Below are 72,089 nucleotides of genomic sequence, written 5' to 3' on the forward strand. Positions count from 1 at the left end.
AATGGTTTAAAACCAAACACACACTTACACACACACACACACACATATATATATATATATATATATATATATATATATATATATATATATATATATAATGTATATGTATATATATATTCACAGCTACATATATTTTAAATGCCCCATTTAACTCCATAGAGTTATTAATGCACCTAGTGGTCAAAAGTGGAACTGCAACGCTAATAGAGGCAGGAATCACGCTGCCCCATTGCCCACGCTATGAACATTTTCATTGGAGGAGGGCAGTGGACAGGACACTTAATAACAGGGTTGCCATTTGATACCAAATTGGGCTAGTTTAAAAATACTACGCAGCCACCAAAATTTTGTTTTATAGCAAATAATCGGAATTAAATCTAATAGTTTTCTGCAAACAAAGGAAAAGTGTAAGCACAGGCAGTGTGTCTATGATGTACAGAACCATTTTTATTAGGAGAAAATCAAAGATCAGTCTGGGAGAGGAAAAGGTGGATTATGGAGAGGATAACATCCGTACATAAGAAATGCGTGTACACCACGGTTACCTTGTTTCTCACACAAAGGCTGGGAAAAAGAATAAAATGTGTCTCAACTTTCCAATGCCTGACTTTTCTTTTGGCTAGTTACAGGTCTTTTGTGTGGTTTGTGAGAAATTGGAAATTTTGCTGAAACCTGGCAACCCTGGTTAAAGATGTTAGCTCTTCTGTGTGTACCTTGAGACAGGAAACACACCTGCTGTGTCGAACACAGAACTCATCTAAAACCACTCAAAACAAGCTGCTAGACTGGATGCTGGATGACTGTATGTTTTTGACTCTCAGCTGTCTATTACAGGGTTATTCTAAAAAAAAAAAAAAAAAATTGACTAGATAGTAGCCTGTAGCATAAGTCAAGTGTGATAGTGTCTCGACTTCATTTTGTTTGAGGCTATGCTATTACTATTGTCGTCCTGCAACACTAAAATCTACGGTCACGAGTCAGTGCTGATCAGATATCTGAAATCCTACAGGGTGCACACAGTAAAGCCTGGCTCGCACCAGCAGACAATGTGGCAGTGGTATTCATCCCTGCTAGACTGTTCATTGCTATTGAAAACAGCACTTGCTCAGCAGTTATTTTGCTCGTTGCCAGACAGCTGTTTACAGACAGCAGTACCCACTCCTCAGCTACACATTACCATCAATCTTTAACTTTAACTGCCCCAAAACCAGGAATCTTCACCACCGCTTGCTCTCCTGCTCACTCGGATATCAGAGGACGCTAGGTGATTTGGTGAGGTTCTTCAGGCTGCTGAGCTGAAGATGTCTTTAAAGCGGAGACTTCTGTCTATGCTGTTGTGTTGTTTGTATTGCGTGGCCTCCATCTTTTGCCTTCAACCGGGCAGGAACATCTGTCTTTCTCAGGGCAGCCGGTAAGTTTTTGCTTTTTGTAGCTTTTGTTTTTCAGGAAAGTTCTGCTCTTTCTGGCTATGAAGGTGTGACAATTCAAACTCGGTTGTAGAGTAGAGGTTGTAGGTACCACTTTCAGTGAAAACCTCTTTCATGCATTCACTCCAGTTGATTCTGGGAATTTGAGGAATTTTCCAAGAGCGATCATTACCAATTCAAACCAAAATTCATTCTGTCTGATCAACCCATTTCTAAAATTCTCAAACGGTTTACTCATAGACACATTGCAAAGCCAAGGTTTTCTCTACAGTTTTAAAGTTCTCTTAAACAGTTAAATTAAAGTTGCCATAAAGACATAAACTGGAAAAGAGGACAATTCGATCTTGCCGAGTTTCGCCAGCAAACAGCACAGAAAAAACGCATCAACAAAATAAAGAGCACAATAAATGTTTAGAGCATTAAAGGAACTGATGATGTTTTTGTAAGAATGGTACAGTCAGGAAAATTCTACTCAGCTTACAAAGCAGTGATGATATACACTCACTGTCCACTTTAATAGGAACATCTATACAACTGCACATTTATTCAGTTATATTTATGCAGTTATCTAATCAGCCAATCAGGTGGCAGCAGCACAATGCATAAAATCCTGCAGATACAGGTCAAGAGCTTCACATTAATTATCAGAATGGGGGGAAAAACCTCTGTGACCTCTGTGACTTTAGCCGTGGCATGGTTGTTGGTACCAGATGGGCTGGTTTGAGTATTTGAGAAACTGATCTCCTGGGATTTTCACACACAACAGTCTCTAGAGTTAACTGCATAAATGAGCAGGTGGAACGGTGTTCCTATTAAAGTGAATATGAATAAGTATGAAGAAAAAAAATCTCTAAAACTTTCAAGGCGGCAAATACTTATGCGAGACACTGTATGTACTGTATGCACAAAATGGTTCTTTTTGTGAACTAATTTCTGGCATTTTCCCATTCCACTCCAGGAGTCTGGTAACGGTTGCTCAGCAGCTTTACCAGCGAGCCGTGAGGCTTCTTCGTACAGCGCTGTGAGACTACAGAAGGATTCATCTCATCGATTTTTTCAAACCAGACAGAAGATAAAACTGACACAGCCTGAGATTTCATATCCTCTGATGTGGCATGATGAACCTTAAACCTTACAGGAGGTTTTCTTTATGATATTAAAGGTCTTTCTGAAGCTCCAGAACTAGTGCTTTTTTTTAGCACCAATAATTTTCTAACACATTGGATTGTACTTAATGGAAAGAAAAGTGTTATAATGTATAGTAAATGTGGATAAAGTTATGGGAAGTGAAGGTTGAAGTGTACATTGAGGATGATGTTGGCTGATGTCCACTGACACTCGAGGAGAGAACTGTGTTAATACATTGCTGAGGGAGAACATAGAAATGTAGAAACGCCTGAGTCGGATAGATCAGAAGTTCTCGATCCTTTTGCACCCATAGACATCTTCCAGAGCAAAAGAGCTTCCAAGGACCTCCTTATGCTCACAGCAAGGACTTAATTTTAAAACAGTTAAGCAAATATGTACCAGGATGTTGATTTCTATTCAAGCCATTAGAGCTTTTTATTCCTGAGCTTTCCACTCCGCCAGATGTAGACTTGAAACATCAGTTCCTGATTGTAATAAAATTGCAGTTAGATTAAATATAACATTATTTATACAATACTTTTATACTTATTGAGTACTGGATTGACCCCTTTCACTTCACGTCTTACACCTATGATAATTAAATAATAACCACAACAACCTCGATAGTAGTTGATAGTAATCTCCAGTACCATCATGTGTCAAAAAAAAAGAAAAGAAAAGAAAGAAAATAAGAGAAAAAAAGAAAAGAAAAAGCAATACAGTCACAGAACGCATGAATATACATACATACATACATCACGGACCTCACTTTGAGAGCTGTGGTATAGACAGGATATAAATCTTTTAGATAAGATTTATAATAAAGTTATAAGGAAGATGTGCTACAAGAGTCAGATTTGAGAAAATTGATTGAAAAGCAAAAGTGAAACGCATTTTCTTTTTCTGATTATTGCTGTGAATCTACTGTTATGAAGAATGATAATGCAGAAATGTGTACATTATCACCAAAACTTATCACGATTTATAATGATTCACATGACTCTTGGAATCTGTTGTTTCCTGATTGACACATATTGAATTATATCCTCTTTTTTTTTGGACTGGAATAAATCTGCTAAAAGATGTATTTTCTCTTCTGACGCTGTATTATCTTCAACACAAAATCATGTATACTAGTGAAAAGTGATGGCACACGTGTAGCTCTATTAAACCCAAATACTGCACTTTTGCAATTTTGGAGTCCTTGACCCTTTATTTTATTCACTCACTCTCAGTAACCGCTTTATCCAGGTCAGGGTCACGGTGAATCCGGAGCCTATCCCAGGAACAGCGGGTGTGACACCGGATACACCCTGGATGAGACTCCAGGCCAACACAGGGCACCATGCAATGACACTCACATGACCATTCACACCCAGGCGCAGTTTATCTTAACCTGTTCACCTACTGGCAGGTTTTTGGGAGGTGGGAGGAAACCCGGAGAATCCAGAGGAAAACCCACATGGACACGAGGAGAACACGGGAAACTTCACGCATACACACATACACACACACACACACACATATCCGAGCTCAAGTTCGAACCGGGGACCCTGGAGCTGTGCCGACGTGCCACCCTACCTTTACTTCACTGTAGTCTATACGGACTAAATACTTTAATAGCACTTTTAGTGTCTATATTTTACATAGAGGGAGCTACAAAAAATTAAATGAATAAATAAATAAATAAATAAAATAAAATACTCGATCAGCTGTCAATTAATGAAAAAGGTTTTTATTATTATTATTATTATTATTATTATTATTATTACATTATACAACACTTTTAACTGGAGAGCTTTTAATGTCATGTGTCAGTTTTTGCATGAACCTTTAATAGACCAAACTTACATAAAATTATTTGTGTAATCTTTTTTTAACAAGACTTGATAAAAAAAAGTGATAATAATAATAATAATAATAATAATAATAATAATAATAATAATAATAATAATAATAATATTTAATTACAGCTACCACTGTGGAATTGTTGTCCAAGGTTATTGATTTAATTCTGTGCGTCTCTCAGTATATATACAGCACTGTGCAAAAGTCTTAGGCACCCTATTTTTCTTTAGTACAAAATTTGTTATAGATTTTTATTTTATGACTTCTACATTATTGATTCAGTACAAAAACATAGTTTATAGTTTTCCAGCACAAAATGAAATGTTACAGAAAAATGTTTGTATGTCAGTAAAGAAAGCAGCAGATTCCATAAGAGACACTTTTCAGATAAAAACATAATGAAGGCTGCTGGGTTTCGCTGCAGAAATAAGAAGCGAGTCGACAGTCAAAGTCTCCAGAAGAACTGTGGCTGCTTCTGCAAGATGCTCAGTAACACTTCCAGCTCATTTCCTTATAAAACTGCACACACTGCACCTCAGATACTGTTTTATATACATATATAAAACATTTAATATAACATTATATAGTGTTTGTTGTTATATATTTTATTTTTATAAAAATAATTTTAATATAAAATTAATTATACAATTATAATTAAATTATTTTTTAATATTTAATATAAAATTATGTAAAAAAAATTAAATATTTAAAAAATTACAAAAAAAAAGAGGTTTAGGGCGTCAGGGTGACTTTGGCGTTGCGTCACTCAGAAGAGTGGGCTGGACTTCCGGTAAGCGACACTTCCGGTTCTTTCCCGATTCGTGGGAAAATGAAAAGTAAGTGTTGAGCTCTGGAAGTTTTTGAGTGTGAAGTGAAGCATTCTTACTTTTCTTTTCTTTTCTTTTTTTTTTGCAAGGTCAATGGAGTCCAGTATAAAATAGCGGAGAGCGCTTTATAACTTCATATCAGGTACGTGTTAAATATTACAGGTTTAAAAAAAGGGAGAGTTTTCTACTTTAATGGTGTGACCCGGGTTAGCTTAGCAGGCTAGCGGTCAGCTAATTGCACTAGTTGAATGTTGTAACATTGCTAGCGTGCTAGATGAAACCAGCTCACGAGTGGAACGACTTTAAAAGTGCAGTAAGTTTAAAAGTAATCCAGTTATGACTGGTTAGTTTTGTACTTCACCGTGATGAGGTTTAAGAGAGAAATTAACGGACCGCTGTCAATCAAAACAAGCTATTAAGCGGAAGTGGCTCCAACACGAGATCATTCGGACCAATCACATTTGCGCGTTAGGTGATGGACAGCGTGATCAGCCAATCACGGTGCAGCAGATTTGCCATGGCGCTGTCATGAATGTGTAATGCGGTCTTTTTTTTTTCCGGTGCACATTTTTTTTTGGCTCTGCAGCCCTCTGCACTGGACGGATTCATACCCGGCGCTAGGATGTTTCACGATGTGCGGTTGAAGCAGCTTGTTTTGAACTGTTTTGGCTTCTTGTTGTTTTTAGTGGGCCTCCACCAGGCTGAAGGGACCTCCACGGAAATGGCCAGCCTGAACTGGAAGCCGTTTGTGTATGGAGGAATGGCATCCATCGTCGCAGAATTTGGTGAGCTCGTGCATCTGCTTCTTCCTTCTTCCATGATGATGATGATGATGCCATGAGAAATGTCACCATGTCCACCTCATTCATTCAGGATTAAAGTCTCTCATGATGTCTGGTGTGAAAAAGGCATCCTGTGGGTGTCTGATGTGTGCAAATGTGATGCAAAAAGTGATGCAAATTTCAGTCCTGCTTATATCACTGCACATTTTAACAGATCTCCTTATATCCCTAATGTCCTACGCAATATTCTGTCCTTTTAAGTGCACATGCGTCATCTTATTGACATAAAATCTTTAACGAATAAATATGTATATATTATATATGATTAGACTAAATCCCAGGTCCAGGTCCAAGGCCAGTCTCGATGCATGGAGGATATGATATGTGACTAAAACTCTGTTCACATCTGTTAACATCTGTCTCGACCGATCCGTTCACGAGTGCACAGTCCAGACGCCTGGTCGTCCACACGTGGTGTTACGAATGCGTCTCGTGTGACCGTTTGCATTTGAATTTCATGCACGTCAACATTCTTGTTCTTCCTGTTTTATGTACGTGAACGCTTCGCTCTCATGGCCTGCTAAAAAAACATATAGATGAATGGCAGATAAGAAGCTGTGATAAAAATCAGCTGCTTTTGTTCCTGCTGTTTGAGCCACGAGATCCCGCAGAGTTCTGTTATGGATGACACGAGAAGTACAGCGGAGAGTTATTTATTAGTGCGATTTCCACGCATTGATTATGTATTTTCGATTACGAGGTCCTTCATTGCTGTCGGGACGCATCGAGACGCTTTTGCGTTCACACTACGAATGTGATGTGGTCATACGTGTCCCAGACCACCTCTGAATGTGATCCGAGTGATCGTATTACAGCGTGTCTTTAAGACGTTCACACGCGATGCTCAGAACAGCTACCGCTCTTTAATACTGACACACAAATACAGAGTTGAGTCTCGAGTCCCAGCTAGTCCAGACTTTGATCCAGTTACAGCTCCTAACACACATGAACCAGGTTATCACTTTCACAGTAAATCTGTAGTAAATGAATAAAAGTTTCACTAATATTTAAGACCTTAAGTATTATATTTTCTTAAATCCAAAAGCCGTCGTGGTAGATTTTCGAACTGTTGCTCATACTGCATCACAGGCAGCGTAATACACACAGAGGAAAGTGCTATCTACCCTCTTCCACATACATCAGCTCACGGGCGCCCACGATTGGCTAGTGTCACTGTGATTGACAGGGGAGAAAGAATATGCCCCTCCCACTCTAAGTGCCCATGCATCCCATAATTACAGAAAATCTTTGACAAATATGTATTCCAGGTACCTTCCCTATTGATTTGACCAAAACCCGGCTCCAGGTCCAAGGCCAGTCTCAGTGCATGGAGGTCCGCTACAGAGGCATGTTCCACGCTTTGCTCAGGATCGGACGAGAAGAAGGCATCCGAGCCTTGTATTCTGGGTAAGAACACGTGATCTGATCGAATAAAATGTTCAGCAGAGAGTCAGTGTTGTTTCCAGACGCTCTCACTTGGTGTCTAAAATCTAAAATGAACATGTGAGCTTCACTGGCGTCCAAGATTTATTTTGCACTGCAATTCTGGTTTATATTCACCTTTCACTGGGGTGACCGATTTCCTACGTTACCCATAATGCACTTCATCTACCTGCTCAAACAGATAAGCTTTCAAAAACTTCAGTTTCTTTCCAATACCGCCATCATCACCGTCGCGTCATCGTCTAGTAGATCGCTGACTAGCCGAGTCGAATCTCTGACGTAAGTCGCTGCAGTCGCGTCGTATAGCTGCTTTGCATTCTGGGATTTTGAGTCTGACATCTTTGCTCTGATGTCTCTAGTACTTCTGCGTGGATTTTTCATTACTATGGCATTCAGTGTTGCTGCAAAATGCTGAGAAATGTATCTTTTGTACCTGAAGTTGGAGATTTTTTAATTTTTTTTCTGTAGTGTGTTTAAAGCGCCAACAGAGCAGCACACAACCGCTAACTTCACATGGAAATAACATGGAAAATACAGCACCAACCAACTAACCAACCAACCAACCAGCAAATTAACACCAGAATCACTACACACATGAGCAGTAATTCAGTATAAATATATTTAATGTATTCCTGGTTCCTCTGCCAACCGTTCTCGAGCTTCACTGCTATTTTGTGAGCCGTATATCATATCGGTCACCCTATCTGCAGTAATTTAAAAATAGATGATGTCGAAACCACATGTGGTATACGGATAGGTTCCTGGCAAGAACAGTGCAGTTCCAGTACTGGAACATGGCGGCCATTTTGTCAGGCGATATTAGAAGTTAGACTTGGATAGACCAGTGTGTGCGAGTGTCTGGATACTTCTGAATCTATTTGCTGATGTTCTGATCATTTCAAAGCGTGACGTTTTATTAAACCTGTTCAGAACAACGAGCTCAGAGTTGCCACCAGCCCCGGCTCGTCCAGAGTCCTATTCGGTTACAGCTCACTAAGACACATGAACCAGGATATCACTTTCACAGTAAATCCATCATAAATAAAGTGCCAAGTTTAGTCCAGCATGCCTGGAATTATCTTTAGATCTTAAGGATTAACTTGTCTTAAATCCGAATGCCATGGCGATACACAGTCGGAGGAAAGTGCCTCCCTGTCCGCCCTCTTCCGCATACACGAGCTCACAGACGCTCATGATTGGCTAGTGTCACTGTGATTGACAAGGGAGAGAAAGTATGCCCCTCCTCCCCAGAGAGCACCACCAGTTTTGCTCTCTTGACTCCCAGCCACCGATTTTATAGAAGACAGTTTTAAAGGGAACGGAATGTAAAATTGCTTGTTTATTTGATAAATTATTTGGTGTAATAACTAGTTTAGATGATAATCTGTCTTGTTATAGGAAATATATCCACCCAGTGGTCAGAAATAGTGTAGAAAGACACCTGAGATTCAGCCCCAGAACATGCACTATTGCTTGATTGTCGCCTGGTGAGGTTTGCATTCAAACTCCTCCCTAAAGATGAAAGAAGCTGTTTTGGAAAGTGATAGTGAAAGTTTGGTCCTCTTTATTCTCTCGAACTCAAAGAGAGAAAAAACAGACTCGCTGCGTCTCTTGCTTCCTTTCGCTCTGTGACAGAGAAACACGGCAGCGCCTCTCGCGGTTTAACATCAAGTGAGATATGTGGTTTCATTAAAAAAAAAAAAAAGTAGTATTTTTACTTCTTGTTCCTCTCAAGTCCCTGTCTGATAATGTCCAGAGAAACCTATCTCCACTTTTACGGCTGGAGTTATGCAGTGGAGGGGTGAGTTCTGGATATGAATAGATCGGGGTGGGTGGTATGAAGATCTTAGATCGTGAATGGTTAAAATGTGTTTGCGTTATCTGTTTTTACAGAGAGAGAGCATTTTGTTAGTCGCGCCGAAAACGCTCAACATGGCATCCTAAGTTGTTTTATAAACAATACATTCATTCTATTCGCTAGTCCAGCTCACGGTGTTCATGACAGACGCACGAACAAACCAGTAACCAGTGAAGAGTCGCCAGTTGCTTAGCTTTCGTTTCGTCCTCGGTTTGTTTGGCAACAAACAGCGACATTGCTGATGACTATTACTTTGAACGTAACGGACACAGCATAAACAATGGTTGTTTGCAAAATATGCAAAGGCGAGATTGGCATGTCGAGGAAACTTGACGAATTTGTTCAACCACCAAGAAAGCACCCCAAAGAGTGTGACAAAATCCAGACAACACGTAGAGCGCACCTGAGTGTAACAGCATCGCAGCCAGAAACAGTGCAATAAACAATCGTAAAACACGCTTATTGAAAAAGTGCTACTTGTGAGAAAATAAGTAAGCGCTGGAAAGATCACTGATGCTGTGATGTTTTATCTGGCCGAGGATACGATACGCTTAAAAACAGTCAAAAACGAGGGTTTTAAGTGACTTCTAATAATAGACGAACCCCTTTTACGTCTTACGATGTCGTGATTTTGGACACGGGCTATACGTTACTATTATACGGTTATTAACATTCGAGCTTTAGCTTAGTTTAGTTTATGTTCCTGCCTCTGCATGAGCTACATCAGTGGAATCATGCAGGCCTCATGTATCAAGCTGGATATGAACAGATGTATCGTAAATCCCTCATTTGTGTGTTTAGACAAGAAATTTGGTATTCATGAAAATCTTGTAAATTTGGAAAAACGTTCGTATCCTACTCACACTCCCGAGAATAAGAAGACTAAATAATATAAACCTCGAATTGGCACGGGTTGCTGCACTTCTATAAACGTTATGAATCAGGTTTTTCCAAGTGAAACGTGCGCAGCGATATTAAACACACTGACGAGCTCTGTTTCTCTTTAAAACTTTCCGTCATCGTCGTGATTGTTGTCATGAGCTGCGTCTCAAACTCTGACCTTACACTCAAAAGTATTTAATAAACTAGATAATCCAGAAGACTGTTACGCAAAGCAGTGCTTTCTGTAGGTCTAAAGGAGATACGAGAGGTTTTAAAAATTAAAACACTAACCGTAAAAGGAAAATTGCTTAGTCTTAGTACTCAGTAATGGTCTAGAATCGTACAGAAGTATGCGATTTGAGACACAGTGTCAGTTTGTTTAGTGGAGGCGGGATGGAAAGGGGCATTTTGTGTAATTTTTATTGCTGAGTTAGGTTAGTGCAGCGTGTCAGGATTAGTGAAAAAGGCTAAAATAACACGCACACTATTAATTTAAACGTGGCTTGTCTGAATGTGACTCCTCGTAACATTTCAGATATTAGCACACGAAACCCGTCTTCGATATATCTAATATGAATTTGTAGAATTAATTAATTAATAATTTGGGAAGCCCTGTCTTTAAGCCAGACGTGCTAATGGTGATGATTTTCTGTGTTGAAGGATTTCGCCGGCGCTCTTAAGGCAAGCCTCTTACGGGACGATTAAGATCGGGACGTACAACACGCTGAAGAAATTATTTGTGAGCCGTCCTGAAGGTGAGTACGGAAATTTCGCTTGCTAATGTAAAATGACATCATTAGCACATTTTATCAGTAGCTAAATTGATAAGCTTGAGTTTATTGCTCTATTTTGCCACCTAGTGGTAGAACAGAGCACTTTTTTTTTTTTTTAATTACAGTCTACAGGATGATTTTTAAGAGTGTTTTTGTTGAATAATTTGCAAATTATTTAATAAATAAGTTGCACGAAAATAAAACAAGATCCACAAATAAAAACAAAGAGAAAATAAAACAAGGTGCGTAAATAAAATTGGTAATAAGTAAAAAAATTTTTTTTTTTTCCTCCTGAATTCTGAAATTTCTGAAACATTTCTCATATCCACTCGTGTGGTTCAGTCCAGGAATTTACATATTTTTTCCCAGCAGGTCTGCTCTAACCAATCAGAATCCTCCACGCATTTGTGCTCGAGCTTCGTTAGGTGATAGAAAGTTTCCTTTTCTTTTCATTGGGTTTTATTTTGAAGTCCATCCCCGGCTCTTGTTGATCAGTTGAGCATATATCTGCCGTGATTGGTTGAAGTGACTTCGACGTTAGGGAAAAGTCGTCTCGCTTAGAGATGGCGCAGATCCGATATCAGCGACATCAGGAAAAAAAAAAACATATCGGATATCGGGTCCTGTAACAAACGGCAAAGCCTGGGATTGGACTTTGGAAAAAGAGAGAGATTTTTGAAACAGGAAATGTTTACATATAAAGAGACTTGACTGTTTTTTTTTTTTTTTTTTTTTAGGATAGATTTTATTTTATTTCATTTCTACTTTGTACTTTATTATATTTATTCCATTTACAACGTGAGTGATTTTTGTGTGGAAAGCGTTTGTAAAGTGCTTCAGTTAAAAAAAAACACTCTAAAGCTTAGTAGTTTTTAAAGAAAACGATATCGTTGGGTTTCGGTGTCAGAAAAGGAAGAAGTGGTTGGTATTGTGTGGTATCTCTAGCCTAGCCTCTTTTCTGAATTACAAAAATACTTTACTTGCATCTTGTTTGATTTATCTTCAGAGCTCCCTTTATATTTGGGAATCAATTCCTGTTTACGGATCTCGGTTTAGTCTATTTTTGTGGAACTCGTGTTATTTATTTGCAAATTATGCAACAAAATACACTCAAAGATTTTAATTTAGATTTGAAATTTATTTTATAGGCTGGATTAGAACATTTATCGGGTCGTATGAGTGACACTCCTGGTATATTCCACGCTTTCTAATGCATTTACTTTTTTTTTCCCCTCTAAAATGTTTAAGGCTTTAATCCTTATACAAGTGTAAGAGTTGATGGGTGTTACTTATCTATCACGTGTTCATTTAAAATGGACCTCGAGCTACGAGCTTCAGCGCCGTTTTCTCTGAATAAAACGCTTCCCTTCAGCTTTGTGAAACGCTGTATGTTAGAAACGAGCTTGTGTCCGGCTGTAGCTGTGTGTTTGGTGGATGCAGATCTGATGGAGGAACATTCGATTCGCTGAGGTTCAAGCTAAACCTGAACGTTATGCGCGATTAGTCATTTCCTAAAGATCATCCTAAAACCTCGCTTCATGTTAGACTTTCAAGCACAATTCGAACCTTCTGAATACCACGAATAGAATATTTCTTATTCAAAACCAAAAGAAAAAAAAAAATTCACACATCACAGGATGTTAACGTCACAACGAAAAACAAACATGCTTGACGTTAAGATCGTGTTATCGCATGAGAGTTACAGCGTTCTCTCATCTACAGGATGTTGAGCCATATCCTGTTTATTCAGCTTGATTAATATTTAACATTTAGAATGGAAGTGGCCATGATACGACTCGACTCGACTGTAAAGGGCTGGACGAGATGATCTTATAGCCGCATTGTGATGAATTATGTCACAATACGCTTTTCTGATGTATCGTGATATCTTTTTAACACATTAATTTTTTTTAACAATTCCAAGTTGAGTGGAAGAAGTTAAAATTTTGTACTGTTTAAATTTTGTGCTTTGTAAAAAAAAAAAAAATCTAATAAATATATATAAAATGTTAAATTTTAAAGATTTTTCCTTTTTTTCCCTCCTTTTCAGTGTTAAATATTTTAAAAAATTATATTTTTAAATAATAATAAAAAATATTTTAGACATCCATACATTATAGAGGATTATCAGATATTTATTTTATTATTTATTTATTTATTTACATTTTTTTTTAATGTACCACTACTCCTGACAGCAAAACTGTACGTCATGATGCATATCGCGTATCGTAGAAATGTCTCTGAGAATCGCGATATGATATTTTTGTCATATCCCCCACCCCCTAATCAACACATTTCACACACCATGATCATCTGGGAAGATAATTATTTGAGACTATATTAACTATTAAAAATATTAATAGTTTATTGTGATCTTCTTAAACATCAAACTGTAGGATAAAAAAAATCAGAAATGTTCAGTCTGTCTGCAGCAGCTTAATATTATCACCTAATTTAATATTCCATTGTGTTCAAATACAAAGTTTTTTTTATGTAGATTAATTAAATGTTTAGTTCTACTCCATGCCTTTTCAGCTGAATGAAAAACTCCAATCATAACACTTTCTCTTCATCACCATCACATCCTCGCTGTTCGAGTCTCATATCGTGACTCGCGGGGTTTTAAAGCAGCGTGCGTCCACCGTCACTAATGCGCCGTACAAACACAGCTTCCGAGAGCATCCGTCGCCTGTTTATTTGCCGCCGGGCGCCAGCACTTTTCACCCCCGTTTCTGCTCCGATTAGCAAACATCATCAGCTTTAGGGCTGGACGATGTGACCAAAATATCATACCACAATTCTTAATACACGATACGTGTCACGATATATAGATTTGTTTACAAACTGACACCAATATAATAGTTAAATAACCAACTTGGTTTAATGTCTACAGAAATAAATGTAGTTTTAATTAAAAATATCAGACAAAATCATTTACACATAAAAATGAATATTTGACAGTGAAAAGGTAATATACGAAGCCCCCTGAAGGGACTTTTGCAATAAAAGATAAAATAATATAAAAAAAAAAGATAAAATAATAAAACATTCATATTAAAAATATAATTTTCCACTTTCACAAGATTTAAATTTTTTTTTTTTTAAATAAAAGTAAAGGACATGATGTAATGTTTTTAGTTAATTATTTCGATCCATCTTTATTTATTCTTTTATTTACTTCATTTCTTCTTCTTTCTGGTTTCGTTTATCTGCCAGTGTCTTGAATTGTGCTGTAAAGTTAAGATTCATTCTTGTTCTTTAGTCCTAGAACATAATTAATACTTACTTATGACTTTTGACTAGATGAATACATTTCTTTGACCCAAGGCCCCCACTCTTTTTTATTTTAAATGAAAAGTGTTTTTTTTTTTTTTTTTTTAAAAAACAAAACAATTAAATAAATATGAGCTGAAGTTTAATAGCTGCATGTGTTGCCTGTATGTCTTGTGCAGTCAGCTCTAGAATTATTGGCACCCTTGGTAAAGATTCTCAAGGGTTCGCAAAGGTTCTCAAGAATGGCTTTGTGGTTAATTTGGAGAGAAATCTAACCTTTAATTGAATTCAGTTTAAGTTAAATTTCATCATTATAGGCACCCCCAGAACGAAAAAGCATGTTCCTGTTTGTTTTTTACTTTTGTAAAGTTCACCTGAGTGTTCGGGAACTCTTAACGGGTCATCCGTGACATCCTGTTTCACCAGGGTATAAATATATATTGGAGGATTATTGATATTGCCTGATACTTAGTATCGGGCTAAAATATAATATAAATCAATATATAATATTGATTTATATTATATTTTATATCTATAATATAAATCAGGCTAAAATACCAATAGATTTTAAGTAAATATCTGGTTGCAGGAAGTTACAGCTGGTCATAGTTGGATTTTCCAGCAGGACAATGATCTGATAATTTAAAAAACATTCAGCAGCCACAGGTCGAAGCTTTTGACACGGCCGTCCCAGTCCCCTGACGTAAACCTCATTGTGTGTGCCGAAGAGGAGAGTCCACACGAGATTCTTTAAGGAGCTGGAGATTCCTTGCTCTGTATTCTAAAGTCTCATTAATCATTAGATGTGTGGACTTAAGTGCAAAATGAGCTTGCACAAAGTGCAGGGGTGCCAATAATTATGACATGTGGTTTTATTTTAAAAATTATAACGCCACTAGGGATCAGCTAAGCTAACACATTTTTTTCCTGCCCCATAACCTTCATGTACATAATCTTTACAGCGGGTGCCAATAATTCTGGAGCGGACCGTGCTCGTTCTGTCAGTTATCGGGATGAAGCAGTTTGTACGGTTTCTTTTTCTTTTGTTTGCGTCTCTCCACGAATCTGAAGCGTTTGCTGTGTTTGCCGCTTGCAGATGAGACGATGGTCATCAACGTGTTCTGCGGCGTCGTCTCGGGAGTGTTGTCCTCTTCTTTAGCGAACCCTACAGACGTGCTGAAGGTAAGACGTGACGTTAAATCTGCAGATTGAACCAAAAACACAAGAAAGAAAAAAAAAAGAGCTCTTTGAGAAAAGAAGAGCGCTGCTGAGAGCTTGATTCTGATTGGTCAGATTGTGTTGAATTGATTTCCTCTTAAATTTATTCCGGCTGCAAGGTTTGTATTAATGTATTAAAGGTGCAGTAGTTGCTTTTTTAAATTTATTACTTGGACAACTATGGAAGAGATGTAGAATATGATTTAAAAAAAAAAAAACAAAACAATGGATTAAGTCGTGGCTTTAGCAAAATTGTATTAATTCACTGAGAAAACCCGGTTGGATGACTCGGAATGCTTGCTTGTGTTTGGATGCGCCTCATGTCAGTCATTTTATAGACGCTCTACAGGCCACCATTGATCCTGGGGGCGGAGCTTTGCGAGCTTTATAGGTGAGAATCATTCAAACGTCGAACCCACCTAACTGTCAGAGAACTAATCTTGGGGGGGAAAATACTACTCTTACCTCACACACCTTTAATCCGCTCTTTATAATACGGTATTGTTTCTATAGTAACAACTTACACGGGGACTTGTACGGCGGACGCGCCACAAAAATGGATCAGTCGTCGATATGTGAGGAGAAAGTGTTTATCTAGCGTTTTTGGAAGGAGTCTCCAGTGTCAGAGAGACGTGAAACGATTGACGCTGATCGCTTCCACTTAGCGTGATGTGTATCAAGTCAGACGTTTTAAACGTCGGTTGGAAATCGTGGTCTGAAGCTTTTAGATCGACAAAAATAAATAGTGTTTAATGTCGTTATGTTTTATATACTATATGAACCTTAACGGCCGATTATCTGACCTCGAAGCAGAGCAACAAAACATCTTTCTCTGATGCGTCTTAGCTTCCTTTGTCCGAGCTGCTGAGCAAATAATGCCGTGAATGTCTTCGCTTACAAAACTTAGGTTTAAATTACGTCAAGTAAAACCCAGGGCAACTTCGCTACACAAGTTGCGTATCTCCGCTGCTGTGATTTCAAATTTATAATGAGTTTCGTTACAGCTAGTGACTCGTTAGGTTTATTTACAGTCCTGACTTCAGTTCTGCAGCATTTCTGACCTAGTTGGCAGATAATTAATCAAAACAAAAACTGACTAAATGTTAACGTTAGCTACTTGCAGCTACAGCCGACTCGGAACCAGCTTCCGGTATTTATTTTGCGTTGCAATGATGTAACGATGCATATGTCTAGTATCGGCGCTTTGTAACAGTCAGGGTTAAAGCTGTAACGGTAATTTTTCCTCCACATGTTTGTAGTTTCTAGGTAACATGACAAGATGCCTTTTTTTTGTCATCTTATTGACTTCAAGAGAGAAAAATAGCAGCCGCTGCTTCTTTAAAGAAAGTGAAAACAGTAACTAACTTGTTTCACAGATTTTCTACAACATTAAACTTAACTCTAAACAAATTAAAAAGTATGACATGCTGTTCTTTAATTAATAAACGTGATAATTATTGATAATCGTTGATTATTTTCCTATAACAGCACACACTGATGTGTGTTAATTTTTCACTTGGAAATGTGGCTTCATTGTGATTCATCAGCAGATTATTCAGTTTGGAGGCCCAGAATGTGAGAATATTTTTCTACATGTTTTTTTCAGTCATGTAGAGAGATATTTTCAGAATATTGAATATTTTCAGATTTTCAGAATATTGAATCTGGTCAGAATCTGTATTTACTCCTAATTAATTGGAATATTGTTGCTCTCATGAGTTTTTCTTCCTCTTCCTCTCCCCTGTCCTAGTGTTTAAGAGGAATTGCGCTATAACATTAGTGCGTATGGAGGAGTTGAAGAGGTGAATATTGTGTTATTTTATTTTGTTTCTCTCTGCGCCGTGTGCAGATTCGCATGCAGGCTCAGGGCAGTCTGCTCCAAGGCAGCATGATGGCCAACTTCATCAACATCTACCAGACAGAGGGCACGCGAGGACTCTGGAGGGTGAGGAAGTGAAAAAAAGAACTGGCGAATATGTAGTTAAACCACATGCCGAGTTCAGTACAGAGACGCTGACCATAAACATGATCCTAATGACCTAAACATAGTGCGTACGGTAGAATAAAAAATCTTTATTTATATCATACAGGAAACGGCGGCGTCAGCATTTCTTTTTTTTTTATTCAGTTCAATTCAAACACAAAAATCCCTTACATTACAAATATAAATACATGTAATAAAGTATAAAATATACATTTGATGTAATCAGACCTACCTAAAAATATCTTAATGTTATTATTGGTTACAGGATCAAATCTATCTATCTGTTTATTTGTTTATTTGTTTATCTGATAGTTTTGCTTGTGCTGGTCATGGACTAGCTTCGTTAACAGACTTAGCTGCTGACTTGTGTGTTTTTCAGGGCGTCATACCAACAGCACAGAGAGCCGCCATTGTGGTCGGCGTCGAGCTTCCGGTGTACGACATCACCAAGAAACACTTGATTGGTTCTGGCCTGATGGGAGACACGGTTTTGACACATTTCATGTGAGTAGCGCTTCACCAGGGTAGTGTTTTTAAATTGCACATAAATTCACACTGAATCTTCAGGGCTTGAGTAGGAAGTCTGTATTAGCGTGTCGTTCCGCTTAGCGCTGGGCGATATGATGCTAACGATATCACGATAAAGTGCATCACAGTGCGTTTTCTGAGATATCATGATATATTATTATAATTTTTTTAAACGAATTTAATTACAAACTGAGAGGAAACTGCTGATTTGATGTTTAAATTTTATATTTAAATTTTAAAGGTTTAAAATGTTTTAATTAAATTATTTAATTTTTTTATTTTTTTTTAAATGATAAAATGATTATTCAGGATTAAATATCTTTTTCCTTTGTATAAATAAAATATTTTTTTAATATAAAAATATTTACAATATATTAACCATTGACCAGTTTTTTATGACAGTTATGAACAGATTTATACTGTATATTGTTGTACATAACCGTGATATGATATTTTTGGCATATCTCCCACCCCAGTGGCGTTCAGTTGCTGAAGTCAGAAGGATCAGTGGTTTACGTGTTTTTCTGATTTGCTCATGATTACGTCCTGGTTTTATCTCTGCAGTTCCAGTTTTGCTTGTGGTCTGGCAGGAGCGCTCGCCTCCAACCCCGTAGACGTGGTGAGGACGCGGATGATGAACCAGCGCGTGCTGTCCGGGAACTTTCTCTACAAAGGCACGCTGGACGGACTCATGCAGACGTGGAGGAATGAAGGTTTCTTCGCTCTGTACAAGGGCTTCTGGCCCAACTGGCTGCGTCTCGGACCCTGGAACATCATCGTATCCTTTAAAGCTGGTTTATACTTGAAGCACGACAGCGGCAATGTGAGTGTTCACACACTCGCCTGCATATCTTTTATACGTCTGGAAGATTATAAGCGACATCCAGTAGATGGCACATCAGAGCCAAAACGTCTCTGTTCATCAGGTTTCCATGTTTAGCGATTTCATGCACACCGATGAGCTCTGTTTCTCTTTAAAACTGTCAGCTGTCGTCGTGATTGTTGTCATGATCTGCGGCTCACATCAAGACCTCTGCCCTTACATCCAAAGTATTTACTGATCTAGAAAATCCAGAAGACTGGTACACAAAACAGACCTTTTTGGTAGGTTTGAAGGTGACATGAGAGGTTTTTAAAATGCAAAAACTAACTGCAATAGGAAACCTGGTTATTATTAGCACTCAGTAACGGTCTAGAATAGAGCACAGCGCTAGTTTTATTAGTCAGTTGCAGACACTGTCACATGGTGCCGTACTGACCGTATGTACGTTGGGATTACTATGTAAATGATTAATTTCTGAGGACGTGCACAAGCGAAGCTCCAGATGACCGCAGGATATGAACAGCAGCTATCTTACATACGCATTTGTGTAGTTAAAAGCAGGTATAACTGAACCTTTAAGCAAGAATTTTTCTAATTTACATTTGTTTGGAACCGATTTCAGTTTTCTGTTTTGGTTTTTACATCGACTGTCCACTAGAGGTCAGAATATAGTCAAATATATGTTCAGTCAAGTACACAAGGACTTTGACTCTTGCTGTTTGTGCTTACTGACCTCAGAAGCAGCGTTTGCATCGAATGCATTAACATCTGACTCAGTTTTATTTTTTCAAACCAGCAACAATCACGAGTGAAGCTGTTTATAAACAGAAACAATATGTAAAAAAATTTGCTTACTTAGTTGCCAGCTGAAAAACCTCTTTCATGTGTGCCAGACAGCTATAAATAAATATAAATATAATATCAAAATACAAAAAAAAAATCAAATACTTAATTACATTTTGTACACTGGAATTGAGTTTAATGTAGTCAGTTTCTTCGTCTGTTGTTGGTCAGCTTTGTCGTCTGTTCTTCGTCTATCTATCTATCTATTAGCATTCAGTAATGCGTCCATAGCATCTATATCACGTGTAAGACAAACGTACATTTTTCTTTCTACCCCAAATGCCTGCTATGAACTGAATAGAACTCACAATTAACTTCAGTTGTAAATTATTATTATTGTTATTATTATTACCTATTACCTATAAAGCCACACCTTGGTTCACTGGAGGTTAATGTCAGAACAGCATCCAGGAATTTAGGTGTTTTTTAATCTAATATGTCACTAGATCTGCATGTTAAAAAAAAAAAAATACTCCAAACCTGTTTTTATCAGTTAAGAAATATTTGAAAAGTTAGATCAGTTGTGAACACTCGGGATCTGGAAAGGATTATACATGTTTTTATTTCATCACGACTTGATTACTGTAACGCGCCGTTCACCTTTTTCAGTCAAGCTACAGTTTCTCGACTTGAAGACTTTTAACCTGAACTTCTCGTAGTGCCTGTATTACTCCCGTCTTGGCCGCACTTCACTGGCCACCAATCAAATATAGAATAGATTTTAAAATCCTAATTATTATCTATGAAGCATTGCATGGGCGAGCATCTTCTTATACTTATACTTTCATCCTCGTATTACTGAATTATTGATTCCATACAGACCAACAAGGACTCTACGATCATCGAATCGAAACTAATTGATCACAGCAAGGTCTAAATTAAACACTAAGGGAGAGAGAGAGCGCTTGCTGTTTTAGCACCTAGACTTTGAAATCATCTTCCTTTGAGCATGAGATCGGCACAATCCGAGTCAGATTTCAAGAAACTTTTAAAAACTGATTTTTACGAGCTGGCTTTCACCTAGCTTATATCGGGTTATGTGCTTTTATTTATGTCATGTTATGTAGTAATGTTGTAATGTGCTGTTAATCCTGTTTATGTTCATACCGCTGTATGTATATATATACTGTGAAGCATTGTGTGACTATTTTCTAGAATAGTAGTATATAAATAAATTTTTCTTACTTACTTATTTTGCTAGAGATTTTAGATATTGTTTTTAAATATATTGCTGATATAAGAGCTCTGATTTTTTTTTTTTCTGACGTCCATCTACCAAGCTTCTGTCTGCAAATTATGCAAAACATCAGAAGCATGAGGGCTGTGTGTTTATCTCTCATGCCATGCTTTTTTTCCTGCATGAAATGCGTCAGTGGATCTGATTGGAAAACAATCTGCTCTGGCACAGATCCATGCATGGGATCATATCAGTACGTCAGAACACCGTAAAAAAAATGTACCGTATCGATGCGTAAATATAAATATAAATAAAGTCAAATAATTAAAAAACATTTTACAAAAAATAGAGATAAATGGTTTGATAGCCTAAAAGAAGAAAGGAAAACGAGCATTTCCACCCTTTCAGGTTTAAGGAGAGTACAGAGGGGTGCAGTATTACCAGCTGTGTAGTCGGGAACTGCTTACTGGCAGTGGCAACTGTGAAAACTCAATTGTGAAAGCTTTATTAGATGTATTATCGTTTGGGAACGTTTTGGATATATTATCCTTTTACATATCCGTCATGTAATGTCCGTTTACCTACGTTTTCACAGTTGATCAGAGTTTTTGACTGTGTCTGAGCACTGACTGGCGCAGGAGACACTTCGTCGTAAGAATATTTAATCTTTTTAGATCGAAATTTTCAGCTGGCTTCCCTGATAAATATAATTAACTGATGTTAGCTCTAAGTTTAATGGTTAGCCAAGTTGAACATACATTGATTTTATTACATTTTAATGAACTCAGAACATTCTTCGTTTACCAGGACAGAAAGCGAGAGTGCCCCAGTTGAGATGATGTGAGATGGAGGTGAAGGGCCGGAGTATTTGGAGTGATAACTCATGTTAGCGTAGAGATGATTAAAGTGTTATATTGCACAATCCTACATGACAGCATATATAAAGATTAATTACTTAAAATCTACTTAGCTAGATACGTAGAAAGTTAGCAAATTACTACAGCAGCTAGCGTGTGCTAGTAGTTAGCACACTAGCTAGGTAGCGAGGTATTTAACAAGCTGATATGACTGTACATAGACTGTACAGTATTCAAGAAAATGTCTTGAAAATTCCAACTGAAATTTTGCTCCTTGTTACACATTGTGCTGCAAGTGGCCATTTGAGTGAGTTACTTGCTAAGCGTGTGTGTGTGTGTGTGTGTGTGGAGAAAGGAAGTAAACGAGGGAGTGTAAATGGTATTGGAAAGCAGGATTAAAGTTTGAAGTGTTAATTTTTTTTATTGAATCCTTGACTGAGACTCCAGTTCTTCATCACCTATGAGCAGCTGAAGAAGCTTCCATTATAGCTGAACCACAGACGATGCAACACTCCGCTGGCTGAAAGTGTGTATGTGTGTGTGTGTGAGAGTGAGAGAGAGAGTGAGAGAGAGTGAGAGAGAGTGAGAGAGAGTGAGAGAGAGAGAGTGAGAGAGAGTGAGAGAGAGGGAAGGAAGGGCAGGGAGCAAGTGAGCATCTCTTCCTGCCTTTACCCTTTCATTCACAATCCCTCCATGTAATGTGTACTCTGATTTAAATGTTCTAGTTTGGGTTGTGTGTCTGTGTGTGTTTGTGTGTTTCCTTCTTTTTTTTTTTTTTTTTTTTTTTTTTCCTTTTTTTTTTTTTTTTGTTTTTTTTTTTTACATTTTTTCTTTTTTTCATTTTATTATTATTATTTTGCATTAAAACCTTTTAATGAGTTTGCACCATGATTTTGCACCTAAAGCCTTGCTTTATCGATCCTGGCAGCTAAATTTGAGGTCAGCACAAAGATGGGAACGTTACATCAGCTAGTCACTTCGTTTAAACGACAGAACGTGCAAGAGGTCACACTGGAAATCGCTTCGCTTCGGAGCAGCCTTGCGCTAGTATTTAACACGATGGACTGTTTTTATCGCGTCTCCTCGGTTCGGTGGTGGGGGGTTTGATGCTTTAGTAGCATTGTTAGTGATATTATAGATTCCGGATGTGTGAGAAATGAAAATGAAGCAAATGCACTCTGGATTGTGTTCGATTAAAAGTGTCCTGCCTGGATTAGCTTTACTGGAGCACCTTTATGTGGCGTGTAGATTGTATGTACGTGGCCAGTGTATGACCCTGCTCTGAACATTTCTGACAACAAGTCTAGTCTAATTCAACATCATTTTGTTTGAGGGGGAAAAAAAAGCAGATTCCTCACTCCTTTTTTGTTCTCTGAGTCTTTTATTGCCAAATATTGCTCAGCCCAAATTGCAGTTTTGTGTAATAACCTCGCTAAAAGGAACGAACACACACAGAACCGAAAACACTTCTGTCCTGCAGGGTCCTGGCAGTCTTTTATGCTGCGTGCGTGTGTGCGCGCGTGTGTGTGTGTGTGCGCGCGCGTGTGTGTGTGTGTGGGGGGGGCTGTTTGTATACAAGCATGTGTGGAAATGTATAATATTTTGCGTAGGTGTGATGAACTGTACATTAATGCTGCTGTACAAAGTATTAGCTCAGCTTCTTTTTTTTTTTTTTTTTTTTTTTTCTTTTTTCTTTCATTTTTTCCCTCCTCACAAATCCTGGCCTGTCAAAGTGTACTGTAAAAAAAAGAAAAGAAAAGAAAAAAAAAAACCTTTCAAAATGTGACACATTGGTACTGTTACATCATCTACATCTACTTTTTGGTTCTGTTGATTTTGTTTCCAAGCATTTTATCTGAAACGTGTTTTAAATATTACATTACACTGTACTGGAAACAGAGCGACAGTCAGAGTGCAAAGCTCCACGAGAATTAAATTTTTTCTATGGATTCGCTTTCATAGTCTGTCATCATTAAGATTATAAGCTAGTTTGCGTTTTTGTGCCTGCACAGTCATCCTCGGTGTTGGTCTGCCTGCTTGTTGTAGAGTTTCTAAGAAACACGCACACATTTGTCACAAAGAATTTGCATGAGAGCTTTTAATACTAATTTTTCACGCCTGTTTGCAACCTCACCATACAGACCCTACACAAACGTCTTTTAATCACCATTAAATTGTGAGTTAGACACAAGTGTCTTACATGTAAGTTCTTTTACAGCAATAACCGGCTACTTAAACACCTCATTCATGCACCTCATTCGTATATCATCGGCCAATCACGTGAGAGCAGCGCAGTGCATAGAGTAATGCAGATACAGGTCAAGAGATTCAGTTAATGTTACCAAAAAAAACTGATCTTGGTGACTGTGGTGTTGTTGTTGGTGCCAGTTTGAGTATTTCAGAAAGTGCTGATGATCTGGGATTTTCACGCACGACGCTCGACACAGAATGGTGCGAAATCCAAAACAATAACAAAACACCTTGTTGATGAGAGAGGTCAGAGAAGATTGACCAGACTGGTTCAAACTGACAGGAAGGCTACAGTAACTCAAATCACCACTCTTTACAACCGTGGAGAGCAGAAAAGCATCTCAACAGGCTGAAACCTTGAGGAAGGTGGGCTACAGTGCACACAAACTGGATAGTTGAGTTTTTTTTTTAAACTTGAGATGCTTTTCTGCTCACCACGGTTGTAAAGAGTGGTTATTTGAGTTACTGCAGTCTTCCTGTCAGCTCGAAGCAGTCTGACTGTTCTCCTCTGACCTCTCTCTTCTGCCCAAAGAACCACTGTTCACTGGATGTTTAGTTTTTTTGCACCATTCTGTGTAAACTCTAGAGACTGTTTCATGCATTGCGCTGCTGTCACATGATTGGCTGATGGGATGATTTCATGAATGAGCAGGTTTAATGGTGGTCCACGTGAAGTGGCCGGTGAGCGTATATGATGGGAGACAGAAATGCTAATCTTTCAAACTTTTTTCAGATGATAAGTCTGTCCTTGAAAAGTCACCTGATGTAATGCCTGGATTACATCATGACTTTTTTTCCCCCTCAGTCTTGCCTCAAGAGTTTGAGTGAAAGACGCATGCTGTTTTCTCAGACATGGCTTAACAGTTACGTAATGCCTGTTTCCAGGTTCAGACAAGACCAAGACTCATGTGCCAGTTCACACTTTTAATCTTTTCACTAGATTTACTAGCAGGTTATTTTATTTTTGTGTTTTCTTTTAGACTCTAAAATGTTTTTTTTTCTTTTTAATGTGCACTATTGTCTTTAAATTTGGAATCATCTTGTTTGAAAAATGTTCAAAACCAATTTTTTTTCTTTTTAAAAAAATATTCCAGATTGTGTTTATTCATACGTGAAACAAAATCATTTTTGGTGTGTTGCCATGTATTCACATCTGCTAAGATACAGTCTATGATAGATTAATAATTTATTGGTGTGTGTTGTCTTCAAGCATCTCAAAGGAAAAACCATCATTTCAAACCCTGCATGGAGAATGTGGCTTTAAAACAACATATCTCACACGGATCATCTGACGATCTGAGCCTACACGTCTTTGCTTTCTGCCTTGTCACGTGCATTTTCAAAAAAATCAGTCACGTGTCCTGGCAAGGTCTTTGTCAACTTTGATCATTTTTGGTTCTAATGGTGAACATGTCATTACTTAACCTTATTTGTTGCAATGGTATGAAAATTTGGCTATAGGCCTATTATGTGGCTGGTTTTGCTTTGTATGATATAAATGTGCACCTGACAATAAAACAACATCCTGATGATTAATCTGCCTTATTTTTTTTATTATTCTTGTTTTGTTTTATTTTGAAAAACCACTCAAGCAATATAACTGCAGAATCTTTGGTTTAGAGATGTAAATCTAGCTTTTAATAGGCTACAGTGGTATTAAAATTCAATAAATAATACCTGACCGTTCCTGTTTGCGGTGTTCGGTGATTCACACCTGAATCGTTCTGTTTTGAACGACTCTTTTAAAGTGAGTCGGGTGAATCACTTTGCATGTCCGAATGAATTGAATCGACTCTTTCGTGTCAATTATGTTTTCTTCGCAGTCTGCTGATACTGCATATGGTGTAGAGCCTATTATTAGCGATTAAATTCAAGCCTAAATGTAGTGGTTTTAGCTGGTCTAGACTACTATTATTACATTTTGAGTTTTTTTTTTTCCAAAGAAAGTACCTGAATATTGTATGACTTGACTTCATGACACTGTGACCTGGGGTTTTATTGTTATTAGGATATTATTTTAAAATAATGCAATTACAGTGTAGATCAGTATCAACTACTGTTATAGTTATCATTTTTATGAAGATGATGTACAGGGTGTCTGAAATATCAGGAACCAATGAGTACCAAGACACGCTCTCTATAACCCTTTTATACAAAGGCCATTGTAATGCCATGTTTCACCTGCAAGGAAAAAATAAATAAAAAAGTGGAAGTAAATAAATAATAAATACAGAATCACATGTAGTTTAATTCCCATTGGTTCCTGACCTGAAATTTTAATTTTAAATTATATAACAGATGTCAGTCACTTGAGAAAAGTATAAATATCAACTTGACTGCATCTAACTGCATTAAAAAAAGGTTCTGTTAATAGGATTGATAGCCTAAATGTTTTACACCTGTAACATGGTAGAACTAGTTTGGCTGAAAGTTTATTCATGAATAAATAATTATGATGGTATTCTTTAAACAGCTGTAAATAGATTTGACTCAAACGAATCTGTGATGTGATCAGAAAGATGTTGTTTTTATTTTTTTTTTAATAATAATACCCACTCTTTACAACCGTGCTGAGCAGAAAAGCAGCAAAAGCCCAGGCGCTGTTTCTCCGCATTGCTTTGCTGCCACGTGATTGGCTGTTTGCATGAACGCGCAGCAGGTGTGCAGGTGTTTCCTATTAAAGTGAGCGTGTTTCTGAACAGATCAGGAAATGACTCGACGTGAAGTCGCGTGAGCACCTGTTAGCCCCTCCTCCTCTCAGGTATCAAACATGTGAGCAGTGATGGGCGGAGAAAAGCGCCCTGCCCATGTCCGTGCCCACGCTCAGACTCCGCCCACAGACAACTACGTCGCTCCTGAGGGGAACTTCCGAGTTTGTTTGGACTTGGGAACAGAAGTCGTCGCCGCTGTCTGCTTCACTGCGCTGAGCAAGAACCAGTCGTGACGTTTAACCGAGCCCGAAAATGACGCTCCCGTCAGAGCACAGCACCACCACCACACTCCGGACCGTCAGCGTCGCTTCGGAACCGGGCGCCGCGACGCTGTTCTCCCCGGGCCAGCTGGGCATCGGCGGCGGCGCGACTCTGCGCACGGTCGGCGTCGCGCCGGCGCAGTTCTCCTCCGTGCAGTACGTCAACGGCGCCGTGGACGGAACCGCGCTCCAGGGGAACGTGCGCTACCTCGTGCAGGTGCCCGTGCAGCGCGCCTCCGACTCCTACGTCGTGGTCAATCAGGCGCCGCAGATGTTAACGCCGGTTTACCTGCAGAACCTCCAGAGCGTGCAGCGGGTCAGCCTCAGCAGCCTGGACGAAACCGACAGCATCCAGCAAACCGTGCGTTTTTATCTGTGTTTTCTTATTGAGACACTAAATAGCTTTGTAATGGCAGCTTTGATCTCCCAGCTGGTTTAAACTGGTTAGATTAACCTTTAACCCTGCCAGAGAGAGAGATGTTACTGATGACCACTTTCTCACTGCCAGCTTCAGATGTTCGCCCTGATGGTCCCTTTCTGAAGTGCTGTGTCAGGTCAGGGGTGGGTTAGTAGCCTGACCATCCTCTCATAGGCACACCCTGGGAAATAACAGCTTCAGGTGTTCGGTCAGTCCCTGAAGTGCTCTTCTACATCAGCGCCGTCAGGTCAAGGGTAGATTAGTAGCTTTACTATCTTAATTATTTCCCCTGGGTGGGTGTGGCTACAAGGGTGACTTCCTTCAAGACTGGCACCTGTCTGCAGCCACCCTGTGCCACCCTGTGCCACCCTGCAGGAGTTCACCCAGATGGTCGGTTTCTTCTGTGGTCTTCTAAAACAAAACTAGATATTAGATTTTTTAGTAGGCTTTTATAGCTTATTTATGTCCCACAGTGATGGTTTATTTCGACAGTGGCAGCCGCCACCCTGTGCCACCCTTGTAGGCACGATCAGGGAAAAAAAAATATATTAGAAGATATTAAGCCTAATAGATATGTAGGTGTTGCTAATTGCTCACTAAAAGACTGTCAGGTCAGAAATATATTAGTAGACTTAATTATTCTTAATTAATCTTATTTATTTCTCTGGGTGTGAATACAGGGGTGGCGCAGGGTGGCGCAGGGTGGCAGGTTCCCCCCAACTCTAAACCTTAAATCAGTTTTTGATGTAAATTTGCAGTGGTGTAAGTAATTAATGTGAAGCCGATGCAGTAACGTCATTATTTCTCCACAAATAATAGAAATCAGCTTTGCTGTATATCTAATCAGCTTGTGCAGCATGTTCGTGTGCTCCTGCACCCTTTGGCTACTAAAAACCTGGACATGACACTGTTCCACTGTTTAATCCACGAACAATAGTGTTTGTGCTGTTTAGCTCCATTAAACACACGAGGAATTTTTCCATGACATGAACAGATGCAATGTAGAGTCAGGTTTCGTTTTGTTTTTTTAAGCTTCCAGTTAGCTATTAAACTTCTTTTCCCTTTACTATTTAGTGTTCTCATGTGTGTGGTATTGACGGGAGAATGTTTTTCATTTGAAATCATTAATCATTAATCTCATTAGGCTTGTATGAGAGCACGGTTTGGTGTTCTCGCTTGTCTAACACACCTAATCACTCTGGAAATGGCATGAGCTGAGTCTGACGTGTTGTGCTGCCTTTAGATATTCTCAGAAATCTTGTAAATATGGGTTCTTCACCCAAAAGTTGGACTTCAAATCGTGAGTACAAGCAGAAGCGTCGGAAAAAATTGCCTGTTGTTGTTACCTCCAAGGAATGGGCGATACTCGACAACATGTATACGCTACATGATATCATGGATCGTGATATAGCGAACAAACTGCATATGTAGAAAAGGATATCGTGAAAAAATTAATCATGATCTTGATATTATATTGTCATGTTTCTCAGCTGCTTACCATTTCATTATGATGGAGGAAAGGACAGTTAGCTTCAGCAGCTTTATACTTTATTTATGAGAAATATAGAAGTATGAAAAACGAAATACAAGAAATATATACGTGGAAATAAAAAGTGTGGTCATTCGTTCATTACTTATTCTCAGTCAGCTGCGACGTTCATCGTACATCAGAGATACAGCCTTGCCAACGTAAGGACAGTACTGGTATAAGATTGTACGTCTTTCTTTTGCAGGCATAAATAAATTCCTTTTATTCTACTATTGAACCTAAATATCCGTTCTGATCCTTATTCCATGTTACATACATCAGCTACAGTTTCAAACCACTGGGATTTATTTTTGTAAATAAAAATTATTTGGTTATGTATCTAAATGTTTTTCTGATATTCTGCTCAGATATTGGTATAGATTTAGATTTATTGGTACAGACAAGGCCGGCTGGTTTGCGGGTTTGTGAGGCCTTAGGCGAGATCATGATCCAACATGCAAACATACATTAAATACAGCACTTACAACAGGACTGAATTTTTCCTTTTATCAGAGTAGGCATTTCACAGAAAAGACACTTTACTGGTTTGATCTGAAAAGCTTATCTACTGTAAGGGATACAGTGGAAGCAAACGAGGCGGGGCAGAAGTTTGTACAGAAGTGCATAGGGGAGTTACTGCAAATATGAAGAATGTGTGAGTTCAAGAGTAAAAAAGATTTAGTAAAAACAGCAACATATAAAAACGTTAGTTACATCGTAAAAGGTACAACAGTGTGTATTCTGATAACATCAAAGCTGAAATATTGCATTCATTAAAAAAAGTAAATAATACATTAAGATGACGTAAGTGTTACCATGATTTTTACAATTATTTCTTTTATAATCATTAGAATATGTGAGGATTAAAATACAATATGTTTAATATGTAACATAACACACTGAGGGAGAAAAAGGCGCCACATGGTCACGGTCCTACGCGGTAGCCTACGAGGCCGCGATCTCGTCTGCAGATCGCGAGTTTGAGTCCTGACGATGCCGCAGCCATCTGCAGCCGGGACTCCAAAAGAGAGCAAAATACTCTCAGTCACAGCAGCACTAGCTAATCGTGAGATGATGTATGCAGAAGAGGGCGGACAGCGCTTTCCTCTGATCGTGTTACGCAACACTGCATGAGCAGCACTTCGGAAAAATGAGGCTTTGGAGGAAGCATGTGTTAGCCTTCAACCTCAGCAAGACCAAATTAGGGAGAAAATGGGTGGGGAAAAGTTAGATAGTGGTGCACTTGAAAGGAACTTTTTAAAATATAAAATTGAATCTATAACCGAAGCATGTCACGAGCAAGTGAACGCACCATTAGACCAGAGAAATCATTAAAACTGTGCTGGATTCAGGACTGAAGTTCAGCACTTCTGGTTTAGATCAATGTGTGTTTGATCTGTGTGTCAAACGGTATCGTGTGCCACATTACAAGCTGTTAATACACCTGTGTGTTCTTCTTATGTTTAGAGCATCAATGGCCAAGCTTCATCGGTGTTCAGTCATCCACCGAGCCCCATCAAGAGCCCTGAGCCTCCCGAGGTAAGCACCTCTACCCTGAAACTTTTGAACCTGGTGGCTGGAGGTGACGTGGTTTAGATTTCATTTCCTTGTTCAGCTGGGTTTTATATTGCGCTTCACTCCCAGTCTAGCTGTGTGTGTGCGTGTGTGTACAGTGTGCGTGCGTGTGTAACAGTGTGTGCTTGCAGGGTTTATGGGTTTGTGTAGCAGCGCTGTCGCTGGAGGCTGTGTGGAGGGTGTGTCAGATGAAGGCATGGACTTGTTCGTTCCCACATGAGCTGGTGTGAGAACACCTTCCTTCGACCTGCGCTAGTAATAAAACTTCAGTATCAGTAAAACTAATGCCATACCTGACAGAAAATTCTGTATGTGTAAGCTATGGAAGGTGACGTTTTGATCACTTTGGCGTTGGTACACATTATTACATGAATGTTTATTTCCAAATAAAACTCAGAATTTAGTGAACGCAACAGCAGGTACTGATAAAACTGCTACATTCGACTTCCCTCGGAAGTCAGAGCTCGGAATTACATCCTTTTCAACCTCCGGGCATTCTGAGCTACAAAGTAGGAAACATCTGTGGACACCTCCGTGTTCGTTTTTTGTTAGCAATAAACTAGCGAGATAACTGTGATGAGTGATGTATATTTTATATATATTTATATATTAATATTTATATGTAACCGTGAACTGTATAGTCAGTGTTATAGATTTAACAAGCTAATATGTCTGAATATCCAAATACCTGGATATACAGTGTAAGTGCTGCTTTGTTTACTGTTCATGCTGTGAGCAGCCATGTTGTTTTGACGTCACTTGCTGAACTCGGGGGTGAGAAGACTGTCCACAGTGTCAGAGTAGGAGTTCCGGGGTGAGGAGGCGTTTTATTTGGTCCTAGTCGGAGGTCAGAAATTCTGAGAGATGAGTTTTAGTGGAATGCAGCATGTAGTTATCAGTATCACTTTGGTGCTTTTGCCAGTTTTTTAAAAATATGTATGGAATTAATCAATGATAGAATCAACGTATTATATAGGATTATAAATAATTACTTCAAAGCAATATTATAAAAACCCTCAAGACAAAGATAACAATACTCTTTACAGCAAAAAGCTAAAATGACGTCAAAAACAGAGGTTATATACATAAACATTTTGAATCAACAGCATGCTTTTGCCTATTATACCGAATATTTTTTATTTTATTATATTATGTTAATAAAATACATCTGGCTACAAAACAAATGCTTTCAGGTATTAGGTAAGCTCATTTGAATAATTGTGTTAGCCTGAGCTCTCTATACAGCCGTGTTACCTGCAGTTATCGAGGCAGAAGGGCTGTGAGAGAGCGAGGACTGTGAATACAAAGACCGAATTTTTAGTTAACAGATGTTTTGCAGATTGAGGGTTTTATTGCACTTTTGAGATTGCAAGCACACCTTCAAGGTTTTGGTTCTCGACACCATTCCTTGTGTAGGCGAACACCTCTGAGCAAACTATTGTGTACTCGCTCGGAGAGAAATAATGCAAAATTAGTCTGAGTATTAGTATTTCTGTAAATAAAGTGCCAACCTTCATGCCTTTTGCGTAGGAACTCCACATTTTAACGAGAACGCTGCTACGAGTTATCACTGAAAATACACCAACAGAGTCTTCTTTTTCCTGAATAAGACCGTGTAATTGACGGTAAATGTTTTGAAGTCTCCAATATTAACTGATCCTCTCTGAAGCCCCGCCCCCTTCCCCCCATCTCACATTAGTAATGTTACGACCGGTCCTCTCGTCTCGACTCGATTTTCCCGAGTGAAAGATGCAACGTTCTCGCTTTCTGTCACTGTAAGTAAGACAGATGCTCTGGAGTGTGTTATTCCGCTTGTACCACAGCGATTTCCCAACAATTACAACGTTTAATTTATTAACGACGTTGTAACGACACTTCACGCATTTTACAGGTTCGTAATTAGATTTAATGTCGTGGAACGTCCATGAGACAAGTTATTTCCTGTTCTCACTTGCGTTAGAGCAGCGATAAACAGTTCTTAAACAGAAACCGGAAAGCGTAAACTCCTCTGTACAGTAACTGTTACAAAGCACTGACACTGGAGACTCCTTCCATCAATGTTAAGTGAACCTCATCACATCAATGATTGTACGTTTTACTTTATTAAACAACATGTTTGTTTTTAGTCTTCGATTATACATATGGAGTGTCTGCCATGTGAAAGAGCTGTTACTATAGGAACGGTAACGTATTAGAACGAGCGCATTAATATAAATCTGTGGTTCGTGTTAGAGCCGGAACTACTTTCCAAGCCGTGCTGTTGTACAGAAATAATGCACACGTCCTGACAAGAATCAGATTCAAGAATTCAGCTACGCTGTGGTATAGTAGCCTGAGAGGTCAGATGCAAATTTTTTTCCCGTCTGGTCTTTATCTCCTCTTTTACCTGAAATTACTAGAGCCTTTCACAGACATGCTTAAGATATGCTCCTGTTCCCTCCTGCTTGCTGCTGGCTAACCCCATGGTCGTTCACACATTTCCCCTCAGGGTAAAACACCTGTGCAAATTTGCCGTGTTCTTGGAATTTGGCTGTAAATCTTTTGTGCAGAAATTGTACTGAGGCACGCAACCGCTAAAGATGAACAACAACAACGTTCCTGACTAGCATTTTGATGAAGAACACGGCAAAAAGCTGCAGAAGGTTTAAACGCTACGAAAGTCTTGAATATATTAAAGCGCTTTATCTCAGGCGTCACTCGGGATGGGAGGAGTGCTATTTGTATTAATTTGACATCATGAATGAGGGAAAGTGGAATTTAAGGACGTCTTCCACTCGAATGAAACGCAGAAAGACGGCCGTGCTCTTTATACGTAGCTGAACAGGTTACATTGAGTCCACAGATTCCATCTCTTGCTCTAATTTCCTGATAATAATCGTCCTCCGTGTCAGTCTGAGGAGTATCTTCAGTACCAGGATGATCCAACCACAGCGCTACAGGAAGTCAATCCTGCTGACTGACTCTCACACACTACAACTCGTTCTCATTTTAGGGAAGTCTGGACTTGAATAAGTGCAACATCAAACACTCACTTCCTGTATTTACTGAGTATTGACTGTCTCTCTCTGTCTCTCTCTGGGTCTCTCTCTGTCTGTCTGTCTTTCGGTCTGTCTTTCTTTCTATCTGTGTCTCTGTCTTTCTTCCTCTCTCTCTCTCTCTCTCTCTCTCTGGACTCCATGAGCAGGTCTCATTTTTCTCCAACATGTTGCAGTAGAAACAGGATTTACCGTGTGTATTTTATAATCCAGTCTCTGATCTGATATTTAAACATGTGGTAGTTTTCTGAGTGTTAATATTAATATTAAGTTAATATAATATCAAGGCAATATGCCGATATAAGCAGATGAGGAATAAGCAGAGAATTAGCATGTTGTTACACTTCATTAGTAAGAATCAGTAATTAGTGAGAAGGAAAGTCTAATAATTATGACTTGCTCAGTAGTTATGAACCATGTCATGTTGCTGTTATGGATCTGCAGTGTTCCAGTGTTAATGCAGTCCTGTAGTTACAGTACTAACATCACTTCACGAGGAGATGAATGGGATATGAGTGAAATAAATGTGGTCTTGATCTTATCTTGATGTAAAACCAGAGTATGGCTCACAGGAATGATTTTACTCCTGTTCATAGCAGCAGATGGTAAAATTCTCCTCATTCCACTTTGTTTTGGAGAAGGCAGATGTGCAGGTGCAGATTAAAAAAAAAAGAGACCAGCAGGAACATCTAGAGAGTCTTCATTTTCACACCTGCAGATGAAACAGCACACACATGACCCGGCTACTCGCCCCACAGCAGGGGCATTCTGACCTCCAGTGAGAACAGAGTTACACCAACCACCAGCTTGGAGATCTTCCTTCTTCCAAGCTTCAGGCTCAAATGTTATCAGTTGGAGTTTGGGTTGGATCTTAAGATGGACGGTTCGTGCTCTAGTTTTCTGAGCTGCTATACATTAGCTCAATATAAGATTTAAAATGTTACATCACCATCGTTTTTTTTAAGTGTTGATGGAATTACAGACATAAACAGCTGGATTTAGTTCACTGCTACTGCGTCTTGTTATGAATGTGCTTTGTCTGTGAGCTTTTCTGTCACATGGATAGTTTGGAGATAAATATGCATATCGTGATTAGTAAAGAACTTTGAACAACGGTTAGCAGTTATAATGATAAAAGATTCTTTCCTACTTTAAAATAAGCGAGCTTCTGGATGTTCCTTTGCCTTTTTATGAGCTTTGTACAGATACTCAATATGTAGTTTAGTGAAAAATCTAATTTACCCACAGTATTGCCACTCAGGCAATATTTAATAGTCTTTTGGTTTTTCCCTCAAATTCACACTGAGCATGTCGTATCAAGCATCGCTATGCTTCCAGACGCACTGCTGGCAGGAGAAAAAAGAGCACCAGCACAGCTTGATTCTAATCTGTGATCAGTAATGAGTAGGTGGTGTATACTTCCTGAGAATTTTACTTTTGTTTCGAGAGAGATATGAACTGTTTGATGTTTAATTATTACGGGATGAGTCTGGATCAAGAGATATGTAGTGAGGTTGCGTCACCACATCTGGGAACCCCGATTACCAGAAGCCCTGGCTGAAATCATCGCCCCAATCTCAGCCAAGCTGTTTTTACTGTTTTTTTTTTTTACACGTAATTACCTTCACCTGTCGATCAATACCTCCTTAATTTTCTGCACAGATGTCCCTCAGCGTGTAACTGGCGTTGCTGTACGGGATTGTATTACAGGAAATAAGACTCAATGAAGAAATCAGCTCCAGACTCCACCAGAGTAGCTGCATAGATACTTTTGAGGGCGTTAATACAACAGACTGGATGTAAAGCACCCTATAAAAAAAAAAAAAGAAGAAGAGCTCACAATGCTGATTCCTTTTTGTTTTTGAGCTCTCTTAATTACTAACAAATAAAGACTTCTGCAAGGTGTAATTACAAAACTGTTCACCCAAAAATATGACATGAGACAGTGAATAATTTTTATTTTGTTTGCCCATGTTGGTTAAAAGAAAAAAAGAGTATCATGGCTTATAAACTCTCTGCTGTGCTTTGCAGCGAAAGGGTTGAACAATCGAGACCTCTTTTGTAGATTATACTTGTAAATAGTTTGACTTTAAGCTTACATTTGTAAAAACATACTATACGCACATTTCTTTAAAAAAGAAATGAAGTAGTTTGACAGTGTCACCTGAAGCAGCTGAAGAAGCCTCAATACATCCAGTACGTAAATCATGCGTGTGTAATTAAGTGTGTAGCATTCCACAATCGCACACTTTTGGCCTGCAGCCAGTTTCTGGCTCAGCAGTGTTTCTGATCATAACACAAGCCAACATGTACAACAACAAGGTCATGTAGTTTAACGCAGAGGAAATGGTGGTGTGTCACTGACAGTGTGAACTGTGTACTTGCTAAGTTAATAATTTGCTCCTGAATCATTTTATCAGTGTGTATTGTGAGTGTGTGTTTTGTTTCTCCTTTTTCTGATTTTGTCACATGGTTGATTTAGAGGAAAACACATCTGTAGCTGTTAATCAGGTTGAAACCAAAGGAAATGTTCTTTTTGTTATGTTTTATGGAAAAACCCATCTAATAATCATATTCCATCAAAATGACTGTTTTGCAAACACTATATGGCCAAAAGTTTGTGAACCCCTGACCATCACACACACATGTGCTTCTTCCCCAAACTGTCTGAAGCACACAATTGGATAGAATTTCTTTGCATGCTGTCACATTACGATTTCCCTTCACTGGAACTAAGAGGCCCAAACCTGTTCCAGCATGACAATGCCTCTGTGCACAAAGCGAGCTCCATGAAGACATGGTGTGTGAAGGTTGGAGTGGAAGAACTCGAGTGTCCTGCACAGAGCCCTGACCTCAACCCCACTGAACACCTTTGGGATGAACTGGAACACCGACTGAACCCCAGACCTCCTCGACATCCCAACATCAGAGCCTGATCTCACTAATGCTCCTGTAGCTGAATGAACACAAATCCCCACAGCCACGCTCCAACATCTAGTGGAAAGCCTTCCCAGAAGAGTGGAGCTTATTATAACAGCAAAGAGGGGATAAATCTGGAATGGGATGTTCAACAAGGACATATGGAAGTGATGGTCAGGTGTGCACAAACTTTTGGCCATAGTGTATACTAATATATTGACCTAATAATTGTTATAATTTGTAAAGAATTGTCTCAGAACTTGCTTTTATTGTGCAAGTTTGTTTTCACTTAAGGCAAATCCCTCCTGCTAGGTGCTTGCACGTTACATAAAAATATGCAAGTGGATTAAGATTCAGTACGCAGCCATTTTCTAGAAACAGCACTACACAAGACACGAGCCGTTTGTTTAATCGAAGGTGTGGTGAGCTTTCTCTTTTTTCTTACGTGCTTAATCAGTCACCAGTGGTTCAAGCTGCAGGTTTGTGCTGATTGGTTTCTGGCAGCCAACTAGAAAGAGGAAGAGAGAAAGATGGTATACTCAAAAGATATTCTATGCACTATATCGTTAGACTTCTGTCTACTCTGATGTAGATCCTATTTGCATTAAAGTAATAACATCTCGAATACAGTACTATACTAACATTTTGCACATATCTGTATACACAGCAGCTATATATTAAAAAGGCAGCCAGCACAACTATAACACACTTGGTTTTTTTCTCTTTCATTTCATTACATGCATTTACAAGTTTTTCACTTCTCCTTGTCTTGTTGACAGAAAACAGCAGGGTTTGTTCACTGTGGTTGGAGATATTTGTGAAACAATAAATTGTGGCAGAAGTAAAAAAAAATGTAACTGGAAATGTGTTTGGGATTATGAATTTTTCTAGTAGTATTATTCTCTTGCATGTTCAGAATCTGAAATCTGTGCAGTTGTGTACTCTTATCTCTGCACTAAGTGTTAGCAGTGTTCTCTTCATATAACAAAAAAATGAAAATAATAAGAATAACGTCCTTATGAGCTGTGCACCATCAGTCAGTTACAATCCAGGTTTAGATGGGTGAACGTTCTGAGCGTAATCAACATTTTTTTTTTTTTTCGAAAGCTACTCTCAAAGCTACATCACACAGAGTAGTGACTGTTTACAGTTTACAGCTTTTTTTTGTGTTACATTTGACACGCACTGTGTTTTCGGTGCGCACGTACACTGCTCGTTGATGATATGGGTAAAGTGAAACGTGATAACAGAAGTAAACATCCGCATGATGTTCGGTGGAAATTATTCTGAAGGCTGTAATTTAAATCGTTGTTGAGTAATTCAACCCAAACCAAAAAATGTTGTTCCTGATCTTCCTTACTGTGCAGAAGAGGCTCCAAAGAAGCCGCCAGTAAAACCTACAACATTGTTTTTGCTTGTAATTTATGTATACAGTGGCGTTCTTGTGCAGTAATTCAGCTTAAGTTTAGAAAAGAAAAAGCGGGAATTGGGAAAAATGGCCCTTCTCAGCCCTCTCATGTCTGTGAGCAGACAGTCTGCTTCCCCGAAGTCTTTTAAGAGCAAACGCTCATCTTGTTTTGTAAGAGGATTCTTTTGGTTTCTAACAGAATTCTCTCTGTTTTCATCTCCTGTGGCATGGTGAGGCCTGGCACTGCCTCTGGTTGAAAAACGAGCTGCCGTGCTTCTGTCCCTTTCTCTCCATTCGCTCTCGGCGACAGTAATGACTTTCTTCTCAGTGTGTAACAGAGAAGCCTTGGCCTCACACATTGACCTATTTCTGCCTTTTCTACTGGCACACAATCTAACTCCAAACTACAGCGCAGTGTATGAGGCAAGCCGCTTAACTGTTTAGCGTGCCAGGGAAGATAGTTTAACATGCTTTTATTCTTCAGCGGCACAGACACTGTAATGACTCATTTCCCTTCGAAATGTCTCATTTCCCTTGTGTCATGCCGTGCTATATATCAAGTAAGTCACTTGGTAGTTGCACACTAACATTAACCACTTTCACACAACAGGATTTCAGGATTTAAATTACACTTAAGTGAAGATAGATTAATTAATTAGAAATGGAAGCATCCAGTCAAATATGTACTCAGGTTAAAAATCAAAAACTTCAAGTATTAAAAAGCAAAAGGTAAATTGAAATAAAGTTGATGTGAAATGTAACTTTTAATACTAAAATCTAAAACTTGTAGAAGATGATTTTAGTTTTTAAAGCAACTACACCGTTTTTGTCTGAAAAACATCGCTCAGAGGTCTAAGTTTGCTGCTCATGTGAATGACTAACGCTACGTAGTTTTCTAATGAATTAATCAGAAGTGATATATCCTGTAACTAACCAACATTTACCATTAGCTAGAATTTGACCTTTACCTTAGCTACTGGAATCGATGCTAGTCTAACCTGGAATTAGCAAAGAAAACAGGCTAGCTTGGTTCAGTCGAGGTTAGCAAAGTAGCAAAACGTACCTCAGCATGCTTGTAGATGGAGTTCATGTCTACCAGGGAGGTAAAGGAGATACCTCATTTTTTTTTCCTTTTCTTATTCCAGCATACTGAAACATTTTACTGAGGTAGGGCCGGGGCACTCATCCTCAACGTCCACACTGCAGCGCGGTGGATTATCCGGCTTCAGACGCACACGGATAGCTACAGCGCTAACTACACTGTGTGGTATGAGAAGGTCAGGGCAGATGATGAATTGGAAAGATTCTTGATAGTTTTTTCTACATTCATTTAATTTGATTAACTTGATTGGATGCTAAACGGAGCACATTTAGATTGATGTATAGTGTACAGTCATTGGCTGGATGAGAGAAAAACAAGCATTTCTAAGGTCTAAATAAAAATGTGTAAGGAGTGAAAAGTAATTTTTTTCCTGCAAATGTCACTAAGTAAGAATAAGAATACAAGTATGGAATTTCAGTAACATGTAAGTAAAGTATAACTGTGCCAGAATAGTACTTAGTAACGAAGTACAGTCACTCGAGTACTTTCAGTGAAAGTGTCCCGGCTTTGAAAAGCAGATGTGGTACGTTAGCTGTGAAGTTCTCCTGATCATTCAACACAAGTTGACTCGCAAAAGAGGGAAAGTTTTAGCCTAAAAGTACATGCACATACATGCTTTTGTTTTTTTTTTTAAAGCTGCAATAAAGTACACGATCTCTACAATGATTTGAAGGCTGGAGGAGGAGCAAAATGTCCAAAGTGCAGGTTATGAATCATTGTGATTTATCTGCTTTCAGGTGAAGGGTGGGGAACTGCTGATGATATCTTTTTACTCTCTATGCTTTTAATGCTCTCACTCTCTTTCTCCATTTACGTCCTTATACAAAATCCTCTTAGTGATTTAGGTGCAGAGGCTTTAATTAAAAAAAAAAAAAAAAAAGCAAATACAAAAGCAGATTAAAAAAAACAACAACCTTGTTGTTTCACTTAAAAGACTCGTGTTGATTTATCAGCTCCCTGTGTTCTTTTAACAAACCAGTTTAATGACCACGTGATCAGGAATAAATCTCCTCACCTGCTGTCAAGTGTGTCCCTGTCCTCTGTAGTATGCAAGGAATGTTCTCATAACACACCCATGCTGAAGACATCTGTCTCTACACCCAAAACATTCACCACCACATTGTGATGGTGAGAAACCTAACACTTGCTGTTTTCACGCCACCTAATACACTTCAGATTCAATAAAGCACCACAGTGTGGCACGGAAAAAGCCTGTAATAAATCCGAACACATCTGCGCAGAGAGCCGACTTAGAGAGCACTGTGTTTTCTTTCTTACTTCGTTCCTAACGTGGCCTCTTATCAAACTTACACGCTAGAAATTTTATGAATTCGTTTTTATGTGCTGATAAACTGCTCTTTTTCCTCTGCACTCGTAAAACTGTCAGCAGTGTTAAAAACTAACACCACATCTGCTCCTGTTTATTAGAGCTGAGCTTCCAGCTGAGCTTTACATGTTCCTCTAAAAATGCTACTGCAGAATGTGCGCAGCGAAGAATCGCCATCGCACAAGCCTACGTGTGATTTATAAAAGCAGTATAATGAGGTAATAACCGCCTGAAGCGTCATATCAGGTTTGGTGGCTCTCAATGATGGGGAAAAATAAAACCCAGAACATTCTAATTACAAAAACAAGTTTCAATTTTTAAAACGATTTTTTTCAGTTATTTTTTTTTTAAGCTTGCTTTTGTACGTAGAATGTTCTGGTTTTTTTTTTCCCCCCTATGGCTGAGAGACACCACACCTGATATGATGCTTCAGGCTGTTATTACCTAATTATACTGCTTTTATAATTGCACATAGACTTGTGTGGTATTGATTCATCCCCGCTCACGTTTTCCGTTTTACAACCTAAAGGATAAAGGATTTGATCGTCCGGAAGGATAGCCTAAAAAAAAACCAGGAAAACAAACATTTCCACCATTTCAGGTTTAAGGAGAGCGGGGGAGGGTATAATATCACTACCAGCTGTGTAGTCAGGAACTGCTTGTAGGCGGTGGCGATCATGAAATCTCAGCTGGATGGTGGATTTTTAGGTGATTCTGCAGTATGTGCAGTAAAAAAACATTAGACAAGTATATATTTAACGGTGCATTTTCAGTATAATCCTTTTACAAATCGCTTGTCTAATGTCCACATGGCCGACATTTTCTCTGTTGATCTGCTGCTCAAAGTGTTTGACTGTGTTTTTTTAAAAATCATTTTCTGATTATCACCATTAATCGCCATTAAAGTATTAGATCTGACACTTTTTTCTGGCCAAAATTTTCATCCTTTTTTTTTTTTCTCTTTCAGCCATTTTGATCCAAAATAATATCAGTGGCATTCTTAAGAAATATAGTAACTGATGGTAACTGTCTTCTTGTCTAATGTTAGCTAAGTCGTAATTAATATTGATAGATTTTATTTCACTTTAATGAACTCAAGATTTTGTCTGTTTTCGTGTCAGACAGCGAGGGAGCTCTGCAGCGATGAGACCAAAGCAAAGCAAATAGCAAGTTGTATTTGTCCACTCCTACTGACTGCTAGTCTATTTAAATCATTATCCGTGTTGTGACTTGCATTATGGTTGGGCTTATCCAGTACAAAATAGTTATCTTAGCTGTGCTACGGCGCCGGGATGAGTAAGTGAAAGTAATTGGGCGATGACAGAGAAGAGGTGTAGTCTTTAAACAAGTCAGCACTAGCCAGAGTACACGCTGTCTCGGGTTCAGCTCCTCTCCGTGCAGCGCCGCTTGACCGTAAGTGAATCTTTCATGTGTGTATGACTCTCACTACTCCCTGGAATCCAGTCTGACTGCTTTGCCACGCCTCTGTTTCAGGTGCCAATAGAAACTGCAAGGTTTAGTTTTCTGGGCAGCACCATTTTATAATGAGATTTAAAAAAGTGACAGTTAGAGCAATCGAGCATTACCAGTGTATCTAGTAATTCCAAGGGATTAAAATTGCACAATTATACACTCTCTCTTTTTGGGCTATGCCACCATAAAGTAACAAGTGCAGTCATGGTTCAGAAATCATCAGGTATGATAACAGTGTTAATCCTACAGGCTCCCACAGTGGCGCAACAGAAAAGTGTTGACCCTTTAGTTGTTTAGGGAGGTCACGAGTTCGAAGCCCGATGAGACCATTGCCGATGAGAACAAAAGAGAACAAGAGAACAAAATTGGCCATGCTCTCTGGGTGGGTGTGTGAGCGGAGCATACTCTCTCTCCCCATCAATCACAGGCAACAATAGCCAATTGTAAGCATCTGTGAGCTCATGTATGCGGAAGAGAGCGCTCTCGTCCATGCGTGTTACGCTGCCCTGTGATGCAGCGTGAGCAGCAGTTCGAACAGATGGCTATGTGTGTCTATTAGGAAGCATGTTTTTGCCACACCCCCGCTTAGTAGTTGTCATGGAGAGGTAGCTAGTGGGCGGGAATGGGTAATCCCAAATTAGGGAGAAACTGCGGTGAAAAAAAAGAGATCGTTTTGGTCAATTTTTCCCCACTCTTCTACTTTCAGGGTTTCAACTGCTGTTCCAAATATGGACAGATATGACTATAATATTCATATTGTGATCCATTATATCAGAGTATACTTTCCTGAGGCATTGTGACTTTTTACATGTTTTGTTTTTTTAATAACTAGCAGCTGATTTTCAACAGTTTAAATCTGTAAAATTATTAATCTGGCAATTTATTTATTTATTTTTACAGAATTTTATTTTTTTATATCCTCCTTTTTAGTGTTAATTTATTTTTACAGTCAGTAAAGAAAAGTATAAAATATAAAGGTTTGTTTTTTAAATGCACCACTACTGTTTTGCTCACAGTTTGGAAGGAAACCTATATATCATGACACATTGTGTATCGTATAAATACGATATGATATTTTCGTCATGTCACCCATCCCAGCTTCAAATAATGCCACGTTTTCTATGGAACTGAGGTCCAGTTCAGGTCAGTCAGAGCGTCCCCGGGTCCTGTCATGCTTGTTGAAAAAGTCACGCAGAAAGATTTGGCCCTGTGGCACTCTACAGGAACGTGGCCACGTGACCACGTGACCGTATCTGCTGTGTTCTTCTGGGACAAAAGGCAGCAGAGTCTGGTCAACAACTGACCACCTGCTTTTATGCTGAGTTATAATTATTCAGGTGCGCAACCTACTGAGGCTGTACAGTAAGGCAGTGCTTGTGGTAACTGAAACAGAATTTTCTGTCTGAGGAATTGGCTTGTGTGATAGAACAATTTTATTTTCTGTACACAATTTTACACTGCAGCGATATTCAGGTATGCTTATATTGTGTCCAGACCTGCCAGTCTTTACACATCGGAGTTACGCAATTTGACATCAATGAACCAATTTGCATACGTGTTTTGAACTCTCTAATATTAAATATTTATTGATATGAAATAAAATCTATCAATCTAAATTTGACTTAGCTAACGCTAGACAAGTATATATTTAACAGCAGTTAACTCTATTTATTAGGGATGCTACTGAAAAATTTCAATAAAAAAAAGACAAAAATTTGGACTCTTTAAATGGATTGATAAGGGTTAGATTACACTTTATTGTCTGCCTATTTAATCCATTTAAAGAGTCCAAATTTTTGTCTTTTTTATTGAAATTTTTCAGATGATGATAATTGGAAAGCAATTAAATGCAGTGTATGCTTTTTTTTTTTTTTTGGGCAAGAAATGCTAATTTTCTTGTCTTTTTTAAGCTGTCGTCCTGGACGATTAAATCATTTATCACGGTTTTATAAAATGGAAAATCACGAGCAGGCAAAAATCAATTTCACACAAGCCTACAGGGATCTTATTCTGGAGTATGAAATTCCATTACCTTTTTTTATTTGCCATTAATCCACGTTTTTCTTAGCTTGAGGGACTACTAGGGGAGTGCTTTGTATGTTATTTGTAAATGGATTGGTATATATATTCCATAATGGAAGTCCACATCTGTATCTGCATAATAATCATTAGAGTATATAGTGTGCACTTTCATGGCTCACACGTTGTATATGTTTTTGCGTCTATCTGAAGGTGGTGGAGAGCAGCAGAAGCAGCAGCGTGCAGGACATCATCAGTATCGATGTGAAGAATCACCTGAAGAGCGAAGTGAAGACGGATTTCGAGTTCGAACCGGTGGCCAAACTCGACACGCGCTTCTTTGGCGAGCTCCTTGCTGAGGTCTATCGCAAAAACTGCGACATCCACACCTGCATCTCTGAACATGTGGCCAAGATCCGTGGACGGTGCGAGCAAAAGTTTCTCCTTACTTCTCACACAATTTCATTCATTGCTTAAGACCGAAGCATAAAAAGGATAATAAAAAAAATACAGTGGAAATATAATGCATCTTTTAGGTTAGCTTTTTGTCCATTATACTGCTTTCCCTTGTTTTAAATAGGCTCTTATCTCAAACATACTCAGTTATCTCTGCAAGCTAACACACCTTATCTTAACTCTGTAAAGAAAAAGGGAAAAGGGTCATGTGTTAATCTTTAGTGCTTTCCTAGGAAACCAGAGTATTTGCAAAACCTTTCCTTTTTCTGTGCATGCTATGAATAATGAGAATCACAGACTAAACATAATGAATGTTTTGGGTTTTTTTTTTAAACGTCTGACTGCTTCACTGAGTCTGTTTTTCAAACTGCTTATGAAGCTGCTGCTCATGTCTTGTCATGTTCTCTCCTGCAGAAAACACTTACAGGACCTCGATTATAAGGTAGGGAGTGGCAGCGTCAGCACCTCAGAGGCACTTACTCTGAGTTAAGTTAGTCTTTAGATTGCCAAACAGTGTATTTGCATAAACACTTCAACACTGAAATACTAAGTAGAAAAAAAATCAGTTCCGTAGAATTGAAATGTTATGAAATAAACAGCGTGTGTGTGCGTTGTACATTTGTCACTGTGATAGGCGGAGAAAGAAGACATCGAACACCTCATTCCTAAAGGAGTGTCTGAACTGACGAAGCAGCAGATCCGCTACCTCCTGCAGGTGTGTGTGTGTGTGTGTGTGTGTGTGTGTGTGTGCGTGCGTGTTTGAAATAATCAACACTCCTTTACAGCCCCACCCTTTTCCCAACAGCCCCACCCTTACATTCCTGTCTAATAACAATACCAGCATGTTTAGTCTTTGTTGCGGTTTACCAAGTGACGCAAGTGTCTCTTTTCAGACGCGCATGACGGCTGACAAGAGCATGCGTATGCTTCTGAGCACCTTCAGCAGCCTGAGAGAAGAGCTGGTGCACCTGCAGGATGATCTGAGGGTGAGAGCACCCTCCTCACATTACGGTTGTTCTCGCTTTACTGCAGAGTCACTGACTTGAAGAAATAATCTAGCAATTTTCAAGGGTTTCTTTATCAAGCATGTTTGTGCAATAAACCGAGGACAGGCTACTTTATTAGGAACACCTGTACACCTGCTCATTCATGGTGTTTTCCATGTAATGGTCACATCAGACCTCAAATCAGGAGAAAATGTGTTCTGAGTGACGTTGACCAGGGCGAGTATTTCAGAAACTGCTGAACTGCTGGGGTTTTCACGTACAACAGTCTGTAGAGTTTACGCAGAATGGTGCGAAAAACAAAAAACATCAAGAAACAAGCTGACAGGAAGGCTACGTTAACTCAAATAACCACTCTTTACCACCGTCGTGAGCAGAAAAGCAGCATGTGGATGGGCTGCACATCAGGTTCAAGCAGGAATCTGACTCTAGGGTGGGCACCTTCTAATCTCATGAAGATGTTCTACAAAAATGTTTAACATACGTGTTTGTCCACTGCCCCAACAACTGCCCTTAGACATCCATTATGACTGAGTTTTGAGTAAACACATTTTCTGTTGTTTTTCTGAGTTTAGAGAAGCCCATTGAATTTTTTTTGTCCATGTTAATCATATACACACTAGAGTTGTGGTAGATAGAGATTAGGTTGAAAATCAGTAGAGTATTCCTTTAACTGTGTAAATGTTTCTGCCTCTTGAGACGCAGTCTGTTGATTTGTGTTGTGAAGATTGGAATTCAAATGTTAGCCAAAAGCATCAGCTCTGGCAGTTGTTGAACATAACTTTTTTAAATGCCAAGGTTCTCTTTTCATAAAAATTTGCTTTAATATCAGTTAGACATGACAGGTTTAACTACTCTATTAGTCCAAGTACACTCTTAAGAGCTCTGTGACAACACCAGAGTGATTCATGTCAGAGGAAGATCCCTGGAAGGTTTCATTTCCTAAAATCAGTGATCTCCTGGAAGCAGGTATGTGCAATAGAAAGATCTATAGTCATGGAACTGTTGGAACATTGTTCATATGTACCACGCCACTTGCTTTTAAGCTGAAGACGTGGACTGAAGTCATAGATCAAACGTTTGAGGAAAACATCCAGTCAGTTACAAGTTATAAATGTAGGTGTGAGCTTGAAATAAGTATACTTGGCATGGAACTATTAGGAAACACCCAGTTACAGTTGTTGTTGTGTTGTAGAAATTATTGGACACACAGGTAGGATTCACTTAAAATCATCTGGAATGCATTCCGATACATCATGCAGTATTGGATATACGCTAACCATCCAATTTAATAGGCTGATTCCTGCACTTAGCCAATCACATTGCAGCATCGCTCTGCATAAAATCATGCAGATAGAGTCAAGCGCTTGTTTAACATCAGACTCGGGGAAAAATGTGATCTCAGTGACTTTGGCAAGGTTGTTGGTGCCAGATAGGAGGTCTGAGTGTTTCAGAAACTACTGATCTCCTGGGATTTTCATGCAATAAGTCTTTAGAGTTTACACAGAGTGTTGTGAAAAGTAAAGAACAGATAGCTCAGACTGGTTCGAGCTGACACTAACTTAAATAACCACTCTTTACAAACGTGGTGAGCAATAAAGCATCTCAGAATGCACAACACGACTGAACCCTGAGGCAGATAAGCTACATCAGCAGAAGACTACACTAGAAGTGGAACCCGATGTGGTCTTCTGCTGTTGCAGCCCATTTGCCTCAAAGCTCAACCATGTGCTGTGCTTTCTGAGATCCTTTTCTGCTCACCACGGTTGTAAAGAGTGGTTATTTGAGTTACCGTAGACTTCCTGTCAGCTCAAACCAGTCTGGCCATTCTCCTCTGACCTCTCTCATCACCAAGGCATTTCCTGTATTTAGGTGATTTCACGCCTTGCGCCGCTGTCACACGATTGGTGCCTTGGATAATGAATGAATGAGCAGGTGTACAGGTGTTCCTATTAAAGTGGCTGGTGAGTGTATACCTGTAAGATGATATGACAGTATTAATTGTGTCTTGTGTGCGCAGCGCCTGGAGAGTGAGAAAGAGCAGCTGGAGAGAGACCTGAGCTTTAAGGCTGATCAGGCGCAGCAGTATGACAGACTGATGGAATCTGTACGTGAGAACAACCGACAGCTACAGGTACGAACCGTCAGCAGGACATGTGGAGAGCATGTACACTGGAAAGTAATAGAGTTCAGGTACTTTACTATCATTAGGGAACCATCTTAAAGCATTTTTACCACAGTGCTGTTGAATTAATGTTCTCTTTCTGAAACATTATCGTTTCTACAGTAACAGCTTACAAAGAGACTTGTTTGCTGGAAGTGGAAATGGAGTTAAAAAGTGTGTGATCACTGACATTGTGGAGTTTTCTGCGAGGACATGTTGATTTAGCATTTTTGTAACAGTAATTTTTGTCTTGTTAACTTTGAGAGAAACGAAACAGAGACTGGTGCCTCTATAGCTTAAGTGCTATCAGGAAGTAACTTGTGTTGCAAAAGTTCCACAACATTAAATGTAACTATAAAGTAGGGATGTACTGCTACTAGGTATCGGTGCTTATATACCAAGCTCATATACAGTTCTGTGCAAAAGTCTTAGGTACATGCAAAGAAATGCTGTAGAGCAAAGATGCCTTCAAAAATAATGAAATTAAATGTTTCTACATTAAAAAGAATACTGTAAAGAGCAGTAAACAGTAATAAATGAAACAAAGTCAATATTTGGTGTGATGATCCTTTGCTTTAGAAAAAAAATAGTATCTCAGGTGTATCTACAGTGTGTGCAGTTTTATAAGGAAATGAGCTGGAAGTGTTACTGAGCATCTTGCAGAAGCAGCCACAGTTCTTCTGGAGACTTTGACTGTCGACTCGCTTCTTATTTCTGCAGCGAAACCCAGCAGCCTTCATTAGGTTTTTATCTGAAAAGTGTCTCTTATGGAATCTGCTGCTTTCTTTACTGACATACAAACATTTTTCTGTAACATTTAATTGTGTGTGGTTAAACTAATGTTTGGAAATCTAAAAAGTTTTTGTACTGAATCAATCATGTAGAAGTCATAAAATACAAATCTATAACAAAGTTTGTACTAAAAAAAAAAAAAAGGTGCCAAGACTTTTGCCCAGTACTGTACTTGTACCCCATACTCGTAAAAAAAATGCTCCAATTCCAGCATCTGTCTGATACCACATGATGCTAGGGCATTATGACAATACAATATTGATAAAAAAAAAAAAAAAAAATTAAAACCCTAATCCATTTTTTTTTTAGATATTGTGGATATTGTAATAACTTTTTTATTTAATTACTATATTTTTATCATCCAAACCGACTGGAAGCAGCTTAATGTTTAAAATGTTAAAAATGTTTATAGATTTAATTTCTCATTTTAAAATATTTTTATACAGAAAAAGGTCAAATTTAGAAAAAAAAAAAAATAAAATGTATAATGAATTTGGTCAGTATGAGCGAGCGTCGTCCTTAAGAATGTGCTGTGAATTCTGTGAAGGTATTTGTGAGCAAACGGCTGAGCGCGAGAGAGCGTTTCACTCGTGTGAGCACTGAGCACTTATTTAATTTATTTATTAACTGGAGTTATTTGATAATTTTGCACGTCGTACGCAGATCTCTCTGAAAGAGAGCACCGCCACCCAGCGCAACCTGGAGACACAGCTCATGAGCAGCCGCGGCACAGACTCCAGTAAGGATTTCCGCATCAAAGACCTGGAAGGAAGCAAACGGGCGCTGGAGCAGGAGAACGAGCTGCTGCGCAAGAAGGTGGGAGGAGCTCCTGCTTCACTGAGCTGATACTAGCACACAGCTTTAAAAATACCTTCACGTTTTACTTGCTTAAACAATAAGCAATTCACTTATGAATGATCCTATGATTTTATACTTCCACAAACAGAACAAAGATTATCAGGAGCACTTTACATCCACTTTATGTTTGTAGAGGAGATGGATATTCTTCAGTTTTTATTTAATCTACCTTTAACACCTAGTTGGATCAAATCACTTCCTAATTGTGTAGTATAGCGGCAAAGCCAGAAATTAATTTCAGGAGGAAATATACTAAATAAAAACACCACATGATCTGTAGAATTAAATAGAAGATCATGACACACTCACACTTGTGGATGCCAGCAGTAGTGTTAGTGTCGATTCTGTGACGTCAGGGAATTCCCTGTGGTCTTGAACACAGCATAATGCTGCCTTCAAGTCCTACTTGGACGTTTGTGCGTACGAGTTCGGAGGTGCTGATTACGTTGTGTGTGTGTGTTCAAGTGGTTTTGGACATTATTGGACAATAATGGATATTGTGCAGAAACTTTTTATTTACTTGTTTATTTTTTGTATCATCAGCAGCAAGAAGTTTATTTAACCTGACTAAAAGAAAATGAAAATTTGCAAAAATTATTACTTAAATCTTATCGTCTGGTGTTGGCGTCCCATTCATATGGGAGGCTGCCAAAATCCAACCTCCTAGCCTCATAGCTATATGTGTGTGTGTATGTTTTTCAGCTTGAAGGCCAGTGCAGTAGCTCCACTCTGCAGACTAAGACACAGGAGCTGTCCAGACATTACGAGCAGATGCTGAAAGAGCTACGAGAGGAGAAGGACAGGGAGCTATCGAGTATGCGGGTGAGAGAGATGCGTCACTGTGCTTCACAGCACCGATTTAAACAGGAGAGAAAAATCCTGTAGTTAGTGTTGGTACATAATGTTGATAAATGTAAACGGGTATGATCTTGTATTTTCCAGAATTACAGCTAAGTTACAGCGAATTTATGTGTGTATTTGTGTGTGAGACAGTCTCAGGTGGTGAAGATCCAGACAGAATACACTACAGAGCGCTCCAGTGATAAGAGCCTACAGCTGAAGATCACAGAGCTACTGAACACACTGGAGCAGCGCGAATCAACCATCAGACGCCAGGAGGAGGTCCGAACACACACACACACACACACACACACACACACACACGGACATGGACACAAACAGTCGGAAAGCTGTTGCATTTTTTATTATGCCTATTACGTTAATTAATATTAAAATGAACTTGTTTCACAGACGATCCACAACATTCAAAATAACTATGAACAGTTAAAACATGCAATGTTCATTGATTGATAAGTGCACAGTCTGTCATTTGTTATACCTTACATAACTTTAAAGCATTTTGAAAACATAACAGGCTTCACTTATTGCCAGTAAACATGCCATCTGTTTTTCCTAGAGACGGCACAGTATCAACTTTTTATTTTCCAGTACTGATATTGAAATCTGTCAGCTGTTTCAGCTGATACCGATACATCTTTTAAAAAAACTACTAAGAATTAAAACGATAAACAAAAATATGGGAAAGATATATAGCTAAAAACAGGACTTACACAAACCTGCAGCTTTCACACAGAAATCATTTACATTGAAAATATAATAAAGTATAAATATGATAAAAAATTAACTAACAAAAATACAGTCAAGTCTCTTTCTACTGTATGTAAACATTTCCATTTGTTATCAGATCTGATATCCGATTCTGGGTATCGGATCAGTACCATCTCTATTTTTTTTTTTCTTTTTGGGACAATAGTTTTTAAATGCATTTAAATGTTTAGTCATGTTTAGTGTATTTTAAGGAGCTTTGTGTTGTCTCAACAAAACCAAGCAGTGATCCATTGTTCTTCTTGTTGATGGAGGAGTTTCACTGTTATGCTTATAAATAAGTAGTTTTAGTGCCATTAACTTCCATTAGCATAATTAGTTTTTTTTTCTCCCCAGAGGATACTTTATACTTTCCTTCAGCCATGTCAGAGTTTGACTGACAGCTCTAAGCCTCCCAGAGTACTTTACCTTCTTAACACTCTTGACTTTTGCCCTGTGCTGTTTGCTTTAGGAGATCAGACAGCTGCAGCAGGAGAAGAATAACAGTTCCGGCAGCATCACTCAGACTGTCATTACTAAGAAGTGAGTGTGTGGATAGACTTAAACAAGAGTTTGACGTCGAGTGTTAGTACATTTTGAAAACCTGTTGCATGGGCTCACAGATGTGCTTAACCCTCGTGAATTTTTTTTGTGCTTTTATTTTTGGTGCATTTGATATAGTGGAAGGAAGCTCTTCACTTCACTTCACTTCACTTCATCGCAAATCCTCACGTCTGCATTTATTTTGTTTTGCTTTTTTACTTTTTTTCTGCTCCTTGGCAACATTTTGTTGTTTGTGTTTTTTTTCTTTTGATTTTTATCTTGTTTCATTTTGCCGGTGCTTCTTGACAGACTTGTGCGTACACTCAGCATGTATTTTATTATTATAGTTAACCCAAAAATCATAGTCATAGCCCGTAGCAGGGGGTCAGAGAACAGGCAGGCAGAAATACACAAAGGATAATTCATAATCGTTGATAAATAAACAGGCAGAGATGAAAAAAATGGGAAGTCTACTTCGAAACACAGGAAACACGGAACTAGGAAACACTGCATGGAGAGGGGCACGATAGGACTTTGCACTGAAACAATGAAACATCAGGGCTTTAAATGGAAAGTAATCAACAAACTGAAAAGAGGTAAGAACAATCATGACACAGCGGGAAGATAAACCACTGAAAGACGGGGGTGGAGACCACGCGTGAATTAACACAACACACACACACACACATGGCTTTTATAAATAAAAACATTAAACAAGGAAGCAGCGCTGTTTGCACCATGTGGGACTGTTTTTTCCATATCACTGCATTTAATCTGATACAATCTCAGTAAAACCTACTGAATGTCTTATCTAATTTCTCTTGCTTCCTGCTTTGACTTTCTCCTAGAACGCACGGTTTGGTGCAACGTGCAAGCTAACTTGTTTCACATTTACACACTTAGTGCCTTTTGACTTTGAAAAAGTATGTATGAGCATAAACAAAGAAAAAAAATTGATAAGGAAGGTAAAAGAGAAGCCAGCTCGAAAAGAGTTGCAGGACGACCTGAAAGCAGCCGGAACAACAGTTACACAGAGAACAATAAGCAGTGAACTGCACCGGCTCACCTAACCCCAACTTCCAGGTTTTTGATACTGCAACATATGTTTACTGTTGGTTGTTGAATATCATCTGGCGCTCTCGATGTAAAAGGATCAGTGACAAATAAGGTGCTCAGAATTTCACCATCCAGACAGTGTCAGGTGGTGCAACTACACATTAACGAAAATTATAATATTAAGGTTATTTTCCATTACAGAAAATGTGTGACTCTTCTTAGCATCTGCATTGCCTAAGACACTGTAAACTATTATTATTATTATTATTATTATTATTATTTTTAATTTAAGATGATTTTTACAATGTTTCATATACATGGACAGCATTACATATGCTGTTGCAGTTACAGTTCTTATCTATAGCACTGATTGGTTTAAATCCAGGTGTGGTTGTGCCACCTGACTTGTCAGGCTCTTTTCCAATTAAACAGGCATCATTTTGGATGCCCTTGTAAATTTTTGTGCTTGAAATCATGTTTAGATATATTTTTCAAAAAATAAATCAACATTATTATAAATAATAATTTTATTGGTTTTCTTGGGGTCTTACCACCTGACAACTTGAAGCAGACTAACCACGACTCAGACATGACAATTATTTCAATGTTTGTGAAAGGGCTACTGACCTGGTCATTGCATCATTAAGGTCACTTGAAGTCTACTTTATGATGCAAGACCTAGTCCACTTTTGCTTAAAAGCATTCCAAAATAAAAGCATTTTATGTCTGTCATGCTCTGTGACAGGTGATAAAATCAGAATTTAGAGACAAGAGTTGAATCATTTTAAAACTCAATTTTGGAACATTTTGTGAATGTAAAGGTTTCAAACATAAAATCATGCCAAACTATTTTATTCTGAATTGTATTTGACTAAATTAGCCTTGTTAATAATTTATTTCTGCATAGTTGCACCACCTGACATTTTTAGACATTTTAGTCAAAAATGACTAAAATCAATTTTATTTTGATGCATTAAAAATAGATTCACATTAGGGGGATATTGTAGATTAATGTGGTCTATGTCACGTATTAATTACATTACTGCACAGGAAAATATTGGATTTGGACACAAAAAATTCATGTCATGTCATTGACCCAAAAATAAAAATAAAATAATTGAATTTTTTAAAAAAAATTTTTTATATGTAATGTGCTCGACTCTGTTTGTTTCAGTGACTAGAAATTCGATGCTTAACTATTTATGTGTATCTGAACTGTGTTCTTTTCTTCACTGGTGCAGGTACCAGAACCAGTACCCGATCCTGGGCCTGCTGAGTGATGATTATCAGTACACATCATCACCTGTCAGGGAGTCCAAGACCATCGTCATCAAGAAGACAGGGGAGATGACCAAAAAGGTACTGTAGGCTTAGGAGCCGGAGTGAGGATTTATATTCACACCTCAAAAAGCCTTGAGAACGTTGCTAACTCGGGCAGCATTTTCTTCACAGGCAGTACGTTAAAGATTGCCAGAGTTTCTGGCTTTCTAGATTAACTGGCTGAAGAAGCTCTTAGTAACAGTACAAAGCTCCATGTAAACAAGGCATGTGTCAATCTGTCTTACTTCTGTGCCAGTTTCACCAGTGGAATGTTTATCTTTCGGTTGAAGCTGAAAATTTAAAGATAGAAACACACAGGCCAGTGTGCGAGACTGCCGGAGTCATTTTTTAAACCTGCGGCAGAACAGACAAGTTATTGATTTAGATTTAGATTCATTGTCAAGTCACAGTTTACACGAGATAAAAAATATAACAGGAAAGTCATTGCTCCAACAACAACGCAGACAGTTTAAAAAAAAAAAAAAAAAAGATCTGAGAACAGAGGACAGTGTATAACGTGTACGTATTTGGTCATAAATGAGAAAGTGTGTATAATAAATATGCAATTTAACCACTATTGCATTGTATGTATTGCACTGAGTAATCCCATGAAAGATAATCAAATATATTTAAATAAATAAATATCTGCATAGTAAATGTTCTTAAATAAAATGTCTTAAATAAAGTGTCGAGTGCAGGATGTGTATTACAGTACAAGAGATTGTGATAAATCCTGCTGTGTCATCGACTTTCTGATATAGGATGATCATAAGAGAGAAACTTGAGGCTAAAATCTGTTCTTAGCAAGACTGCTTAGCAATACCTTTACTTAGCTTAGCGACAGCATATTAATCGTAGCAGAATTACCTGTTGCATATGAATTGTACCGCTTCTTAGCAGTCACAGTTCTCCGCTGTTTCACGTGGCTAAATACAATCACAATCACAGTGTGTACGAGTGTGTGTTGTAGATATCTCCATCCAAATACTAGTACATTCATACTGAGTCAGAATTATAGTAATTATAAGTTTATATAGTATATTATTATATAGCTTAGCTGCAATTAGAATAGGATGTTTGTTAGATATGTACAGAGTGACATACACTGTACTAACACAACCTCACACTGTCCGGTCAGTGACTTTTAATCATCTTTTTTATGTTTAATGAAAAATGGCACTACTTATGTTCTGAAATGATGATGTCAGTGCTGCAGTATTGAGATTTTGTTTGCTGTTCAGAGGGTTAACGTAAATACCTTTAGCACGCTTCAGCTGCTTTGATATTCATATGAAGGATCTGATGTCCAGTGCAGTGAACATTTTAAGCAAGTAGATCCTGTGACTCATACGGAGTATCAGAAGGGCATTTCTGATAGATTTCAATTTGTTAATAAAGAAATGTCTATTAGGAGTGTAATAATCACTGTGGGTTTTTTTTTTTTTTTTTTTTGGCAGGAATTCACTACAACACCCTAAAGACAACGCTTCTCTCCGACAGGAACGACTTTCTCACCCGTCCCGTCTCTCTGTACATCCCTCTCTCCACCCTTCCCACCCCATTTCCCTGCATGTGTTTTGTCTGTACTTCAGGGCTCTAGAGTAGTGGTGGTTCCAGCCGGATGTGAGCTTCATGTGCTGATGCGTTTAAATGCTGTAGCTTGCTTGTGACCGCTTCACGCTTTTCGAGCCACCTCAACTCTACCAGCCTCTGTTCAGAAACTACTGGAGTCATCTAGTGGTGATGTACGACGTAAGGATGTAGCTTTCCTTCATCAGTTACAGCCAATTTCTGTTTACGATGTATTTTACACTTTCTGTATTGGAGAACTTTGTAGAATGGGGCGCAGCGTACATACGTGTGAATGCAGACTGGTGATGGGATTTTTCTTTTTTTTTTTGTGGCTGCATGTGGCAATGAGTTAACTATTAGAAATAAAAGAGACTAGAATATTTGGGTTGAGGAGACCATTGGTGTATTAAACAATAACAGCATAAGAGGGTTTTGTTGTTGTAGGTTTTTGCTTTTTTTAAACCCTAAATCTCCCACTTACTTTTAACATAAACCTAATGTGGCAGCTAATATGCATGTTTGACTAATTCTCCGATTCACGTCCAAACCCAGGACTTCACACTATACTGTAGTTGTCTCCAATCAAAATAGACAGGTAGACATTTAAATGGTGTGATGTTGGAAGTGTTGCTTGAAAGCGCTAATTTTGAAGTACCAAATACATACACTGTATCTACTATTCACTTACTGGTCACTTTAATAGGAACATCTGCTAATTCAGCGTTTCACTTATCATTAAGACATCGCCTGCTCAATTTCTAATCCTGTCCAGTTTGGGTGAGTCTCTGTGCCCACTGTAGCGTCACGTTCCTGTTTATCGCTGTCAGGAGCGGAATCCGATGAGGTCTTCGGCTCTTGAAGCGCGTCCACCTCAATTTTCAATGTGTTGACATGCTTTTCTGCTCACCACGGTTGTAAAGAGTGGTTATTTGAGTTACCGTAGCCTTCCTGTCAGCTTGAACCAGTCTGGCCGTTCTCCTCTGACCTCTCTCATCAGCACGGAGTTTCTGTCCGCAGAACTGGTGCTCGCTGGATGTTTTTCGTTTTTATGTGTTGAGACAGTTATGCATGAAAAGCTCAGGAGATCAGCCGTGTATACAGGTTTTACAGGTGTTCCTGTTGAAGTTGCCGGTCAGTGTAGCAGTGCACTAGATCTAGTGCAGTTAAATGGCAGTCATTCGAAAAGGACGACCCAAATTATGGACATCACTAATCTTCAGCTTCTTTTAGTTTACTATCAGCGGCATGTGAAGAAGATTTTTTTCAAAGTACAACACAAAATTTAAGAGGAAAAACTTCTAACAAGCGATGCTGTTATTACAGGGGTGTGATCCCATAAACTACTACTGCTGCATTAATGACTAAATCTGCTGTATACCGTGTTTCTTATTTTTGTACAGTGTAACATCAACCTTTGTTTCGAAAGCCCCCTTTCCTGTTTTATTTCAGCCATTCTCTTTTTAATCATCTGAACTATGCATACGTTTGATTCTGCCTGGGATTGTTACACTTCCCTCTGCTGCCTGCAAGGTGAACTGCAATAGCAATAAAAACGATGACTCGCTTTCCCCTTGCCTGACCATACTTCATTTATTGGATTGCATATGTGTCATGATTTGCCTTTTAGGGAAAAGGGGCAGGGCTGAGTAGAACCTGGCAAAATTATAAACAGAAGCCACATAATCTTTTATAAATCAATTGAATGGCAATATTACAAATCACAAATACAATGTTTGGTATATTTATTATAATATTATAATAAGTATAATATTAATTTGTGTACCCTCATATTATAACTGTATTATACAGCTATTATTATAGGGCTGGAAACACTTTAAAGAATTACAGAACTGCTTTTAACAGGAGAAAAAAAAGGCCTCCAGGTGGCATCATTAGGGTTCAAAAGATTTTTCATTATTCTGTTTTCACAATCGACATCGAATCTCTTCTTAAATGCTTCAGTTTCCTTTAACAGTTTGTAATGCACAATATCTGCATGTCGTCTTTGTGTAAAAGTGTTTGACTTTTGTTATAGTGCGTCCTTAAAATAAACACTAGTTGGGCCTGTGTAAATCAGTGCAGCTTTTCATTCATTGTGTCTTTTTTATTAAAATGTGTCATGAAATATAAGGTGCTTTTAGAAATGACTTTCTCTCAGGGTGTTGCTTATCCCAGGAACGCTCAGCGCAAGGCGGGAAAATCCATCTCATCCACTTCTCACTAGCGTTCCCGGGATCCACCTCAACCCTGACCAGCATAAAGCACTTACTGGAGATGATTGAATGAACTTTCCTTTCAATAACCCTGATTTTATTGATTTTTATTTATATTTTGGCACACACTCCACCCCATGTCACCTAGTGCTATATCGTGGTAAGCCTCTTGTCCACTAGGGGGTGACACATTCTTCCTTTTTTATCCTTTAGTAAAAGCTTTCCTATCCGCATGAATGAGGTCATTATAGGCAGGAAGGGCACTTACGGTTGGCCACCATTTTGATTCATTCACAGAATGTCAGCCAGAATACCATTTCCATGTAGTTTACCCAAAGCTAATCGTATGTATACGACTATTTATGTAGACCTTCTTTAGCAGTATTTAAGTCGAGATTTGTAGAGATTTAATAGTCATAATTGTGATGAGATGAATGATTATAAAATGTTCTAAGTGGACCTGGAGTAGGCCGAGATGTTCGGCTCATATGGAATGTTCTTATCATCCGTTTGAGATGCTCATTCAACAAGCCCTGAAATCTCAGCTGCTGCTCCACCCATCAAAACATTTCTCTCCCCTTCTGATGAGGTTGAGTTTGCTTAGTCAAGCTCTCTCTCTTCCTCTGTGTGTGTGTGTGTGTGTGTGTGTGTGTGTGTGTGTGTGTGCACGCTATACTGTGGGAGAGGAGTGTATGAGTAGAGTTGAGAGGCGAGCAGGCTTAGTAATGGGAAGGCATTGATTATGGCTGATAATTCGGGGCTTTGATGTGGATAATGCAGCCTCTCTCTTCCTGCACTGGCCATGCACTCACTGCCCCTGGGACCACAGAGGATATTGGGTTTACAGACACTCTCTCTCTCTCTCTCTCTCTCTCTCTCTCTCTCTCTCATTCCCTCATTCGCTCACTCACATTATCGTTCTGTCATTTGAGTCTAACAGTGCACTACTTCTCATGAATATACGGCCTTGATAGGAAGTCATAAAGCTGCTTTATTTCTCAACCTTGTCTCTTGCTGTATCTTTGTTGCTTTTTTTTTTTTTTTTGCTGTCATGCTGTGGTGGACCGTGTGTGTGTGTGTGTGTGTGTGTGTGTGTGTGTGTGTGTGTGTGTGTGTGTGTGTGTGTGCAGTCCTTTCTCCTGTGTAAATCATGTGTTCCATGATGACCCCCTCCCCTTCCCGCCCCCCCCCCCCCCCCCCCCCCCCCCCCCCCCCCACAGCAGTCACCAGTGTGTCTCCACTGTATTTATTTATGTCTGTGTGTGTGTGTGTGTGTGTCAGGAATTGTCTACAGGCGTTCTCCTCTCTAGCAGTTTTTCCCCATTTTCCACTAATATTTATTCACGTCACTAGGCAATAAGTGGCTTGACAACTCTAAATTGCCCCTATGTGTGTGTGTGTGTGTGTGTGTGTGTGTTCCCAACTCGCACCCAGTGTTCCCAGGATTGAGTCTGGATCCACCTCCACCTTGACTGCGGTTACTGAAAATAAATGAATAAAAAAATTAGAATTTGATAGTCATAGAGAAAAAAAAGTCGTGACATTTCTTTCAAAATACGTTTGTGTCTTTTTGCCTGTATTTTCTAAATTCAGAAAATATTTTGATATTATTTAAACTAATACTCATGCAAAAAATCATTATGTCATAAATCTACATTAGTAATGGTGGCATAAAGTAATACTCAATATTTGCAAAAGTCATTTATTCATCAATTCATCTTCAGGAAGAGCTTTATCGTGGTCAGGGTCATGATGGATCAAGGCAGGAATACGCCTTTGATGGGACGCCAGTTGCTCGTAGAGAATGACAAACACACACACACATTTACATCTAGAAGCAATTTAAAGTATTGACTTAATGGAAAATAGAGAGCTGAAGAGAATTTGCATGAAATTCACATGGACATGAGGAGAACATCCAACACTCCACGCAGAAACTACAGCTCATTTTATTATATAGACATACGTATACAGTGTATATATACTGTTGTTAATGGCAATAATGCTTGTATGTTCATGTCAAAGCTAATTATGTTTTCAGGAAAAACAACTTTCCTAATTCATATCACAGGCCTATAGGTTATATAAGTCTCTAAAATCACAAGCTAATTAGCCACTTAGGCTAGAAAAGATGACGTACTCTGTTAAATTGCCAAATAGAGGAGTGGTGACTCATCCATATGGAGAGGTGATGCAGAGCCCAACCATATATATCAGATGTTCAGCAAATCTTTATAATGATTCATTCACACTCAACTCCATACATATTCAAATTCCTTTGAAATACTAATTACCTCTTTTGATTGACCAGTGATTAAAAAACATGTTCCTGTTTGACAGAAATAAGCAGATGTTCCATTAATTTGTTCACCTTTCTAGATGCAGCATGCTCACTGCTCCATTTAGCTACATAGAGTTATTAATGTAGCTAGTGGTCAAAAATTAGTGGGAAACGCAACAAGTGCTAATAGAGGCCCACTGGGGCAGGTATCACGCTGCCCCATGATCAAGGGAGGAGCAACGGACAAGTCAGTTAATGACAGAATTTTCAAGTTCATGATTTTTAGGGCTAATTGAGCTAGTTTAAAAATACTCTGCAAGACCTTATTTTATAGCAAATTATGGAGTGGATAATGTCTGCATGTTAGAAATGTGTGCGCACCATGATGACCTTATTTCCCACGCAAACGCTGAGAAAAAGAACAAAAATGTTTCTTTTTCCAGTGCCTGAAATTTTTGTGCTAGTTTCAAGTCTTTAGTTTTTTTTTTTAAAGATGTATTTGGCCTGGACATTTTGCTGAAACCTGGCAATCCTGGCTAATGATGCTAGCTCTTCTGAGTGCTCCATCATAGGTATGGCTAAAACCACTCAAAATGAGCCGCTAGACTGTACATTGGATGACTCTTGTTGACCCCCAACTGCCTATTATGGGGTTGCTCTAAAAGTTTCCTAGATATTAGACTATAGCATAAGTCAAGTGTGATAGCCTTTTAACTTAATTTTGTTTTAGGCTAAGTCATTATTAATACAACATCAAAATCTATGGTCATGAGACATTGCTGAGATACAGACTGCATGGGTCTTTATTTATTGTCTTCATGTTAACACTATCCCTATGAAATGCTCTCAAGTCACAGACATGCTAATAAGATTCTGCAGGGGTTTTTTTGGGAGGTTTTCCAGTGATATTACGGTACATTACCCATCAGACATTTTCAGTGGAATTCCAGCATTTTGACATTTCAATGAACTACAAGTAATCAGGCTTCAGGGGCTCTCTGAATGCTCAGGACCTCAGGCAATTTCCTGCTTTGTCCATCCTGTGGCTACTCCTCTTCTAAGACCAACCTGCCTTATCAAAAGGGAAGGTGTGGGGTGCTGTATGGAAATATTTTCAAGGAAAAGGCTGGAAAAATAAGGCTCATTATCAGCATATCAACATCCTTGAAATGAAAGCTGTGTGGCTAGTGCTGCAACATTTCCAGGAACCCTTAAAAGTACTAACAGTGTGTAAAGACAATACTACGGTGGTGTTTAACATCAACCACTAAAGCGGCACAAACAATGCTGAGGTGGTCAAGCAAGCTCTGGAACTGGGCAGATGCACACTTTGTGAGTCAGAGAGCTGCCTCACTACTGTTGCAATCAGACAGCAGATATATTGCCTCTCAACTAGCCTGTGTCCAAAGGTTGATGAATTCACAAAAAGGCAGTCCAGTTCATTTGGAACACCTACTGCAGGGATTTTGCAAACTGAACAGACCATAGTTCTGCCAGTTATTGATGTTATTGACAGGCAGTTTGTGCACACACCAATCAGACAGGGCATCCTGTCCCAGGTCCCCGTGGCTCAACAGACCCCACACCTTGAAATTATGACTCTGGCCCCTGAGTGCAAACCAGCCATCCTGGCAAGTTTGCAATGGGGTCATATACACTCCTGTGAGCGTGTGCTCTCTGTGTATGCAAGCAAGTGAAAATTTTCCTTACGGTGTTGTAAAACACTGGGCATAAACCTTTCCTAACCACCTATATATCTGCTGGTACAGATAAGCACACATGTCAGGACCTTTCAGCAGTCACAATGTGACATAAGATGCAATATTTGAAATAGAAACTTCTGTCATGCAGCCATCTTTCCCTTTCTTCTCGCTGTCGGACCACATGTGCACCACATGGACTTAAGGTAACAGAATCGAGTCGTATTTGAGTCACATGATGACTGATGACTCGAGACTTTGCTTGGAATCGAGACTAAAAATTTGTGAGATTTTGGTCTAGATGAAAATATGATATAATTTTCAAGGCACAGTTTACACCCCCAAAAGTGAGTTAGAAAAACAGGTACAGAAGATTAGTAACTAAAACATCTAAGTTCTAAAACTATATCCAAGACTCACATCCTCACATGATAGATAGACTGAATGCATTATTAGAAAGCTTAATTTTTAATTAGTAAATCTACTTAAACACTGGGTATTATCACTCATTAGCTTTGTGAGAATGATAGATAATTCACTGTCTTTCTGGCTACACATAAGCAGGAATTGTTATCATTATATCTCTTCTCGAAACTGTATGAGAAGCATGCAGATGTGTCATGAAAGTAATGATTAGCAATTAAGATGATCTTGAAGCACAGTAATGGTTGCAGACTTTTTTTTGGCTCCCTAATTTGGCCAATTCCCTCCCACCTCCCAGCTCTCCCCTGTCATACGACAGCTTCCATCCAGAAAGCGTGAAGGATAAAACGTGCTTCCTCTGCCAGCCAGAAACATCTTTTCGAACTGCTGAGTCACAGGATGGCGTAACACACTCGGAGGACATCGCTATCTACCCTCTTCCACATACATGAGCTCACATATGCCTATGCCCCTCCCACCCAGAGAGCACAGTCAATTTTGCTTTCTTCACTGTGGTATCATCAGGGTTTGAACTCATGATTTCCGGATGATACGGCAATCACTTTTCCGCTGTGGTTACTGATTTTTATATGCTGTATTGTTTTTGTCAGTTGAACTATTGTTTAGAACTATTAATCAATAAACTTTGTTTAGATTGCTTTGATGGTTATGCTCAACCCTGCTGTCACTGGAGAAGTGGTCTGGTGCTGGGGTTCTGGTGGAGGCCAAGGGGATTTTGATGTATATTGATATATAGAATAAACGTTTGATCAAAATAGGTTGGTTAAAACATAGGTTTGTCTCAATCTAATTGGTCAGTAGTCTGAGATCATGTGTACACATGAACATAAGAAGGTATCTCTGTGAGTCTTTATCTAGGATTCATAGAACCACAGTTACATACATAACTAGCAGTCATCTTTGAGGCTTGTTGGAGAGTTTGATCTAAACTGCACTCATGGAGAAAGTGAGAAGCACAGATAGTGAGAGAGTGAGTGGTCTGAGAGAAGTGCTGTCTCTCCAGGTTCATATTTCTCTGCTCCGCACTGCACTTCAATAATTAATATTCATAATCGCATATCATGTCAGCAGAACACCCACGGCTTCCTCTCAGAGAGGCCTGATCGGATCACCTACATCAGATTCCACTGTCACATCAGCATATATTCATCTCATTAGATTACATTGTTCATGCTTTTGGTTTTACCATTAGACAGCACTTTACTTGCAGGAAGCTGCCTCTGTCTTGTGGCAGAAGTTGGACCTGCTAGTCACGTTGTTGTGGCAATATTGAAATGAAATGAAAAGGAAGGAAGATTTTCTGGGCCAGAGAAATGAGAAAGAATGTGAGGTTGAAGCTGTGTGCCATCCCCCATCTCTCAGAAAGGAATTCAGAGTCTTGGGGGCCTCTACTCGGTGGTCCCTGTCGACCCCTTTACCTCTATAACTAGGGCCCCTGTTGAGGGTCACTGAAGCTCTCCCTGGACACACACACTCACACAACATCAAGCCTGCACTAAAGCAACGGAGCACAATGTACTCTGTCAGTAGCTCAATCTCTTCCTCATTCGTTGTCTCAGTCTCCCACCCCTTCGCGCTCTCCTCCTCTCCTCCGTATTCGTTTCTAAAGAGATTGTCAATCTCCAGTCTGACAGGGGACTGAGGCTCGCTCTGACATTTCCCATGTGTCAGTTTTTCTGCTGCTTGTCTTTTTCCACTCGTCAGCCTTTGACCTCTCGAGTGGTCGAGGTGAATAATCTTATCACTCTGCGTCTCCTGTCGGTCTATTTCACTCTACCGACAGTTGTGAAGTTGTGATACAATGCTTTGTGTGTGTTATTGGAAATGGTTGGTGTCTTGAAGTGCTTCCTCTGCTCCTTTACTTCTGAGTCGTTGGCATCTCTTCCGCCTTTTTCACCTTATCTGATTGTGCAATAATGCAAAGTGACGTATAACTGGATCTGCTCTGGACTACAGATGCGCTCAAAAGGCCATGGTTTTTCTCTCTCTTCTCTGCCTCAATCATACTTAATGCTGTCTGTCCCCTAACTTCATCTCTCTCTCTCTCTCTCTCTCTCCCTTGCTGATGCACTCCTGGCCATTAATAAAAATTTTATACATAGTCAGGAAGTGCATTTGCAGTGGGAGCGGCTGGAGGCTCTCAGGCCGGCAGGAAATGAGCTGCTGGCTGGCGGCCAGGCTGGCTATTCCGAGGGGCCACGAGCTCGGCCAATCAGCTTGCTCCGCTCACTTAATGGAACATGCATACTTCAGCCCCAAAGTATCGGCAACAATTACGCCAAGGCGTGACGGTTGGTTGGGTTGGTTTGTTCGTTGTGTGTGTGTTTGTCTGTATAGTTCTTTATGTCTGCGAATTTGTACGTGTGTCCTGATGATGCATGATTTGTCATGATTTGTGATGATGGGTGGTGTGTTCAGGATCAGCCTGTTTAGGATGAATGAGAGGGACAGAAAAAGAGAGAGCAAGGCAAAAAGGCGAGGGGGGGTGGGTTTGGGGTGCAGCGTTAATTTTGATCAGATGCAGATGGTGGTGTTTATGGAGCTCAGTGGTACAGAGGGAGAGGATGAGGGAGAGCTTGACTGCTTGTTTGGAAGAGTAAGCCAGCATGAGTGTGTGGGATTTTGGGCCAGTTCTCTCCATTTCCTTCTAGGAATCAAGTAAAGCGGGAGGCCAGAGCTCGGAGAGGAAAGGGAATCGGGGGGGGGGTAACGGGATGTTTTGTAACTCTATAGTACAAAATCTTCCTCTCTCTCTTCCTCTCTTTCATCACTACACACACCTTGCATCAGTTTATTTGCATCAAATTATTTTCAGATCACTTTCCATATTTTTTAAACAAACAGACTTTAAAACTCTATCCACATTTAAACCAACTGATGCTCAAAGCTAACAGTTATTTCTAGAAGCACTTATTAGAACATATATTAGCTAACGCACACATATTACTATATCTGTTAAGGTTAAAGCAATGCAGTCAATCCTACCCACGAAAAAACATTCACGCACAAGTTAAACAGCGCCGGCAGAAATGAATGACTTTGTCAGCTGTGTGCCGGTCATTAACCAGGCCATTTAACATTGATTCTGCTGTGGCTTAGTCCGGCTCCCGCCCTCCTCTCTGGCACTGAGATCAGGAACTGTGTGTGTGTGTGTGTGTGTGTGTGTGTGTGTGTGGGGTGGGGTGGGGGGTATTGGTGGGGCACGGTGCCTAGGGGGGAGATGCAGACCAGTACACCAATACATACACGCACATACACAATGTGCATCCTTTGCATCTTTGGTTTTTAAATCACAGAGAGAGACATTTAAAGAACAGCGAAATAAACTTTGCTCACTTTGGCATGAAGCAATATCATGAGCTCAGGAAATGGAGAAAACAGTCATAGAGATGGGGTGGGGGAGTTGGGGGGACGCAAGTAGACAATTCCTGATACACACTCATGAACAAAAAAGTAAATAAATACAATGGAGATGTGGTGGTGGAAGAGGGGGAAAAAAGGGGAAAAACCTGGAAGACATGATTTACACAAGAGGGAGTACTTGTGCATTTTGACACACACACACACACACACGCACACACGCACACACATACACAGTCAAAGGTAAGTGCATGAATTTATTTGCATCATTCAGGCAGCGAAACAGAAAAAAATGTTTTATGATGCATACTAATAAAATTACATAATAGATCCAACAACAGTACAATTCAGTCCAGCAAAATTAACTCAGTAGAAGAAAATCACTTACCTTTACTCTAACAAAAACATTTTCCTAAAAACACATGGCAAAATTATTCAAGCCTTAAGGAACAGCCTTCGAAAAACATTTTAATAATTTTTAATTGCTTTCCGTCACCAGGAACCCGGTTATTGCCTTTGACCACATCCCGTCTCCTTGGGGCATTAATACGAGGTTGCACACGTGTAAAGTCATTTTGACGGCTCATATTTCATCAAAGTAATGACAGCAATCAAACATCCAATAAAACATCCATATAAATCTTATCCTCTGGATTTGAACCTGTGGCTTCGATTTGAGAGGGCAGTCCAAATGTGCAATGCTAAGAATATTAAGGATGTTGAAATGTTCAGCATGAAGGAGTGGACCAAGATCATCTACAAGTGTCTCCAACCATGTTAGATATTACAAGGAGAACGTCAGTGCTGTTCTTGTCTCTAGAGGTGGCTTCACCAAATGCAGATCATTCTGAAACCAATGTTTCAGCACTCTCTGGCTTTACAGACCCCTGGAGATCCATGGATCCCACTTTAGGTTGAGTTTGCATAGGACAGAGAAACCTGATTCACTCTCCGGCTCGTTGCTCTGTTTGGCCACCCCAGCTATTTCCCTCCACAGGAAGCCAGGAAGCACCCTTCTTCCTGCGCTATTACACACACACATGTCCTGTTACCTTGGTGACATCTTCCCTGTACTGTCAATAAGAGGACATAAGTACGGCAGCAATACAAATACACCATGAGGTGATTTGATGCAATGGTATTGTTCCTATTTAACAGGAAACACACTATGACACGTAAGCACAACACCAACACATGTTTGGCCAGTTCTGTCATGCCACAAAATGATCACATCTGTCAGTGGTGTAGCCTGGGATTAATGAAGTGGGTTGTCCATGAGATGCACAATGATGTGTGCAAAATAGAATGTTACAATAGTTGCTAATCTTACCATGGACATGTTGCCATTGCTATGAGGTCTCTGGGTATCTGGTAGCAACAACACAAGTAAATAAGGACAGGAACATGGTCTGCGTTCCGTACACTTACAGATATACAACATCAGGTTCTGATCGGGAATTTTACTGTAACAGGACGTGAGCTGATCTAAGAAGGCTACCTGCATGCAAAAATATTTTGAAAGAATAGAAATTTCATTCATAATTCATAATATGCAGCCATTTGAGCTTTATCTTATGCTTAAAGTGCGTCAAAAACCATCCATGTCTTGTTGTGTTGATGAATAGTTTATAACTAGGCAGTTTGTTGCATCTACTTTTTGATAGGTTTAGTAGCCTTGTGTATTTACAAATTTCAAGATAGTCATCTTGCTTTCTCATTCTTTGTGTCCTGACTTTTTGTTGAGTCATGCATATGCCCCTTTTCTTTTCAGCCTTTATCTTGTCTCTTCTTTAACCCATCTCTCTCTCTCTCTCTCTCTCCCTCTCTCTCCATCTCACTCTGGGCTAAGCTCAGGGAATCATGTGGAACAGTGCCTGGGGGGCTGGGGGGGCAAAATGAGAGATTCAGTTTCAGCCTGATGATGCCACTTAGCCATTAACTATCTCCAGCAAGTACCCCCCCCACACACCGCACCACCACCACTACCACCAACACCAGCCCTCCTACCCCTCCTACCCCACACCAGCCCTGCCTTTATCTACTATTCATATCCGCCAACCCCTCCCCCTCCGCCCTGCTCTGTTTCCCACCCTTTCTCTCTCTCTCTCTCTCTCTCTCTCTCCCTCCCTCCCTCGTTGTATGTGTCACCCTCACTCACTGACATACAGAGGCACACAGAGTGAATGGATGAGTGCAAGAGCAGGAAGCACAGAGAGAGAGAGAGAGAGGGAGAGAGAGAGAGAGAGCGCGTGCAAGTGAGACGATCCAGCGCTCACACTTTCAGCTCATACTGAGAATAGATGAACTGCAGATCCACTGCTCTCCAGCTTCATATGGAAGTGTTGCATTCCCTGCTTTCCTTGTTCACTTTGACCCGGGACCTCTTTATTAATTGGGATATTGTAGTGTGACATGTTGCCCTCTTTCCTTGGGAGAATCGTTACTTTTTTTGGAGTGTTTATGCATGTTTTCCTTTCGTCCGAGACTCTCGGTGCACTCCTTGGGGAATGATTAAGTACTGAGGACCGAGGAGGAGGATTGCCTGCCTGCCTGCATGTGTGTGGGACCCTTACAAAAAAAAGAAATCTAAAGCTGATCAAGTGACTTGATAGAGGAAAGAAATTAAAGTACTCTTTGGTCTTGTACAATGGATCTCCCTCCATTTAGAGGTGAGTGCCCTGTCTGTGCATTCATTTCCCTTTTTCTAATTAATGTCCCACTTCATATGACTTGTAGACTTTGGATTGTCTGTTTATGTCCATCTATGAGTTCTGTAAGTAACTCGTCCAGTTTGGCGTCCTGAATGAACACAGCAACTCGGACACAGCCCCATGCATGCACGGGACTCTGGGCATGCAGGGGTGGCATTGATTGTCCTCAAGGTCGGAGCTGTCAATACAGCCAGTTTGGGCTGGCAGAGATTGAAAGAGTGGATATGAGTGGACTGGAAAAGCTCTGATGAGGGGCTTTTGTATGTTTGGTGAAGTTTTACATGGAACGTGTTTCCAAAATTGTGTTTGTAGAGGTGTAGGGAGTGAAAATATATCTAGATCTAACTAGAAATTTACACTGGAAGTGGAGTTTAATCAAAACAATACATTCTCATCCTCTATTGTTGTTATTATACTTACATATTTATACATAGTTACTATGTATACTATTGTTATTATAGAAATACATTTCTATATTATAGAAATACATTATGTAGTATTATAACAGTATAGAAGAAATGTTGTAGTTTTTTTTTTTTTTTTACTGTAGTATTATTTAAACACACATAGATACACTTTTTCCTGGTATTTTAGTTTTTGGATATTTTTGTTCATCCCTCTGACATGTACCACATATCTCTATATTGCTTCTCATTTTTCCTCTCTCTCCCACCATTTCCCGCTCTCTCTCTCTCTCTCTCTCTTTCTCTCTCTCTCTCACTCCCGAACTTGCTGGTGTCTATTTCAGTCCTTCCTGGGGGTCGGATTCAGCACATCCGGAATCTCATACAGTTTATTGTCATGCAATCCTGCTGTGTCCCCAGAGGTTCCAGAAGGGGCTGACTGACAGCTCATGGACAATTTTGGCCAATCAGCTCCGATTCAGCACCAGCCAATTTTTGCAGCACAGCCCCAGAAAGAGATGATCGAAATATAAAAACAGACATTTCTAATAAATTAAGCCAGCAAGTTTTGATGGTTTTTAGTTCTAGCAGAAACCCCAGAGGTCACTGAAAGCTCTTCGCTAGTACCTAACGAAGTGGCTCACATGCTATCAGCTACATTTACATTGTCCAGTGACCCTCGGCAGGACGGCTGTTTTCCCTTTGCTCGTTTGCCTCCCGTCTCCTCTCTGCTCCATGGTTTTGAGTTACTCCCAGTCAGTGGTGTGTGGTGATTGTTATGAATAATATGCGCTCCTCATCCTCTTCCTGCCCAGGATCAGGTTACTCTGGCCACGGATGTGTGCAAGGTACCGGGTGCAAGGAGCCCTGGGGCAGAGCCGCAAGGCACAGCTCACTCAGCACTGATACTCCCAGAGCGCAGGGGCCTGTCTTCAGGTTACTCCTCATGGCAGGCAGCACTGAGTAAACATGGCCCACTCTGCCATCTCACTGTTTCTCTTTCTCTCCATCTCTCCACACACATCTGCCTTTCTTTCTTGCTCCCATGCACTCTCAGACCTGGATGTCTTGACCTGAGACAGGTGTTTTGTTGAGGATTTGCTTTTTCCAAACACAGAATTTTTTTTCCCAGGCTAGTTGGCAGTCACACCCAGTACATATTTGTGATGTGATGGAGCACTTTGCTTGATAAAAGTACAGTAATGGACTAGTATTTTATAATCTAATGTTAGCATGAAGTAGAAATGCCGGGGGGCTATTCACTCAGCGTGGTAAGAAATACCAGCATCCATCAAGGGTGATGCTAATTTGATCCATTTGACCTGTCGACTTGCTTGGTGTGTAACTGTTCTCTGCGTCCATGAACTGACAAATTGTTGAATCTTTCAGACAGAACAAAATCTCTAACCAAGCAGAAAGTTATGCTGTATCTGAATGCTGGGTCGCAGAAACAGATCCCAAACGCTACCTGGAAAACAGCTAAACTTGGCTGTTCTGGGTGGCAGAGAAAGCATTTGAGATCATCGCACACCACCTACTTCTTATGGATGTCCCTCATAATGGGGACCAACCAAACAAGCATGCACCCTAGTACACCCCAAGCCCATTTCCTGTGAAGTCCCACCTCATTGACTAGAAGTTCTTTTAGAGGTCGTGGTCAGAGATTGAGAAGATGTAATCTGAGCTCAGCGATCAATAGTTCAGTGCACACACTTAAGAAGCAAGAGGTTGCTTCATTGTCCACCAGGAAACCAACATTTTGTAGCAGTCATCTCCAAAGCCAGCAGCAGTTGACTTATTGGGGATTGTGTCACATTTTCAGCTCTGCTTTAGTCAATGTTCAGACATTAGCAAAGCATCTCCATTTGGCCTCACCCTGCCATGCGGTCTGGGTAATCTGGAGCTGACAAGTGCTCTGGGACATGGCAGAGAGTGGTAAAGTGCTCTTTGCAGGGGTTGGGGAGGGGGTTCATTGGGCTTCCTGATGTCAGCACCTTGCCGCCTCTGCTGCTGGAGTGTGGCGTATTGATCCGTTGGCACCCTGGAAACGCAGACAAGGTCTGGGGCTTGGATGGGTGTGGAGAGTGTGAGTCCCACTACTTCTGGAGTAAGCTGTCTCCTTTAGGATTTATTTTACTTTATTTAATTTATTTATTTTAAGTCTAACAGGGAAGCTGACAGAGGTAGGGCTGAGTTAGTTGGTAGACAAAAAAAAAAGAATTATACCTGTTACCTATTATAGTTGGTCCCTTTGAAACCCCTGAAGGTTCCACATAGAACTCTTTAACAAAAAGCTTTCCTTTTCTCAAAAGGTTATGGGTAAAAAGATAGAACCATTAACCAGCCAAAGAAACCTTTTCTAAGAGTGTAGCATAGAGTAGAAATACAGAGAGGAAAGTTGTGTCTGCAGAATTCATACAAGGACATCCCAATTTTTGTACCCAAACTCATACTAATCTGAAAAAAGACAGTACTTCTAGCTGTCTCTAATATGTTGATTGAAATTTCACATTTAGTATTTGACTATTTCTCACATTTGACATTTAGAGCTGGAGTTTAGACTTTAGAGTGAGGCTCAGTTTTTAAGAAAAGTCAGTGGAAAGTTTCAAGTAAACTTAAGTGTAGCCTGAAGTGATAAATGCTCCCAAGTGCTGACACAGTTGAGGAAAACCACATGGAAAGGACATGTGCAAATGCTCTCACAAATATGCAATTTAAAAGTTCCTGACATGACACAGATGAGCAAACCCAAAACTTCCTCTCTGGCTTGTCCACAGATGTGTGGTTGGCTGGAAGTCCGGTGTTGTTTGTGAAATCAGGCCCCAAATAATGAGCTCATGGAAATGAACAGCAGGCCCCTCTAAACAATTAGATGGACTGATAGGCCCTGACTGCTGCTCTCTGCTGGATTTGATGTAATTACTCTCCAGGACTTCTTTTTCCTCCTCTGTGTAATTTGAAAATGCATTTTGTACTTCCGACCTGGGCCTCCTTATCTCGACTTTATGGGCGAGTGGTGGGGGTAGAGGATGGATGCTATCTTACCTCTTTTGCAAGAGCATCCACCGATTTTGCCAGGAATTCAGCTGACTGTGCCCCGGATACTTTGCAGACTGGGAGCAGACATTGCTTCCTCTAATTGATGCCCCTGTGTATGGATTTCCGTTCCTGGTTACGTTAGACACGGCTCTCCTCTTCTGTGTAATCTCTTCATCGAGCAAATGCTTCTCCATTCATTCTCAAACCGTCTTTGTGAACACTGACCTCCTTTATGCATGCTCACGGGTCTCTGTTGTGCAATACTAAGAGTATGTGGCCGAACAGAGACAGCCTGGGAGGTTTGTTAAATTTGTGCATTTAGTTTATTTAGAGTCTTGAATGCACAAAACTCGAATGCAATCCAAGTTCCTGTTGGGGTATGACATCGAATAATGCAAACAGTCTGTTTCTCAATTCCAGGATGCTGATGTTTTCCATGTACATTCCACTAACCATGTTGTTCCTGTTTATGGAGGATAAGGCTTAACAAAAGAAAAGTTTCAGGGAGGGGCCATTGGATTCCTCTGAGCAGCTGGGGAAAGGATGCCTCAGGACACTGACACTGAGTCTTATGGGTTCCCCTGTTTCCCACAATTTATTGCTGTCAATTTCTCTGCTCAGATTCTCTTCCCTTGTGTCAACAGCTGTGTTCACCAGATGCTAAATTACAGTGTGATGCCAATAGCTTTATCTCCATCCTCTGTGACTAATAATAGATCTAGTCTCAGTAGTAGACTATGTAAGTGGTGCTATGTGTGCATGAGTTTTGGCTGTTCTCTCCAGTACCAGTATCTAGTGCATTGAATTAAAC

The 72,089-nt window shown here is 39.5% G+C and overlaps 3 protein-coding genes across 4 annotated transcripts in view; all 3 read left to right on the forward strand.

Moving 5' to 3' along the window:
- Positions 1-5,171: 5,171 nt before the first annotated feature.
- Positions 5,172-25,517, forward strand: slc25a14 (solute carrier family 25 member 14). 2 transcript variants are annotated; one of them, XM_034311524.2, is made up of 10 exons: positions 5,172-5,239; positions 5,320-5,372; positions 5,917-6,015; positions 7,341-7,479; positions 10,916-11,010; positions 15,398-15,483; positions 17,369-17,464; positions 17,883-18,007; positions 18,596-18,809; positions 22,179-25,517. In XM_034311524.2, the coding sequence occupies exons 3-10, from the start codon at positions 5,952-5,954 to the stop codon at positions 22,218-22,220; spliced, it is 861 nt and encodes a 286-aa protein (XP_034167415.1). In that variant the 5' UTR covers positions 5,172-5,239; positions 5,320-5,372; positions 5,917-5,951; the 3' UTR covers positions 22,221-25,517. The 2 variants fall into 2 exon arrangements, with proteins under 2 accessions (XP_034167415.1, XP_053096081.1); XM_053240106.1 differs by lacking the exons at positions 5,172-5,239; positions 5,320-5,372 and having other exon boundaries at positions 5,417-6,015.
- Positions 25,518-26,779: 1,262 nt separating this feature from the next.
- pof1b (POF1B actin binding protein) lies at positions 26,780-57,199 on the forward strand. Its single transcript, XM_026938690.3, has 13 exons — positions 26,780-27,313; positions 30,366-30,437; positions 43,970-44,181; positions 44,627-44,654; positions 44,847-44,927; positions 45,106-45,198; positions 47,237-47,350; positions 48,836-48,988; positions 49,733-49,852; positions 50,024-50,152; positions 51,108-51,178; positions 53,476-53,593; positions 55,012-57,199. Exons 1-13 carry the CDS (start codon positions 26,945-26,947, stop codon positions 55,030-55,032), a joined length of 1,581 nt encoding a protein of 526 aa, XP_026794491.3. The 5' UTR covers positions 26,780-26,944; the 3' UTR covers positions 55,033-57,199.
- Positions 57,200-67,278: 10,079 nt separating this feature from the next.
- The window catches only part of LOC113541715 (protein sprouty homolog 3), a 6,222-nt gene continuing 1,411 nt past the window's right edge, over positions 67,279-72,089 (forward strand). Inside the window, exon 1 of the mRNA XM_026938849.3 lies at positions 67,279-67,793. The gene's annotated coding sequence lies outside the window, so the exon portion shown is untranslated. The remainder of the gene's footprint in view (positions 67,794-72,089) is intronic.

The sequence above is a fragment of the Pangasianodon hypophthalmus genome, chromosome 15 (genome assembly GCF_027358585.1).
Source record: "Pangasianodon hypophthalmus isolate fPanHyp1 chromosome 15, fPanHyp1.pri, whole genome shotgun sequence".
NCBI classification, from domain to species: domain Eukaryota; kingdom Metazoa; phylum Chordata; class Actinopteri; order Siluriformes; family Pangasiidae; genus Pangasianodon; species Pangasianodon hypophthalmus.

Excerpts from the sequence above, each read along its gene's own strand:
- slc25a14 (XM_053240106.1), top strand. The coding sequence starts at position 5,763 with ATGTGTAATGCGGTCTTTTTTTTTTCCGGTGCACATTTTTTTTTGGCT. Across the intron at positions 18,008-18,595 it reads ACGGTTTTGACACATTTCAT|TTCCAGTTTTGCTTGTGGTC; the intron begins GTGAGTAGCGCT and ends TTATCTCTGCAG. Across the intron at positions 18,810-22,178 it reads TCGGACCCTGGAACATCATC|TTCTTCATCACCTATGAGCA; the intron begins GTATCCTTTAAA and ends CTGAGACTCCAG.
- pof1b (XM_026938690.3), top strand. The coding sequence starts at position 26,945 with ATGACGCTCCCGTCAGAGCACAGCACCACCACCACACTCCGGACCGTC. Across the intron at positions 30,438-43,969 it reads AGAGCCCTGAGCCTCCCGAG|GTGGTGGAGAGCAGCAGAAG; the intron begins GTAAGCACCTCT and ends GTCTATCTGAAG. Across the intron at positions 44,655-44,846 it reads TACAGGACCTCGATTATAAG|GCGGAGAAAGAAGACATCGA; the intron begins GTAGGGAGTGGC and ends TCACTGTGATAG.